This window comes from Triticum urartu, chromosome 4A, assembly GCF_056163025.1.
Source record: "Triticum urartu cultivar PI428250 chromosome 4A, HENAU_Tu73, whole genome shotgun sequence".
Taxonomy (NCBI): domain Eukaryota; kingdom Viridiplantae; phylum Streptophyta; class Magnoliopsida; order Poales; family Poaceae; genus Triticum; species Triticum urartu.
The window spans coordinates 151,547,100-151,619,188 of record NC_141876.1 but is presented as its reverse complement, the minus strand read 5'-3'; the positions used below and the strand labels follow the sequence as shown (position 1 = coordinate 151,619,188).

General features: G+C 45.1%; 1 pseudogene; it reads right to left on the bottom strand.

Moving 5' to 3' along the window:
* Positions 1–39,810: 39,810 nt before the first annotated feature.
* LOC147975200 (uncharacterized) lies at positions 39,811–43,395 on the bottom strand (annotated as a pseudogene).
* Positions 43,396–72,089: the final 28,694 nt, after the last annotated feature.

The window sequence follows — 72,089 nt, the reverse complement described above, 5'->3', positions numbered from 1 at the left end:
TTAGGAACGGAGGAAGTACTAGTATAGTACGTACTATAATTTATCAGCGAGATAAATTTGTACAATGATATGAAGCTTCCAGCTTCTGTTACATGTATCTTGCGTCCAAGGTTGCCCGTTGCAACATTTCATCAAATACAAAGGAGACTAACATGCATGCTATTGCATCTCAATGATTGACAGATCATAGCAAATATGTACTCCCTCCGTTACAAAATAAGTTTCTCAACTTTGTGCAAACTTTAGTACAAAGTTGTACTACTACTAAAGTTGACACTTATTTTGGAACAGAGGCAGCTAAAGAAAAAAATGATCCATGCAGTCCCTAGCCCTTGAACCGTGAACCGTGACCAGGCTTCAATTTGCTGGCAACGTTCGAGCTTCCTAATAAATGAAGTTTGCAACCTTTTGACCATTGGATCATTTTGTGCAGTTTCACCAAAATCGAGATGAGCATCCCTGTGGCAAAGAAATTGAACAAGCGTGATTAGAATAAGATTACTGGGACTAGTTGATGAGACATAAACTCATCACAAATACAGTATGTAGAAGCCAGTAGAGGTATGTGCAGGGCAAAGAAGTAGAGAAATATCCACAGGGAGTGATGTGGGCAGCTGGAGCAGTGGTGCAAGCCGGCTGTAAAGGGAGTTGTACCTGAGGGACGTAGCTCAACCTTGAGGAGGGCGGCGGGAGGCGGCAACTGCCCACGTCGCGGTAGTGAGCAAGGGACGAAGGCAACCTCACCGGCTTTGTGAGAGAGAACGGCGGGGACCCCTGATCGGGACGTGCCGACAGTGGGTTTTCGCCGTCGGCGACGGCCACCGCATCTACACTAAACATCCACCCCTTCCCCAAGCGGACGTGATCCGCCGGGATGTTAGAGATGTGGCCACAGTCGTTTTGTGCGAGAGAGTGTGAAGAGAGCAACCCCAGCAAGCAACCGTGTAGGCTGGCCCATCCTGACTATGTACTCCTTTTCTCTCCATATGAACCTATCATATTGCGTATGTGCCACTGAAGAAAACAACTTTATTTATAAATGACGCGGCACCTACTACTCGTTCTCCTATAACCTTGCGCTTGGCATCTCCAAAATATTGACCTTGCGATTGGCTCTTCGCCTCTTCGGGAAGTCGAGCAATAATGGTAGTGTAGTATATATCGTTCTGGCTATATGAGACCGAATGAATTGATGCACGTCCACCACGTGGGCGAGGGTCGAGGGGCGAGGGAGAGTGCTACATATAGAGCAAAATGAGTGAATCTACACTCTAAAATACGTCTATATACATCAGTGTTTGGAGTATGTACTAGTAGTTCATATTGAAATCTACTAAAGGACATATATATTCCAAACAATATGATATAATCTCTATAATCAAGATAGTAGGGACGAGGAGTAAACGGAGGGAGTAGTAAATTTTTCTCCTCGTCCTGCGAGCCACCGCGCGCATGGGCGAGGGAGCGGGCGTAAGGCGTAGTAAGCAAGCTTCACCTCATCCTGCGAGCCACCGCGCCCGTGGGCGGGGGCGACGGCGTACTAAGCAAGCTTATCCTCGTTCTGCGAGTTGACGGGACACATCAAAAGTACTCCAGTGTATAGAGCCTTGCCTCTAAGGTAGGCCCCACATGGTTTACCTCTTTTTTAACATAACACGTCAAGTCGCAATTTGTTTGTTCACCCGTGGTAGACGATCCTCCCTCCACCAAGTGGACAACCAGTAAACGTGCCAAATTACCACGCGGACTGCCTTTTTCGTACAGAAATGAGCTCCACCGTGTACCCGCGCGGGTGTGGTTGGGAAAGAGACGGGAGTACGTGCGCCGTGCATGCACCTCTTCTCTTCGTGCATGTTCCCCACCTACGTGGGTGTGTGTGAGAGATACAAACCGCGTTCGTGAGTGTTTTTTGTTTTGGGGTGGGGGTGGGGTGGGGGGTTGATTTCGTGAATTATTTGTGGGAATATGTGTCGATGACATCTCAAACAAAATTTTGCATGCAATGTGTGTGAAATGGAGGCCTATCCATATCATACATAGAGGGTCGGGCAATCCATCAGAAGAGAGGGAGGGGTCATAGCTATCGATAGAGTCGAAGAGAGGATCAAGTGGGTTGGTGCGAGATCGATGAAGAGAGCCATCGAAATTGTGTGTGTGTACAAGTCAAAGATATAGGGCGACTGGCCTACCGGAACGTTAGAGGGCACACATCAAGTTTGTGTGTGGTAGGGAGACATGACTAGAGCGCTCGATGTATCGGTGTGTGTGTGGGGGGGGAGGGGGTGGTGGGAGGGGTAGTTAGAGGCCTAACTATAGAGGTAGAACGACTCGTATATGTGTTGAGAAGGAGAGACCCAGCTATGTCTTGAGGGAGATCGATCGACATCCATACATAACTGAAGGACGGGAAATATGATGGGAGAGAGATAAAGGAGAGAGAGAGAGGGAGGGAGAGGGAGGGAGAGGGGTAGAGTGCTGGATGGGTGATGGAGTTGCTTCTCGAAGATGGTGGGAGCGGCCTACTAGACAAACTGAGGGTGGAACTGCAATGTTATCAATAAGAGTGGGGATGTGTTTCTGTGTGTGCCTGTGCGTGATAGATCTGTCGGGACGCATCCATGGATGATGAAGGGGAACCATGTGTTTGGTAAGCAAACCTAACTAGATCGGTAGATCAATTGTTGTTTGTCGGAGGAAGGGAGAGACACAACTAATGAGGTAGATCGATTGACGTGTGGGTAAAAACGAGTTATAAGGACCTAGCTAGCTATATGTATAGCGAGAGATCGGTCGGTGTACGTCCATTTGTTAGAGGCTAATAAGGCCCAGCGAGACGGATAGAAAGAGAGAATGGAGCTAGGAGGTGGTGCGAGAGGCCCTACTACTAACTAGATAGGGGGAGGAGTGTGCGGTTGTGAGAGAGCGATGAAAAGAGGGGCGAGAGTTTACACGTGTGTCTGACCGTATGAGAGACACGAGGCAAGGACACATAAAGGAGGAGATTGAAGGTGTGTTTGTATGTTGTAGGCAAGCATCGCTGGAGAGGTTTATCGATCGGTGTGTGTCGAGAAGGAGTTGTGGAGACTCTGGGAGAACGACCTAAAGAAAAAAATGAATGTGCCCGGTGGATAGAATGCCGAGGGAGGGGGAGGACGAGGAGGGCGTGTGCATGCACGAGAGAAAGTTAGTGGTAGCTACAAAGGTTAGAGGATTGTGTGGGTGTAAGAGACTAACAAAGATCATAATTTGATATGAAAGCGGATTCATATATTTGAATAGGAGATCATAGTGTTTTAAACATTGCATGCATGAATATAGCGGTGATACACGTGCTGTGCACATGTTATACCATAATGTGATAATGCATGGTGTTTGCAACTCACAGCTAAATGCCAAACAATCTAAACCATACTATACATCAAACAATCTCACATTTTATTTGAATTTGTGATAATGTGTGGCGTTTGCAGCTTACAACTAAATATTGAACAATCTAAACAATACTATATATCGAACATTCTCACATTTTATTTGAATTTGTGGTAATGTGTGGTGTTTGCAACTCACATCTATATACTTGTAGGCGTAGGGGGCGGGGCACCATACATAATGTGATAAACACATTATACATATGAGACATGGTTTAGATTATGAAGATCTAGCTAGAGCTAGAAATGTAATGTGATTTGAAATCAAAATAAAGTGGATTCAAAAAATCTAGTTCGAGTTCATATAGTACACATAGTTCATATGTAACTCGAGACTAATCATGTGGTGTGCTGTGAAGATAATACACAAACGATGGTTTAACTTGACAATAATGATGATTGTAGATCTTATTAAAACAGAGAAACGAATTCAAATGCTTTGAGTTCACAACAATCATTACCGTAGATCTTATTGAAATAGAGAAACGAATTCAAATTTAGTTCATATTGAAGCGGTAGTATATACGTTTGGAATGCACTAAAACGTTCATTTGAGTAGTAGGTTGCATGCATTATACACGTAGCGAAATATTTTAATTGAACATAACATGAATTCAAAGTTTTGAATGACATTTGTAGGGCGCATTGATTTGGTACAATACACGTCAGGCTTGTCCGGAAATTTCAACCCGCGCCTTGTTAGCCCGAAATATTTAAGATATATCTTTGTCTCGTTGTGCTCCGACAACTCCCTCCATCTCAACCCGCGCCTTGCTATTCCGAAATTACAACGCGCGCGAAAACTCCCACCTCCTGTGAAATCCCGACACGCGAAATGCCCATGGTACCCCTAAACCGAAAGAACCGCCTCAAATCGGTGAGGGTACTTTCGTAACTTACCCCACATTTCGGACAAGCGCGTCTCTAAGCCATGGTTCCTCACTACCATCCCATCCGCCCACCCATTCATACACCTAGGCCGCGAAAACCCGCGACGAAACCCCACACCCTACTCCGTCCGCCACCCAGCCGGAGCCTCTTCCCCGATGACGTCGTCCACAGCAACACCTCGACGTCCCTCATCCACCGTACCGGATGAGGATCCGTCGTCGATCTCATCGTCCCGCCGGTTCGGCCACCCCGTCCTCCACCTCCAAGGAGCTGCCCCGATGTTCCCCTCGTCTTTCGCACCACCTCCATTCCCACACCGCCGTCTTCACCTGCACCACCAGAAGAGCATCATCATCACCGTTTCCTCGGATGAAGCTGCGGCCTAATCGGTGCCACCAAAGAGGTTGTACACTAATCGCTGCATTTTCTTATTGATTCGATCTCACGGTGCTGCCAGCGCTCGGTCCCGAGCCGACACGGCGCGGCTCCATCCACGGCGGCGTCGGCGGCCACTTCCTCCACGGTGTAGCTCCCTCGGCGGTGACGTCCACATCAGTAGGACCTGATGCTGCTTTAGCTCTCGCTCACGCTGCTGCTCTGCTCTTGCTCTCAGTCCCCTGCCTGGTCTGCTCTTGCTATTGCTCTTGCTCGCGTTGCTGCTCTCGCTCTTGCTCTTGCTTGCGATGCTGCTCCGATTTAGCTACACTTCACTCCGATGCCGCTGGGGTGAAGGAAGAACCAGCCGCAGCGGGGAGGGGGGCTCGCCGGAGAGGTACCCCACTATCTATCTTAGGGTTCAGGATGGGGGCGGTGGTCGCCGGCGATGGCGGGGCGGTGGCATGGGGATCGCCGGAGAAAAAGCTCGGCATGGGGGGGCCTAGTGGGATGGCCGCGGCAGTGGCGGACCGGCGGTGGGAGTGTTTTCGGGGCGGGCGGGGTGGCGCACCGCGGGCGGCGGGGGGCTGCTGTTTGGCCGGCTCAGGGGGTGGAGGTTGAAGATGAACCGCAGGCCCTTGATTTCGTATCCAACGGCTGCAAAATCGACTGACCAGAGATGAAAAAGTCAGTCGACCGACGTGTAGCCTCACCTTGCTAGTGCGTCCAGTTTCGACAACAAAATTCAGTTTCGACAGTTAAGTTTAGTTTCGACAGTTAAGTTCAGTTTCGACAGTTAAATTCAGTTTCGACAGTTAAGTTCAGAGATGAGCGGCTAATGTATTTTACATCTAGCACTTTGTGGTTATGTATTTTACGTCATGTATTGGAGATGCTATTAGAATTCCACTCAGGTTAACATTGTTCGTTGACTTTCTTGTCCTACTTCACCCTCGGCGTCGTACAACTCACCGGAGCTGCTCCAACGACGAAACCCTCCATCACAGCAGAGCAGTAACTCGGGCTCCATCTCCAGATGCCTAAGATCTTCTTCCCCTCCTCCGACAGCCAAGTCAGCCGGAGCATCCTCACCGGCCAACCCAATCATGTTGAGATCGACATGGCTTCGCCAAAGAGGTTGTACACTTGTTGCATCTCTTTTTTACTCTACATGTTATATATATTATCCACTGAGCACACGGATTTGTTCCTTTAGTGTCTCCTTGAAAGAAAAAACATAGGAATTTTAATTTTCACTTGTCCTCCTTTTCAAATTCCTATTCATGACCACAAGACTAAGAGATAGTAGCATAATAGCATTATAACCATACATTTTCTTGTGGTTTGACTTAATCTCACCATGCTTCTTTGCATCCTGTGATCTTCCAATTGTTGTGAATCAAACACCCAGATTGGCAGAAATCCTGTGTTTTTAAATTCTCTGTCTTGCACGTGCATTCCTATCCTATTCCTGTCTATTTCCTATCCCTGCATTGTTGTAATCCTCCAATTCAAACGAGCCCTTACAGAATTACTTCTCTTACAGATAGTTGTCAAAGAAAACCTTGCGTGGTTTGTCCCACTCCTGCTGCGCCATTGTCCACCCCAGCTCAGCTGCTCCAACGACAGAAGGGTCCAGCACAGCAGGGATCCGGCCTCCAGACTGTCTTTCGCCGCCTCAGATCTTCTTCCCCGCCGCTGGCAGCCATGAAAACTGCACTACCATCATCAACCGAGCAGATGACCTCGAGAACTACACGGGTCCGCAAGAGAGGTCGCACTCTTTCATGTCTGCTTACGTTATGCATCGCTTAATATTACATGCTACTTTATCGTCCTGTTCACCGATTAGACTCTGAGTCAGCTCCAAACTAATGGTCAAACTTGAGTTTTTAAATGGTTGTGGGGTACATATTGGGCCGTTATCAATAGTATCTATCTACTATCTGGTTAATCTATGGTGTCTACTATGAGTTTCATGTTGGGTGGGAAACAAACAGTAAAGAAGCCATTATCTGTATTTTTTAACTGAAGCCATTATTTGCCTGCTATTATTGGTTTTGGGTCTATCCACAGGTTGCTACCATCACTCTGGATTTCTGCATGCACTCCTTACATAATCTAACTATTTTTTTATTCCTATGCATGACAGTTATTGTGAACAATGGAACTGAACATGTAGAGCAAAAGAGACGAGCCTTGTGTGGCAATAAAATTTCATGCAGACGTCGCTCCATGGTAGGCGCAAAGGCAGCCCCCTCCACGCATTTCGGATTGTAATCGAGAGGAAGATATCTGTTCTGAGGGGGATTCAGAAGGAGAAGACAACTCCTATTTACCCCCTGAGGTCTTCGCTCTAACTTGGCATGCTGATGTTGGTTATATCATGCATATGGTGTCTTGCATTGCTTACTTTATACATCAAATATGTCATCTGCTTAGTTTAGACTGTTGGGGAACGTAGTAATTTCAAAAAAATTCCTACGCACACGCAAGATCATGGTGATGCATAGCAACGAGAGGGGAGAGTATTGTCCACGTACCCTCGTAGACCGAAAGCGGAAGCATTAGCACAACGCGGTTGATGTAGTCGTACGTCTTCACGATCCGACCATTCAAGTACCGAACGCACGGCACCTCCGAGTTCTGCACACATTCAACTCGATGACGCCCCTCGAACTCCAATCCAGCCGAGTGTTGAGGGAGAGTTTCATTAGCACGACGGCGTGGTGACGATGATGATGTTCTACCGACGCAGGGCTTCGCCTAAGCACCGCTACGATATGATCGAGGTGGATTATGGTGGAGGGGGGCACCGCACACGACTAAGAGATCCAGAGATCAATTGTTCTCTCTTTGGGGTGCCCCTTGCCCCCGTATATAAAGGAGTGGAGGAGGGGGAGGGCCGGCCCTCTCTATGGCGCGCCCTAGGGGAGTCCTACTCCCACCGGGAGTAGGATTCCCCCTTTCCTAGTAGAACTAGGAGCCCTTCCAAGTAGTAGGAGTAGGAGGGAAGGAAAGGGAAGGGAAAAAGGAGAAGGAAGGAAGGGGGCGCCCCCCCTCCCTAGTCCAATTCGGATCAGCCCATGGGGAGGGGTGCGGCCACCCTTTGAGGCCTTTCTCTCCTTTCCCGTATGGCCCATTAAGGCCCAATACGAATGCCCGTAACTCCCCGGTACTCCCGAAAATACCCGAATCACTCAGAACCTTTCCGATGTCCGAATATAGTTGTCCAATATATCGATCTTTATGTCTCGACCATTTCGAGACTCCTCGTCATGTCCCCGATCTCATCCAGGACTCCGAACTCCTTCGGTACATCAAAACACATAAACTCATAATATAACCGTCATCGAACTTTAAGCGTGCGGACCCTACGGGTTCGAGAACTATGTAGACATGACCGATACACGTCTCCGGTCAATAACCAATAGCGGAACCTAGATGCTCATATTGGCTCCTACATATTCTACGAAGATCTTTATCGGTCAAACCGCATAACAACATACGTTGTTCCCTTTGTCATCGGTATGTTACTTGCCCGAGATTCGATCATCGGTATCTCAATACCTAGTTCAATCTCGTTACCGGCAAGTCTCTTTACTCGTTCCATAATACATCATCCCGCAACTAACTCATTAGTTTCAATGCTTGCAAGGCTTATAGTGATGTGCATTACCGAGTGGGCCCAGAGATACCTCTCCGACAATCGGAGTGACAAATCCTAATCTTGAAATACGCCAACCCAACATGTACCATTGGAGACACCTGTAGAGCTCATTTATAATCACCCAGTTACATTGTGACGTTTGGTAGCACACAAAGTGTTCCTCTGGTAAACAGGAGTTGCATAATCGCATAGTCATAGGAACATGTATAAGTCATGAAGAAAGCAATAGCAACAAACTAAACGATCAAGTGCTATGCTAATGGAATGGGTCAAGTCAATCACATCATTCTCCTAATAATGTGATCCCGTTAATCAAATGACAACTCATGTCTATGGTTAGGAAACTTAACCATCTTTGATCAACGAGCTAGTCAAGTAGAGGCATACTAGTGACACTCTGTTTGTCTATGTATTCACACATGTATTATGTTTCCGGTTAATACAATTCTAGCATGAATAATAAACATTTATCATGATATAAGGAAATAAATAATAACTTTATTATTGCCTCTAGGGCATATTTCCTTCAGTCTCCCACTTGCACTAGAGTCAATAATCTAGTTCACATCGCCATGTGATTTAATACCAATAGTTCACATCACCATGTGATTAACACCCATAGTTCACATCGACATGTGACAAACACCCAAAGGGTTTACTAGAGTCAATAATCTAGTTCACATCTCTATGTGATTAACACCCAAAGAGTACTAAGGTGTGATTATGTTTTGCTTGTGAGAGAAGTTTAGTCAACGGGTCTGCCACATTCAGATCCGTATGTATTTTTTAAATTTCTATGTCAACAATTCTCTGCACGGAGCTACTCTAGCTAATTGCTCCCACTTTCAATATGTATCCAGATTGAGACTTAGAGTCATCTGGATCAGTGTCAAAACTTGCATCGACGTAACCCTTTACGACGAACCTTTTGTCACCTCCATAATCGAGAAACATATCCTTATTCTACTAAGGATAATTTTTACCAATGTCCAGTGATCTACTCCTAGATCACTATTGTACTCCCTTGCCAAACTCAGGGCAGGGTATACAATAGGTCTGGTACACAACATGACATACTTTATAGAACCTATGGCTGAGACATAGGGAATGACTTTCATTCTCTCTCTATCTTCTTCCATGGTCGGGTTTTGAGTCTTACTCAACTTCACACCTTGTAACACAGGCAAGAACTCCTTTTTGACTGTTCCATTTTGAACTACTTCAAAATATTGTCAAGGTATGTACTCATTGAAAAACTTATCAAGCGTCTTGATCTATCTTTATAGATCTTGATGCTCAATATGTAAGCAGCTTCACCGAGGTCTTTCTTTGAAAAAAAAACTCCTTTCAAACATTCCTTTATGCTTTGCAGAATAATTCTACATTATCTTCGATCAACAATATGTCATACATATACTTATCAGAAATGCTGTAGTGCTCCCACTCACTTTCTTGTAAATACAGGCTTCACCGCAAGTCTGTATAAAACTATATGCTTTGATCAACTTATCAAAGCGTATATTCCAACTCCGAGATGCTTGCACCAGTCCATAGATGGATCGCTGGAGCTTGCATATTTTGTTAGTACCTTTAGGATTGACAAAACCTTCTAGTTGCATCATATACAACTCTTCTTTAATAAATCCATTAAGGAATGCAGTTTTGTTTATCCATTTGCCAGATTTCATAAAATGCGGCAATTGCTAACATGATTCGGACAGACTTAAGCATAAATACGAGTGAGAAACAATCATCGTAGTCAACACCTTGAACTTGTCGAAAACCTTTTTGCAACAATTCTAGCTTTGTAGATAGTAACACTACTATCAGCGTCCATCTTCCTCTTGAAGATCCATTTAATCTCAATGGCTCGCTGATCAATGGGCAAGTCAATCAAGGTCCATACTTTGTTCTCATACATGGATCTCATCTCAGATTTCATGGCCTCAAGCCATTTCGTGGAATCTGGGCTCATCATCGCTTCCTCATAGTTCGTAGGCTCGTCATGGTCAAGTAACATGACCTCCAGAACAGGATTACTGTACCACTCTGGTGCGGATCTCACTCTGGTTTACCTACGAGGTTCGGTAGTAACTTGATCTGAAGTTACATGATCATCATCATTAGCTTCCTCACTAATTGGTGTAGTAGTCACAGGAACAGATTTCTGTGATGAACTACTTTCCAATAAGGGAGCAGGTACAGTTACCTCATCAAGTTCTACTTTCCTCCCACTCACTTCTTTCGAGAGAAACTCCTTCTCTAGAAAGGATCCATTCTCATCAATGAATATCTTGCCTTCGGATCTATGATAGAAGGTGTACCTAACATTTTCTTTTGGGTATCCTATGAAGATGCACTTCTCCGATTTGGGTTTGAGCTTATCAGGTTGAAACTTTTTCACATATGCATTGCAACCTCAAACTTTAAGAAATGACAGCTTAGGTTTCTTGCCAAACCATAGTTCATACGGTGTTGTCTCAACGTATTTAGATGGTGCCCTATTTAATGTGAATGTAGCCGTCTCTAAAGCATAACCCCAAAACAATAGCGGTAAATCTGTAAGAGACATCATAGATCGCACCATATCTAATAAAGTACGGTTACGACGTTCAGACACACCATTACACTATGGTGTTCCAGGTGGCGTGAGTAGTGAAACTATTTCACATTGTTTTAACTGAAGGCCAAACTCGTAACTCAAATATTTTACTTATGCGATCATATCGTAGAAACTTTTATTTTTGTTACGATGATTCTCCACTTCACTCTGAAATTCTTTGAACTTTTCAAATGTTTCAGACTTGTGTTTCATCAAGTAGATATACTCATATCTGCTCAAATCATCTGTGAAGATCAAAAAATAATGATACCTGCCGCGAGCCTCAATATTCATCGGACCACATACATCAGTATGTATGATTTCCAACAAATCTGTTGCTCGCTCCATTGTTCCGGAGAACGGAGTCTTAGTCATCTTGCCCATGAGGCATGGTTCGCAAGCATCAATTGATTCATAATCAAGTGATTCCAAAAGCCCATCAACATGGATTTTCTTCATGCGCTTTACACCAATATGACCTAAACGGAAGTGTCACAAATAAGTTGCACTATCATTATTAACTTTGCATCTTTTGGCTTCAATATTATAAAAATGTGTATCACCATGATCGAGATCCAACAAACCATTTTCATTGGGTGTATGACCATAGAAGGTTTTATTCATGTAAACAGAACAACAATTATTCTCTAACTTACATGAATAACCGTATTGCAATAAACATGATCCAATCATATTCATGCTCAATGCAACACTAAATAACATTTATTTTAGGTTTAACACTAATCCCGAAAGTATAGGGAGTGTGCGATGATGATCATATCAATCTTGGAACCATTTCCAAGACACATCGTCACTTCACCCTTAACTAATCTCTGTTCATTCTGCAACTCCTGTTTTGAGTTACTATTCTTAGCAACTGAATCAGTATCAAATACCGAGGGGTTGCTACAACACTAGTAAAATACACATCAATAATCTATATATCAAATATACCTTTGTTCACTTTGCCATCCTTCTTATCCGCCAAATACTTGGGGCAGTTCCGCTTCTAGTGACCAGTCCCTTTGAAGTAGAAGCACTTAGTCTCAGGCTTAGGACCAGACTTGGGCTTCTTCACTTGAGCAGCAACTTATTTTCCGTTCTTCTTGAAGTTCCCTTTCTTTCCCTTTGCCCTTTTCTTGAAACTAGTGGTCTTGTTAATCATCAACACTTGATGCTCTTTCTTGATTTCTACCTTCATCGATTTCATCATCATGAAAAGCTCGGGAATCGTTTTCATCATCCCTTGCATACTATAGTTCATCACGAAGTTCTACTAACTTGGTGATGGTGACTAGAGAATTTTGTCAATCACTATTTTATATGGAAGATTAACTCCCACTTGATTCAAGTGATTGTAGTACCTAGACAATCTGAGCACATGCTCACTGCTTGAGCTATTCTCCTCCATCTTTTAGCTACAGAACTTGTTGGAGACTTCATATCTCTCAACTCGGGTATTTGCTTGAAATATTAACTTCAACTCCTGGAACATCTCATATGGTCCATGATGTTCAAAACGTCTTTGAAGTCCCGATTCTAAGATGTTTAAGCATGGTGCACTAAACTATCAAGTAGTCATCATATTGAGCTAGCCAAATTTTCATAACATCTGCATCTGCTCCTGCAATAGGTTTGTCACCTAGCGGTGCATCAAAGACATAATTCTTCTGTGCAGCAGTGAGGATAAACCTCAGATCACGGATCCAATTCGCATCATTGCTACTAACATCTTTCAACTTAGTTTTCTCTAGGAACATATCAAAAATAAAATAGGGGAGCTAAACGCGAGCAATTGATCTACAACATAGATATGCTAATACTACCAGGACTAAGTTCATGATAAATTTAAGTTCAATTAATCATATTACTTAAGAACTCCCACTTAGAAAGACATCGCTCTAATCTTCTAAGTGATCACGTGATCCAAATCAACTAAACCATAACCGATCATCACGTGAAATGGAGTAGTTTTCAATGGTGAACATCACTATGTTGATTATATCTACTATATGATTCACGCTCGACCTTTCGGTCTTAGTGTTCCGAGGCCATATCTGCATATGCTAGGCTCGTCAAGTTTAACCTGAGTATTCTGCGTGTGCAAAACTGGCTTGCACCCGTTGTAGATGGACGTAGAGCTTATCACACCCGATCATCACGTGGTGTCTGGGCACGACGAACTTTGGCAACGGTGCATACTCAGGGAGAACACTTTTTATCTTGAAATTTAGTGAGAGATCATCTTATAATGCTACCGTCAATCAAAGCAAGATAAGATGCATAAAAGATAAACATCACATGCAAAAATGTGTGACATGATATGGCCATCATCATCTTGTGCCTTTGATCTCCATCTCCAAAGCATTGTCATGATTTCCATCGTCACCGGCATGACACCATGATCTCCATCATCTTGATCTATATCAATGTGTCATCACATGGTCGTCTCGCAAACTATTGCTCTTGCAACTATTGCTATGGCATAGCGATAAAGTAAAGCAATTATTTGGCGCTTGCATCTTATGCAATAAAGAGACAACCATAAGGCTTCTGCCAGTTGCCGATAACTTCAACAAAACATGATCATCTTATACAACAACTTATATCTCATCACGTCTTGACCATATCACATCACAACATGCCCTGCAAAAACAAGTTAGACGTCCTCTACTTTGTTGTTGCAAGTTTTACGTGGCTGCTATGGGCTTAGCAAGAACCGTTCTTACCTACGCATCAAAACCACAACGATATTTCGTCAAGTTAGTGTTGTTTTAACCTTCAACAAGGACCGGGCGTAGGCACACTCGGTTCAACTGAAGTTGGAGAAACTGACACCCGCCAGCCACCTGTGTGCGAAGCATGTCGGTAGAACCAGTCTTGCGTAAGCGTACGCGTAATGTCGGTCCGGGCCGCTTCATCCAACAATACCGCCGAACCAAAGTATGACATGCTAGTAAGCAGTATGACTTGTATCGCCCACAACTCACTTGTGTTCTACTCATGCATATAACATCTACGCATAAACCTGGCTCGGATGCCACTGTTGGGGAACGTAGTAATTTCAAAAAATTCCTACGCACACGCAAGATCATGGTGATGCATAGCAACGAGAGCGAAGGGTATCGTCCACGTACCCTCGTAGACCGTAAGCGGAAGCATTAGCACAACGCGGTTGATGTAGTCGTACGTCATCATGATCCGACCGATCAAGTACAGAACGCACGACACCTCCGAGTTCTGCACACGTTCAACTCGATGACGTCCCTCGAACTCCAATCCAGCCGAGTGTTGAGGGAGAGTTTCGTCAGCACGACGGCGTGGTGACGACGATGATGTTCTACCGACGCAGGGCTTCACCTAAGCACCGCTACGATATGATCGAGGTGGATTATGGTGGAGGGGGGCACCGCACACGGCTAAGAGATCCAGAGATCAATTGTTCTCTCTTTGGGGTGCCCCCTGCCCCCGTATATAAAGGAGTGCAGGAGGGGGAGGGCCGGCCCTCTCTATGGCGCGCCCTAGGGGAGTCCTACTCCCACCGGGAGTAGGATTCCCCCTTTCCTAGTAGAACTAGGAGCCCTTCCAAGTAGTAGGAGTAGGAGGGAAGGAAAGGGAAGGGAAAAAGGAGAAGGAAGGAAGGGGCGCCCCCTCCCTAGTCCAATTCGGATCAGCCCATGGGGAGGGGTGCGGCCACCCTTTGAGGCCTTTCTCTCCTTTCCCGTATGGCCCATTAAGGCCCAATACAAATTCCCGTAACTCCCTGGTACTCCCGAAAATACCCGAATCACTCAGAACCTTTCCGATGTCCGAATATAGTCGTCCAATATATCGATCTTTACGTCTCGACCATTTAGAGACTCCTCGTCATGTCCCCGATCTCATACAGGACTCCGAACTCCTTCGGTACATCAAAACACATAAACTCATAATATAACCGTCATCAAACTTTAAGCGTGCGGACTCTACGGGTTCGAGAACTATGTAGACATGACCGAGACACGTCTCCGGTCAATAACCAATAGCGGAACCTGGATGCTCATATTGGCTCCTACATATTCTATGAAGATCTTTATCGGTCAAACCGCATAACAACATACGTTGTTCCCTTTGTCATCGGTATGTTACTTGCCCGAGATTCGATCGTCGGTATCTCAATACCTAGTTCAATCTCGTTACCGGCAAGTCTCTTTACTCGTTCCGTAATACATCATCCCACAACTAACTCATTAGTTCCAATGCTGGCAAGGCTTATAGTGATGTGCATTACCGAGTGGGCCCAGAGATTCCTCTCCGACAATGGGAGTGACAAATCCTAATCTTGAAATACGCCAACCCAACATGTACCTTTGGAGACACCTGTAGAGCTCCTTTATAATCACCCAGTTACGTTGTGACGTTTGGTAGCACACAAAGTGTTCCTCCGGTAAACGGGAGTTGCATAATCTCATAGTTATAGGAACATGTATAAGTCATGAAGAAAGCAATAGCAACAAACTAAACGATCAAGTGCTATGCTAACGGAATGGGTCAAGTCAATCACATCATTCTCCTAATGATGTGATCCCGTTAATGAAATGACAACTCATGTCTATGGTTAGGAAACTTAACCATCTTTGATCAACGAGCTAGTCAAGTAGAGGCATACTAGTGACACTCTGTTTGTCTATGTATTCACACATGTATTATGTTTTCGGTTAATACAATTCTAGCATGAATAATAAACATTTATCATGATATAAGGAAATAAATAATAACTTTATTATTGCCTCTAGGGCATATTTCCTTCATAGACATCCTTTGTGCAAATGCCATCTGTTTAGTTTATTCATCGTTTATGTGAATTATGCAACACCATCTTGTTTAGCCAGGCATCATATATGTGAATTTTGCAATGCCATCCTGCTTAGCCAGTCATCTTATATGTAAATTATATCAGGCCATCCTTTTTTTGTTACATATTACATTTGTCGACAATGTTATTACATTCAACTTCTCTTCATTTGCATCAGCCATTTGACATGGTGATGGCAAATTCTGGAGTGAAACAAGGTCTTCAGAGCAGACTATGCTATCTGACGAAGCGCATATCTCGCTGGTTATGGATAGCTCCTCAGAGGAGGAATCAGAGATAGATGACCAGTCCTATCCCCCCCCGAGGTGTATGCTCTAACTTGGCAGGGTTATGTTGCTCATACCGTGCGTATGGTGTCTCGCATTGCTATGTCATTTGATTAGTTTAGACATGCTTTGTGTGAATGCCACCTGTTCAGTGTCTAATTACCATATATGTGAATTATGCATTGCCATCTTGTTGCAAGACATTATATATGTGAATTATACAATGATATCTTGTTGCAAAGGCATTATATATGTGAATTATGCAATGCCATGCTGTTTAGACAATCATCATGTATGTGAATTATATCATGCTATCATTTTTTTGTATTACGTGTTCCATTTGGCGACAACGTTTGTATATTCAACTACTCTTCCTGTGCATCAGCCATTTGAAGCGGTGATGGAAGTATCTGGAGTGAAAACAAGGTATTCAGAGCAGACAATGCTACCTGCTGAAGCAGACATCTTGCTGGTTACAGAGAGCTCCTCGGAGGAGGATTCAGAGACTGATGACCAGTCCTATTTTCCCCCTGAGGTCTATGCTCAAACTTGGCAGGGTTATATTACCCATGTCATGCATGTTGTCTTGCATTGCTTAGTTTTTACATCATATATGGATTGCCATCTGCTTACTTGCTTACTATATAAATCATATATTTGAAGTATATCATGCCATCATGTTTACATAGTACATACACATCATCTATCTGAATTATGGCATGGCAACCCATTTAATAAAGACATCATATAGTTATATCATCTCATCCTGTTTAGTGTTTACAGTCATCATATTTTGAATTATGGCATTCTATGCGTGAATGTATGTGAATTATGGCATGCCAACCTATTTAATAAACACATTATATAGTTATGTCATGTCATCCTGTTTACATAGTCTCATATTTTGAACTATGTCTTTCCATCTTTTTTAGTTAGCCATCATAATGTGAAATTGTGTCATGCTATCCTGTTTAGTTAGCCATGTCATGCTATCCTGTTTGGTTAGACAACATAAATATGAATTATTTCATGCCCTCTTTTATTCCCCACTATCCATTGCACCTGTCTATCATACAATGTCTATACTTTCAATTACTTTTCTTGTTTATCAGCCATTTGAATTGGAGAGCGTGATGGCAGTATCTAAGGGAGTAACAACACGGTCTTCAGAAAAGATAGTGCTACCAGTTGATGCAGATAGAACCACAGTTGTACTTGCCCAAGGACCAGATCCACCACACATAACCCAGACTCTCTCAGATTATACCCCTACCCAGTTGGACAGAGAACCAGCTACACCCCTTCTAACCCCAACCCCGGCAGATAGTAACCCAGTTCCAGTTGACACAGCACCGTCTCCACCACTGAGCACCCAAACACGAGCAATTAGTAAGGGAACTGGAGTGCCCAAAGCATGAGGACCACCACTCCGAATCCCAACTCAACGCTTAAAGGAGAAGAAGATTTGTTCTCAGGTCAGGTTCTGTAGCTATGGTTCATACTCCTTTGCTCTTGCATGACTGTATTTACTCATACCAACTATTTTCAAATTTGAAGGATGGAATTGAAACTCCAATGGCGCAACAGGTATGTTTTAGACCTGTTTCTTTAACTGGTTTGCTGTTGTAACCCGCTCTATGTTGATTTCAGTTTCAATTGAATAAACAGTTATGTTCTCATGTCATGCACATTACAAGTGTTGTTATTGCTCTATAGTTACCCACACTTATATTCTGTCTATTCTGCTTTGTCTTGAACAAATATTATTTGAACTGTGTCTCTATCTTGATTTGGTAACAAAAACTAGAATGGTATAGACCATAAAGTAACCATGGTACATAGATATATGTTTGTTTCATGATGTTATCCTGTCCACTTTACTACTGAACTCATTTACCAAAATGAGTTTCATATACAACATGGTAAACATGTGATGTGTCTGCTTGTTTCTCTTTTAGAACGCGGACAAAATATTGGAGAACAGTACCGTGTTATCCAATGGTAAAGGAAGTAATGCAGATAAGGTTCAAGATAGTGAGACATCCCTGTTGGTCTCCAAGAAAGCTGATAAAAACTATCTTGACGACAGTGAGGGAACCCCAAAGTCCTGTCTTGATGTAGTGTTCGAGTTACTGGCCACTACTGCTGGCACAAGCTCTTCGAACTCGCTGCCTGAGTCAGTTCATCTTCTTGAGTCTCAACTTCAAGTTGAAAGACATCGATCAGATGTGCTGCGACAGGAAGCGGAAGGACTAAGGAAGTCCCTGCAGAATTCAGATGCATATTTTATGGTGCAACAACAAGCGCTGGAGGATTTAAGCGTCAAACAAGAGAAAGTTAATAAGCTTGCTAAGCATCTTGCCAGCATTATGGGTACCCAGGATATTGTTTCTTGAGATCTTCTGAAGTGGTTTCAGTCCTGGATTTGTTTTGCTGCGGCGTTTATTTGCGCTGGTCGCCAACTTTGACAACCAGTGTATATGACATGCTGCTTTGTTCCCTATATTTGCACTGGTGGCGAACTTTGATGCCCAGTGGATGTAATATGTGTAATAGCAGTGATAGCCTAGCGTTAGTTGCTTGCTTATTTATTTCCTTGTTGTCTTGTTTATTGGTTTGCTTGTAGTCATTGCAGTTCTTTTTCCGCGGTTAGCTAGTGGCTGCAATAACCTATTTTTTAAAACTAGGCCACAATAACCATGAGCTAATATTTACTGTAGTGACACTGGGCCTCCTACTGGCCGTAGAAACAGTGGGCCTTCTACGGGCCGTAGAAACAATGGGCCTTCTACGGGCCGTAGAAACAATGGGCCTTCTGCGGGCTGTATTATCAATGGGCCTTATACAAGCCGTATAATCGATTGGCCAAACATGGGCCAAACAGACCGCATTATGGCCGTAAAGGGGCTAGAGTTGGAATCGTCCGTTCATGGGCCAACCATAATGGGCCATCGTTAATAGGCCGTATTTGATGACGCTATGAAATCGGCCCAACGTATTAACGGACCACAAACGGGCCGACTGTAACCACGAGCTGAATTTGGCCCACAAGTAGAAAATGACAGTAACAGGCCGTAAGTAAACAAATGCTGGAAATGAGCCCAAGAATAAATGGGCTCTGAGAAGGCTAAAAGATAACATGGGCTGGAAACGGCCCAACGAAATAACGAGCCGTTAATGGGTATAAAGTGATACACTGTTCATTACGGGCCAGTTTCACCACGGGCCATTAATGGGTGTAAAGTGATACACTATTCATTACGGCCCAGTTTCACCACGGGCCGTTAGTAGGCCAAGAGTTACATAGGGCCTCATATGGGCCGAAAGACATCATGGGCCATACATGGGCCAGAAGTGAAAATGGGATGGAATCATATTGGATGGCCCAGATGACGCTACTGGGCCTAATTTGGATAGGGTGTAATGGGCCTTGGGTTAGCGGGCTGTAAATGGGCTATATTCGAACATGCCGTTAACAGGCTTTCCATGGGCTGGCCCGCCAACTTTTGACCAAGTCAAACGGGCCGGCCTTTTCACAGGAATGTGCCTCTGTTGGGCCGTGCCACGTGTCGACGTATCATAGGCGCCTTCCGTCCAATGAGTGGTTGACATCTGTCCCAACGATGAGCCGACACGTTTTTCCTCCAGCCAATGTTGATTTTACACGTGGAAAATCCCCATTGGTCGGGGCTGTTAACGGGTTATCGGATCCAAAACCCGACCCGATAGCTTAACGGTGTTCCGTTACGGTGGATGCCACGTGTCGGTCACCCTTGACGAAGGCACTTCTGTGACGCGCGATTTATCGTCATGGAAGTGGACACTTCCGTGACGATAATTTTGGTAATGTCATGGAACACTTCTATGATAGCACATGTATGACTATCTTGATTCTGTCATAAATTTGTCATGGATGTACATGCATGACAAAAAAAGCGACCTACTGTGACAAACACGTATCATCATGGAAGTGTATTTTTTTGTAGTGTGGTTTGATAACCTTGGTCTCATCGCTGAGGGAAATACCTACTGTAGCTGTGCTGCATCATCCCTTCCTCTTTGGGGAAATACCAATGTAGTTCAAGCCGCATCAAGCCCCCCTGTATCATCCCGATATCGCCCATTCATTCTCTCATGCTTGCATAAGATTTTGCTACTGTAATTTATTGCTCCTATTCTGATGCATAGCCTGCTTTTGTAACCTGCTCATTGTACCTTACCTGCTTATCCTAAACTGCTTAGTATAAGTTGGTTAGTGATCCATCAGTGACCCCCACCTTGTCCTTGTTACCCCTGCTTCATCATCGACAACTCGATCAACAGGATCGACGACCAGAGCCCGACACCTCACATCACATCACGCCCCTTTTGTTGCTCGACTCTGCAGAGCTACTATCGAGTGCCGGGGATGATACCTCATAACGCACTCCTGATGATATTTCTGTAGTGCATGTAGCTATTCGGTCGTGGTCATTGAGAGTGATTCCTCTTTCACCACTCCCGGTACGACTCTGTCGTGCAACCCCTCAAGTGTGGACCTCGAGGGTGATTCCTGCTATGTTCACCTTGATGATTACATCGAGTGGAATCCAACGAGGGTGATTCCTCGGGTTTTCCCCCTGATGTTTTGGACACACGGTTACCCGGACTTTACTTGTTGAGACCATTGGTGATACGAGTTTTTACGTCATTGGAACTGATATCCAATGGCTTGGGAGTAGTATTTGTAATTATGCTCAATTTCCAAACTCTCCAAGGTTTTGTTGCAAATAAAACATTCAGGCCTCGTGTGTGCCACTGCATCTTGGATCCGACGGCTCCCAGTTGCTCATATTAGGTGCTCTCCGTAGCTTAATTAGCCGCTACGGTGATACGGGCATCTAGATCATATGATTTGTGATCAGATGCCACATGCGTAGTACTTGTACTTTCTGCGCAATTCCCAAACTCTCTCAGGAGTATATTGCAAAAACATTCAAACATCCTACTGTGAGCCGTTAGATCTCTAGGAACTCATATCACCATAGAATCTACGATGCGGGAGCACCTCATATTCTCCCGTGCGAGAAAACATCAGGTGCTCTCGCAGCTTGGATGCTACGGTGATACGCGCTTCGAGGTTGTTCGATCTGAGATCCAATGACATTTGAGCAGTCTTTGTGCTTGTAAGAAGTGGCCGAACTCTTTGGGGGCTTTTATGCAAAAAAAATCGAACCACGAGGAGTTGTTGGATCATAGATCCAACGGCTCCGAAGAGCTTGTATCACCAAAGCATCTGAGGTGTAATAGCACATGATATTCTTACATATAGGAGAATATGAGGTCCTCCTTCATCTTAGATGCTACGGTGATACGAGTTTCGAGGTCGTTGGATATGGGATCCAAGGGCATCTAAGTAGTTTTTGTACAAATTGTGTGCAATTCTCAAACTCATTAAGGTTTCCTGTAAAAATATTAAGACATCCTGTGAGCTGCCATATCACACATCGACAAGCTCCAAGCAACTCGTATCAGCATATAGCATCTAAGGTGTGGGGGCACATGATATTCTCCCGGGGAGGGGGGGTGCACAACCAATCAGTGTTTGGGAGGGTGGGGACAAATATAATGTTCAGATAATATAATCTAAACAATCCTAAATAGAGCTTGACAATTTTATCTAAGGTCGAGGGGCTGACCCCCGAAAATCTACATATAGCTCCACCTAAACACAACATTTGCATGTATGTAGTACTAGACATAATATTCATGTTCCAGTTTCTTGTTCATTTTAAATATTGAATTGAGGCGCATGCATGTCTTACATTTTGCTCCCTTCGTTCCTAAATATTAGTCATTTTAGAGATTTCAAATGGACTTCTACATACGGATGTATATAGACATATTTTAGAATGTAGATTCACTCATTTGCTCCGTATGTAGTCACTTGTTGAAATCTCTAAAAGAAAATTATTTAGGAACAGAGGGAGTATTTTTGAATTTGTGTCATACATGCATGGTTTGGAAAAAATAGATGCACTATACTTACTGGATTGTTGTTGTATTCGTGTGTGTGGGGTCATATGCTTGATAAATCAATTACCATGTTGAGATTACTATTTGCAAGGAAAATACGGGCATTGTAATACATATAGATTCGTTCGGCAATTTAAAAGGTTCCTTTCATATTCTTGAATGGTAGCACCCAACGGCGTACCAGCCAGACCTGGGCTCATGTTGATCCTAAAAAAATGGGCTCGTGTCCTTCTGGTGGCGTGCGTGGTACACACATCAGCCAACCCCAACTAGTCGAGCCTCTGTGTTTCGAGTCGAAATATCTGGCGGCCAGAATTTCAGCCCTAGGAAATTCCCCTCATGTCTCTGGTCCATAATGACCATCGATGAACAAGGGAGGGATGCTTTAGTAACTAGAAAACATTACCTACCGTGTCGAGCACAGTTCGATTCCCTCGGTCGCCACTACCCAAGGTCACCCGTCAACTCCATTGCCTAGTACTAACAGGAGTACTACACTAGAATGAGCACAAAATTGAGCCATGTTTGTTTGTGCCTAGTACTTGATTTAATATATCAGGAAATGCACTGGTACGGAGGGATTATCCTTTTACTCTGCATCTATAACTTGTGTGTAGTCTAACTAAGCAAAATGTTGGACCAAATCCTTTCTTAAGAAATATCAACATCTACAACAGTAAAGATGTATCGCTTGAAAATTTATTGCATGATGTAGGTTATGATATTGTTTGGAATCCTGGATTCCAAATTTCATAAAATCTAAAAGTGACCAGAAATTCATGAAACCGAGCATGGTCTCGTGATATGGCAAAAATATTCCTACGTAATTTTTTTCTTCAAATTGAGACAAGCTGCTTATGAGAAGTTGCACAAATGAATAGCCGAGGTATTTTGGAACAAAGACCTGTCATGTTAAGGCGAACGCTTTCACTATTCAAACCATGGGCATTTACGTGTCGCCATGAGTCTCGCTTCTCATCGACAGGTGCCGTCCGAGCAAGCATGTGAGTCGACGGGAGGCGTGCGAGCAGACCGATGTGCTGGCTGACCAGGAGGCGTGCAACCAGGCCGATGCGCAGGCTCACCGTGAGGCGAGCCCTTTTACCAGGCTCCGCTGCCCACCTTCATCCCGACTGCTCCCACTTTTAATGGCGCTGGCGCTGCAGTTTAAAATCACCCCCACACTACCCGGTATCGCTACAAGCTTCTATCTTCCTCTTCGATTCTCCTGTCGTCTACCTCAAACCAACCTGACATAACCGTACGCCATGCCGCATCATGATGGTCTGCCCTTAGTCTTCCAGTTTCCTGAGGAAGACACCTAGTAGAAGTCTCAAGAACATAAGGTACTTCCGGACGAGCTTGTACCGGCCTCGCAGGAAGACGTCGCGCCTGCCCCCGCTCCCGTTCCAGCTCCCGTCGCCCCGACTGCGCCAACACCCATTCTCATGGCATTGATGGGCTAGGAGCTGCACATTGTTGCCGAGCTTGATGCCACGGGGTTCCACGAGGTCCCCGCCGACTTTCACGCGTCCGTGCACCTACCAGCGCATGCGCCTGCGCGTGCACTGACGCGCGCGCTCGTGCCGGTGCCCATGCACACTAATGTCTCCGTCACGCCGTTGCTAGTGCCTGTCCTCGCGCGAGTGCCAGTGCCTCCCTCAGCGGCATGGATGGCCGCCATTGACCGCTTCCTAGCACCAACGCCAGTCGCCTCCTCCCGCCAGTTGACTCGCTCCTGGAGACCAAAGTCCAGAACATTCTAGCCTTCCTTGAAGCTAGGGCCAACGTCCAGGAGTATGCCAGCAATAGCGCAAGACGCCGCCATCACAGTGGCCGTCGGTCAGTGGCCCGACGACACAAAGAGCATGGCAGAGGAACCGCTTCTCACCACAAGAAGCCCCCACCGCGTAATCTAAATTTTCCATGAAAAATGTTCGGATTGCCAAGCTTAAAATCCGAACGTTTATCATTTCCGTTTATTTTAGATTGATTGTCGTATGAATGTAAAGTTGGAGTCAGACTGAATGAAATCTATGGTTTGATCGATTGAATGTTCTATTAGAGCCGTATCAAATTAAATATAAAACATCATCAAGCCACATGTATTCCTTCTCATCGCAAACATTTCATATTAAATGCCACATCAATTCCAAATATTTTCTTAGGGAAGTCAATTCCAAATAATTGTAGGGCGCGACCAGTCCCCTTGTTCGAGCACTAGGTGATACATCTATTTATCAACGCATTTAATTATTATAGAGTAGTAGATAAATCGTACTAGATAACTTGTCCGTCATAGTCACTTTTGTTCTAAACTTGTTACATGTATAATCTATATCTATACCATCTATACCAAAGGGGCAGATCCAATTAATCTCAGCCAACAAATCATGTCAATCCAACGATCTAGACTGCTTCAATGTTGAGTGCTCAACACGTTTAGCGTGCAATTAATTTCATGCCAAAAATAGTGCTAAGCACATAATAACACGCAAGTAATATCCTACTTAATATCTGCATGCACTTAATATACTTCCAAATTAACGTGCATTGCACGTACATATTGACTAGTACTACTAGTACGTGAAACTGGTGTCGTAACTTGTGAACACGTCCAGATATGGTCAACGACAACATCGTCTGCGAGTTCTTCGTGTTTACCCGTGCGTCTAAACGTAGAAGGGGAGGAGAGAGAGAGCAGCCTTGGAAACCACCAGTAAGTGAAGGCAAATAGTACGTGATAACAAGCCGGTCCCACTAATGTACTAAAAAATAATATTAAAACATATTATCCATTAAATAGATTGTGGTGATATAAAAACATTATATCAACAAAGGGGGTACAACAAAGATTGATGTACTATGTTGCCTATTGACGTGCGGCTTGAAGGCCCTGGTCGCATGTTCGATCCTCGTCCTTTTTAATTATTAATTTATAAATGGTTCCAGAATTGTTTCATGACAGGTGGGCCCCTTGGTGTGTAGTTTGTAGCACTTTAATTTGTGGGTCAAAATTTGTTCCATTACAGGTGGACTGTCGGTGTGCAGTTTTGTAGCTTATTTGTAATAATTAAAGATAACAATAGAGTTTTTTGCAAAAATACCATGGTGCGACGCTGAAGGTGAGAAAGGGCGTGCGAGAGAGCGACAACCGAGCCAGAGGAAAATCAAGTGGGGGAGGTGAGGGGGTTGCAATGATGTTTGAAGTAGTTGTGGGCCGAATGCTATGAAAATATAGTCTAAACCCACCGAAATAAATGCCTTCAAAAATTAATCCAAGGTTGGAGTCACCCTCGCAATGGAAATAGCTCTGGCTCTGCGAGGGATGGAGAGGTAGCTTCAATGTGTGGAAGATACGGTGTGAGAAAGTGAGGTCAATGGAGACACGGATAGATAGAGAGACAAAGTGAGTGTGGTCCGGCATTCGTTGAAAAGATATATATGCTCTGGAGAGATATTGTCCGATTGAGCTTTTGGGAAGGGTGAGGGCTATAAGATAGATCTTGAGAGATGATCCAGTCACAGACATGTAGATATATTTTGCGTGTAGGAGGAAGCAAGGTCAATCAATTACATATATAAAGGGAGAGAGATTGAGAGAGTGTCGGTCGTCATGCGATCAAAAGAGTGAGACAGGTTGGAGAGAGTGACCTAGATAGACAATGTGCCTGAGAGAGTATACAATATGAATATGTCGAATTGGGCTCAAACATGAAGATATATCATTTGTGTCCGAGAAATAGCATGGTCAATCGAGACATACATAGAGATAGATAGATAGATAGAGAGAGAGATTGAGCGAGCGTGGCCCTCCATGATGTCGAAAGAGTGGGGGCGGCTTGGATGGACTGGCCTAGATAGATAATCTGCGTGAGAGAGTATAAAGTGTGTCGATCGAGGCCCGAACAGGGAGATATATCATTTATGTGTGAAAGAAAGCGAGGTTAATCGAGACTTAGATAAAGAGAGCGAGATTGAGCGAGTGTGACCCGCCATGCGGAAGAAAGAGAGAGACAGTCTTGAGAGAGTGACCTAGATAGACAACGTGTGTGCATGCGCATGAGAGGGGGGGCTAGATAGACAATGCATGTATCTAGTGAGAGAGGGTGGGAGGGGGAGAGAGAGAGTGAGAGCTCGACATGGAGTGCAATGGCGGGTGTGTGAGGTAGATACATTTGGTAACAGAGTGGAAAAAGGGGTTGTGTAGTTGAGAGAGTTAGATATCGAAAACATGGAGAGAAAGAATTAACGTGTGTCGGAAACCGATAGCTTCCTAAGGTGGTTAGGAGAGGAAGATTGATCGATACAAGAAGTATGTAGCGTGTGTGCCGAGGGAAGAGTGGGGTGGGGCTAAAAACAACATTTGAATGTAGATAGTACGAGGCTTAATATCGACGTTTCAATTTAGTGTACATTCTAAGATTTGAATTGAGGATCATGCATATGGCTTCTGTAATTATTTTGAATTCGTGCCATACTAGGTTTGGAAAAGTTGACATTGACTCGATTGTTGTGCTATTTTGTAGGTAATATGTTTGAATCCATCCAAAGTTTTCTCAATACCATGGTTTTCATCATATACATATGAATTTGTATTAAAAAAGTAGGATGGATACCGTGAAATGCGAAATCCACGTTAGAATTGGAGATCGCTATGTGACACAGACTCTAATTCAAATAACTCCTCATTAATTAATTTATAGTATCATGTTTCGAATGAATAATTATTTGCAAGGAAAACACGGGCATGGTAATACATACAGATTTGTTCGCAAATGAAAGAAGATTCATTTGCATTCTCAAATGTAGGCGCACCATGCAGACCAGGGTCGTGCCGTGGTGTGGTTGCGTGTGTCGTATGGACGCTAGTACCCACCCACCCACCCTTCCCTCCCTCCCCTGCCCCCCCCCCCCCCCCCAAGAACAATGGAAAAATAAGTTCGCGCTTCCACATTTCGGATTGAAATATCTGGCAGCCCCAATTCCAGCCCTGCAAAATCTCCCTTCTCAACTGTCCCCTTCCGCACGCCAGAGTGCTCAAATCCCTAATTCGCCGCCAACCCAAGCAAAGTTCGAATCGCCCCTCGTCTCGTCTCTTTCCCCACCTCTGTGCCAAACGACAATGATGAAGACGACGGTCGCGCTTCACCACCGCACCGTAGCTACCTCATCTACGCCCTTGTCCACCGCACCGGGTGGTCCACCGACAACGTCGGCCGCCGCAACTGACGTGCTTCACAGACACCGACTTCCACCGCATCAGGTGCGCTTCGCTGACGCCGTCTCCCACCTCACAGGGGCTACTTCACCAAGCACATCATCACACCTCTGCCCCTCGAGGCCGTTGGGGCTTCACCAACGGCCTCGTCCATCACATCATAGCGCTCCGCTGCCACTCAAGATCTGCATCCGTGCGCGGCCAGCCAACGCTAGTGCATCACCCTCAATGGCTCTGAAGTGACCCGCACTCTAGCTAGGTGAGCATGCCCAGATGCCGGCCCGAACTAGGTATCCACATATCACTCCCTTGTGCACTATTCTGACAATGTTTCGATATCCTTTCACTGCTCTCTTAGCTCACACACCTATGCAACCCTGACTTTAACTCTTATTTCGTCTAGAGATATCATCTGAAACAAGCAAAACCATTTTTAGCAAAGCATGACGACGCTACGGGATCTGGTACACATCCTGCACACCGGTATAACATTGTAAGTACCTATCCTCTTGTACAACAGCAAGATCTATTCCTCTTATTTGATCAACCATTCCCGTGTCAAAAATGCAGAGGGGGATGCAAGGAGCACAAGGCCTGCACATCCCAGCAAGTGGTAACATGGACTTGTACATGGAACATCTCAAGCACAAGCAAAGCTGCAGTGAGCCTGTACAACAAGCTAGCGTAAGTCCTTGCATTTCATTTAATTCATACTGGCCTGCGTGTATGATTTGTGTGCAGTGGTGTATCCACGAATTCAAGTTACGAGGGGCAAAAATTTAACTTCAAAAATACGAAGGCACTTGCACTTTGGAAATCAACATAACTTGAGAAATGTGAAGCTACATGCACTTTGAAAATCAGCTAATGATCCAAACTAGTTCCAGATTATAAAACACTAAATGATGTAAGCACCAAAAAACACAAAATGCAACATGGTGTACAAGGACTACTAACATGGTCTGTACCTGCTTGAATTATTCGTTCTCTGGCTAAAAATATTGAAGTGTAATTGCACCTATAACCAGTGCGCAAACTACATATCAATATATCTATCATGCACAAGTATGCCAATAGTTTCAAACAACAGATTAGAAAAGTATTTATGCTATGTTGTCATGATACGGGGACTTTCTGGTAGCTGGCCTCGACGTTTCCTCAAGCCATGAAAATGTACTATAATTTGCTTGCCATCAATGCTTGGAAATCTCTATGTCTTTCTCAACATAGCAGATCATTAGTAGACACTAAATCCTTCAATAGGAGCTTGCAAAATGCTTGCATTAGATCCCTCATTAGACAATATATGTTCATCACCAGGAGCATGTAAAATATTTGCATCAAAAATCCTTCATTACCAGTCTGTTCATTAGACACTTCAGGCTCAAGAACAAAATGAGCTTGTATGTTTGCACCGGAAACTTGATTAGACATCAAGTTCAGTCAGATCAGTATTGATTGGGGGAGTTATAAAATAAGCAGAAATTGGTTTCATTTTCTCATAGATTCCCTACATATAAGCAGTTTTACAACACCGTCAGGTTTAACTATTGGCCAGAAATTGAATAATTGAATTAGATATAATCAGGGATGTGATGTACCTGCTCGTTGCACATGCTGCTCTTGCAAGTTGCGACTGTCCGTTTGCACAAGCTCGATGCCATGCCCGTGCTGCTGCCGCTGCTTCCCACGCAGGCTACACCCAAGGTTGGATGTTCATCTTCTTGTCCTTCCATTCGCTTGAAGCCCGGTGACCGGCGTCCAACGAGGGCGCGAGGAAGTGATGTGTCGATCTGTCCAGCGACGGCTAGGTTAGGAGCGAACCAGACTGGAGGCTGGAGCGAACGAATTGGGATTTTCCTGCCGTCGATCGATATGGGAGGCGCTCATTTGGGCCGTGAGCTTGCTATAGGGAATGCCTTGCACTTATGTTATTGGACCATCCGAATTGAAATGTTCTTCTTCATTTTTTACATTGCCTACTCATGCTTTGGGACGAACAAAACTAGCCTGGGCCAACCTGGACGACTCAAACTAGGTGCACATTTTCCAGCCACCCGAGGCGGCCGCCCATACCAGCCCCTACGGTGGCGTTGCCCCCTTTTTGCGTGTATGATTGGGGTAGTAAAAAATATTCCAGTGGCGCTTTTGATTTACCCACAGAATGGTTGAATTGCATGTTTCTATGAATTGAGTTCGCCAATAATGTGAAGGATGCCAGTCTTTTAATCCTATTGTAGATTTCTTATATCTCGATATGCCAAATGTAATCGCATAAAATATACTGTAAAAGCCAGTGTGATGTGTGTGGCTACAACTAGTCTGACAACCCGTCCTCATATAACATATCAAGGACGCACCATCTTATCAGATTAACCATTCGACTTACCAATGCAGTGTGGGAAGAAAGAAGTATTGGGACTGCGTATCCAAGCAATTGATGCCATGGACTCCTTCATAGAACCTTATAAGCGAAAAAAAGTTGCAGCGTGCCTATACAAAGAGCTAGCGTAAGTTTAGTTACCAGCTTCTCGGAATTTTAGTTAGCTCTTATTGCAAAATTGTTCAATTGCATTGCTTGCTTAATTTAGTTTGCTACTGATTACATAATGCCATAGCCTATTAATCCTATTATAGACTGCGCCTATCTATGTGTTTGATACTTAGTGTTAAGAATTACCTGTTTGCCTGAACCTAAATAGCTACTTAAGCACGTAGATAGCTGGTCATATGTACTTCTAGGGTGCAGCAGAATTCACGTGTAATTTATGTTCTGATACCCTGTTTGTTTAAATGGTTTGCTAGTATCACTTGTAGCACTAGTAATGTATGCATGCTCATAGATAGACAACTGTCAGGTTTATATGTGGTCATATATAGAAATTTACAAATGTTTGTGTTGCTGGTAAACGGTCCTGACTTGTTACTTTAATATGTTGCCAAGAACTTGTTAGTTTTACTAGTTCATGTGTAATTAAATATGTTGCCAAAACTGGTTAGTTTTACTAGTTTGATGTTAGTTTCTGATGGCTCTTGCAACAATTCATTTATGATCGCTAACATTCAAGTTTGCAGGATCCAACTGAGACTCTGTTGGCACAACATGTATATTTTTAGAAATTTCCTTGTTTACCTGGTTTTCCGCTGTAACTTGTTGCTGTAATCATCTTACCAACTTCAAGTTTTCAGGATCCAATTGGAAGTCCAATTGCACATCAGGTACATTTTCAAAAATATATTTGTGTACCAGGTTTGTTGTTGTAACTTGTTTCTCTAATCAAGTTACTGACTGCTCAACTTTTCAGGATCCAAGAGAAACTCCAATGCCACAACAGGTTCCTTTTGCAAAACTTGTTTGTTTAACTGCTTTGCTGTTGCAAGCGATTGCTCTAATCACGTTACTAGCTACTCAACTTTTCAGGATCCAAGAGAAACTCCAATGCCACAGCAGGTACCTTTTGCAAAACTTGTATGTTTAACTGCTTTGCTGCTGCAACCGGTTACAATGATGTTAATAACTACTTTTCAGGATCTAATTGAAACTATTTAGTTCCTTGTTTGTTTAACTGGTTTGCTATTATAAATCCTAGTTGAGATGTTTTGCTAACTTCAACTTTTTGGAATCAAATCAGAATTTTAATGCCAAAAAATGTTAGCCCGAGATCAAAGAGCGAGGTCCCCATGGACGTTGTATCATTCCACAGTAGTGGCACCGGCCCAATCATGCATCATGAATTGCCAACTGTTGATGCTCTAGAGGCTAAACTATTGGTAGAAAGAGATTCTGCTTCTGCACTTAGAGATGAAGTTCACATGTTGAGGAAGCAAATAGCACAATCACAAGCAGTACTCAAGACAACCATGAAATATTTGGTGGATTTCAAAATGTAGCAAGCTGAGACTGACCACATTGTTAAGGTCCTGAAGGAAAAAGGAAATTAAACTCCCGCTTGGTAAATCATAGGTGAAATGTTCTCTCCATCATTGAATAACCTTTGTGTTGTTTGTTCATCAAATCGATCAAACCATTTGTTTTAGAGATCATGTAATAATTGTTTTTGTTTTTTGGTTTGTAATTTTTTAGCACAAGTCTGTATTAATTTATAAGACTTTGAGACATTTCATTTTGATTGTTGTGCCAGACCTACAAATATGACAATCGGGCTGGATGTGCATTCAACAATAATTGTACTATAGATGGTCCTTAAGTGTCACGCATGTGAAAGGGCCAATATGATGAACTAGCTTCGCTAAAAAAGGATGCTCTTCTGCAGAAAAAAGTACAGCAGCCTCGCTTATGTATGTTAGTTGATATTATTGATCCATATACTATATAAGTGTTTATATGTCTGTTAGTTTTGTACATTATTGGTTGATTGACTCGGTATTTGAACTTGATACATTGCTTGTGTAAATATCTAAATGGGAGTACAAATTATGCTACATGTGACACTTGAGTTGGACATAAAGTGGTTTCAAATATTCGAATTCATCTTAAACTGTATTCTAGCTTCTGAATTCGAGTATTGGCATTTGTATATCATATTCATGTATGACAATGGAATACATCTTTGTTGTGCTTTCGAAGATATATAAAAACACATAGAATGATTTATAAATATTCATATAGGAATACAAAATGGATTCGAATTTAGTTGCCAAGGTAAACATGGATGCTTATTGTCCCAAAATTCAAAAGAAGCGGCAAAATGTCCACTCCCACGTCGGTTGCCCGAAGCCAGTGTTTGGGAGATGGAAATTACTATCTACCCCTTACACGGACAATCCATTGACCTGATTTCCACTGCTCTCAATAGGGGTACGTCGGTAACTTCAATTAGACATGACACGACCGCCTATGAGCCCATTCCGACATGGTGCGCGCCAAACATGGCTGGCAAAACGCACTTGATTCAAGTTCGTATGAAAGACATCTGTCTCTCCCTCCATTTCCCCATTCATACACCTTGGGCGGAAAAACAAACTCGACTCGGCTGAAATTGATGTAGGTAAATATTTTCAATAGGGGCGGGTTTGTAACTTCACTTAGACGTGACACAACCGCCCTACCTATCATACCCGTTCATACACCATGGGCGTCAACCATGGGTGCCAAAACACCCTCTCCTTGCCCAAATCGCTCTGTGCAAATATTGGGGACATGCGAGATTACCGTCCTATCCCTAACCGATGAGACGTCCAAATTTTAAACGGGGGCTAAGTTTGTAACTTTCCCATATTTCAGACAGGGACGTACCAAAAACATGGTTCCCCGTACCTCTTCCTCCATTTTACCAATAATACACCGCCCGCGCTAGAACACCATCCCCACACCAGCCTCCTTCGTCCGCCACCCCATGCATCGTCGTCGTCCTCCACCCCATCCATCGCCACCGTCCCCACCATGCTGGAGCGCCTACCAAGACCGTGTCATCCACTACAAGAGATGGACGTTTCTCATCCATGGCGACGGACCAGGAGCCTTGCATCGCGTCCTCTCGCTTCATCGGCACCGTCGTCCTCTTTGTTGGGGCCGCTCACATGACCTTCTCGTCCACCGCAATGGAACTTATCCCCCGATGCACCCGTCTACCATCCAGATCTACTTCAACGCCACTGACAGCCATCGCACCCGCGATCCCTATATGGCGCCGCAAGAGAGGTGGTACTTCATATCGGCTCAACTTTTTGATCTCAACTAGAAAATAGATCATAACTTGGTTACTATACTTTCTTTTCAGCTCTTAGAATTTAGTTCTTAGATCGAAGCAAACAATGGATGCTAAATAGCATTTCTGCAGTTTGGAGCTTTAAATCTGCCATGCCAGAATCATCATAGGGTTTAAATGATCATGCTTAGGGATTAATTGATCATGTTGGTTCCGTGGTGGTTTCTTTAATTGAAATCAAAGGGGAAACCATCTTTTGCTCAAAAAAAGCTTAGGGTTTCCCCCTTTTATGATCACTATGTGATCAGCATACGTTCTTTGTGTCATAATAGCACTGCTCCACCCATCAAGATAAACAAGCTTAGTTGTTCAAATACGAATCTTATATTATTAAAACAGAGTCATTTAATTGGTCAGCTAAATGTTCCTAATTTAGTTTCGAAAATGCATGTACGCCGCTCGGGTGTGTATCTACAGGGTGCCCACTGCTACCTCTTGAGCACCGTGTTGGTTTTCCCTTGAAGTGTAAAGGGTGATGCATCAAAGTAGCATAAGTATTTCCCTCAGTTTTTGAGAACCAAGGTATCAATCAAGTAGGAGACTACACGCAAGTCCCTCGTACCTACACAAACAAATAAGAACCTCACAACCAACGCGATAAAGGGGTTGTCAATCCCTTCACGGTCACTTACGAGAGTGAGATCTAATAGAGATAATAATAATAAGATAAATATTTTTGGTATTTTTATGATATAGCTTGAAAGTATAGATTGCAAAATAAAATAGATGGGAAACTTATATGATAAAAGATAGACCCGGGGGCCATTGGTTTCACTAGTGGCTTCTCTCAAGATATCATAAGTATTACGGTGGGTGAACACATTACTGTCGAGCAATTGATAGAAAAGTGCATAATTATGAGAATATCTAGGCATGATCATGTATATAGGCATCACGTCCGCGACAAGTAGACCGAAACGATTCTCCATGTACTACTATTAATCCACACATCGACCGCTATCCAGCATGCATCTAGAGTATTAAGTTCATAAGAATAGAGTAACACATTAGGCAAGATGACATGATGTAGAGGGATAAACTCAAGCAATATGATATAAACCCCATATTTTTATCCTTGATGGCAACAATACAATACGTGCCTTGCTGCCCCTGCTGTCACTGGGAATGGACACTGCAAGCTTGAACCCGAAGCTAAGCACTTCTCCCATGGCAAGAAATATCAATCTAGTAGGCCAAACCAAATTGATAATTCAAAGAGACTTGCAAAGATAACCAATCATACATAAAAGATTTCAAAGAAGAATCAAATATTGTGCATAGATAAACTTGAACATAAACCCACAATTCATCGGATCTCGACAAACACATCGCAAAAAGAGTTACATCGAATAGATCTCCAAGAAGATCGAGGAGAACATTGTATTGAGATCCAAAGAGAGAGAAGAAGCCATCCAGCTAATCACTATGGACCCGAAGGTCTGTGGTAAACTACTCACACATCATCGGAGAGGCTATGGTGTTGATGTAGAAGCCCTCCGTGATCGATTCCCCCTCCGGCGGAGCTCCGGAAAAGGCCCCAAGATGGGATCTCTTGGGTACAGAAGGTTGCGGCGGTGGAAATAGGGTTTTGTGGTGCTCATGGATGTTTTTGGGGTATATGAATATATATATATATATAGGACAAAGAAGTAGGTTGGTGGAGCTGCGAGGGGCCCACGAGGGTGGGGGTGCGCCCAGGGGAGCAGGCGCGCCCTCCTGCTGTCGGTGTCAAAACCGGCGGATCTCGGGTAGGGGGTCCCGAATTGTGTGTCTAGGATCAATGGTAACAGGAGACGGGGGACACGATGTTTACGGAGGTTTGGGCCCTCTCTATGGAGGTAAAACCCTATGTCCTGTTTGATTGATATTGATGAATATGAGCATTACAAGAGTTGATCTACCACGAGATCATAATGGCTAAACCCTAGAAGTCTAGCCTATATGTGTTGTCCTTTCCAGACTATCCCCTTCGGTTTATATAGACACCAAGGGGATCTAGGGTTTACATGGAGTCAGTTAAATAAGAAGGAATCTTCGGTCGCCAAGCTTGCCTTCCACGCCAAGTAGAGTCCAATCCGGACACGGTGCAGTCTTCGACCTTCATGTCTTCACAGGCCATCAGTCCGGCCCGTAGATAACAGGTCGGACGCCTGAGGACCCCTTAGTCCAGGACTCCCTCAGTAGCCCCTGAACCTGGCTTTCAATGACGAGGAGTCCGGCGTGCAGATTGTCTTCGGAATTGCAAGGCAGGTTCCCCTTTCTCCGAACTCCAAGATAGTCTTCGGATGCAATGATAGTATCCGGACCTGTCACACACACAACCGCAGAGAGAGTATAATATTTGCACGAATCTAATCTGTTGACAGCTTTTTCCCAACACGACATAGTGTCTGTCCGGTTATAATTTCGAACCGTTTTTCTTCAGCCAATCCATGCTATGAGGCGTGGTTACTACTGGCACGTCTTGTCAAAACAGAGATCATGTTCCCTTATTGCGGGATTCTCATCAATGCGGGCATGGGTAACTCAACCATGCCATTTATACATCCCTAGGGAACAGGCGAATCCTAAGGCGAGTGAGGAGGCGTTTAATATTTGCTGCCTTTTTAAGGGGATAAGGATTCCCTCTTCCTCTCCTCATGCTCTCTCTCTCTCTCTCTCTCTCTCTCTCTCTGTCTCCGCCTTTCCGATCTCAAGCTCCAACGCCCAAGCTCTCATCTCCTTTCCACTCAAGCAACCATGTCCGGATCTGGTGGTCAGGGCAAGTGGATGGTCTCCTCCGTCAAGGAGGAGGACATTACTAAGCTCCGGGCGGCCGGATATTTGGCGAAGGAGATCGCCCATCGTCTACCAGCCGAGGGACAAGTTGTCACCACGTCGGAGCCCAAAGAGAGGGTGGTATTCATCCCCCATTTCTCTCGCGGGCTAGGGTTTCCACTCCACCCTTTCGTCCGCGGGCTGATGTACTACTACGGGATAGATTTCCATGATCCGTCCCCGAATTCCTTCCTCAACATCTCGGCGTTCATCGTCGTGTGCGAGGCCTTCCTCCGCGCCGATCCCCACTTCGGGCGGTGTCTCAAAGTCTTCAACGTGAAGCCGAAGGTGGTGGATGGCCAACATGCGGAGTATGAAGGGGCCATGGTGAGCAAACTATCCAACGTCTCCTGGCCCAAAGGCACCTTTGTGGAGACAGTAAAGGAATGGCAGAAGCAGTGGTTCTACATTATAGAACCTTGCCGCACCACCTGGGCCGCAGCTGCCGAATTCCGCTCTAGTGCTCGATGCGACTCACCTCCTGGGTCGAGAAGAGTCCGGACTGGTGTTCACCTGACGAGCTGATAGCACTGTAGACGCATGTTCAAAGCATGGTGACCAAGGACATCAAGCTCACTGACATTATCCAGGTGATGCTAATCCATCGGATTCTTCCGTGTCAGCGCCGAAGCCGCCCTTTATGGGAGTTCAATTCGAAGAAGCACCAGACCCTGAAAAGGCTCTTCGATACTTCTCATGAAGGGGCCTCGAAGTTGCTCTTTAAGGGCAACGAGAAGCCACCGGCCATGGACTCAGACCGTGGTCACAATTGCAACCGCCCCGCCAGCGAGTTATGTTACCTTTGACGTACTCCCAACTTAAATGTTTCGAGGATGATGTCTGAGATCTTAGTATTACTTTGTTAGGACTGGGTGGAGAGGGCAAAGCGGATCCAGTGTCCAGCTCTGTTGCCCGAAGAACCAGTCATCCCACGCTTGGCGAAGATGCTGGTACCAGCGCCCTATACGGCGCCGGAGAAGAAGGCCAAGAAGAAAGCCAAGGGGGCCAAGAGTGTCCCCCGTCGCAAGGGCGCTTCGGACGCGACGTCCGAAGACGACGAGGCCCATTCCTCCGTCCCTGAGGACAACGACGAGGAAGAGGAGGAGGAGGAGGAGGAGGAAAACAACCCTCCTCCTGAGGAGAAGAAGAAGAGGAGGGTAGCCTCGGCACATCTGGAGGCGAAAGCACCCAAAAAGGGGAAGGGCGCCCCAGCGGTCGACACCGCATGGGACATTGACAGTAGTGCGGAACGTCACCCCCGTACTAGGACCCAGGCCGCATCGTAAGTGACATGGCTTATTCATGCGCACATCCAGCCCTTTCTTTTTATTAGTCTAACATGGTTAATCCACACTATTGCAGTCTGGCCCGTGACCTTATCCAGCGATCCTCATCGGGAGGTTCGTTGGCTCCGTCGAAGATGGCGAGCATGTCGCCACCGCCCGCTTACTCCCCCGGGGCCAGGGATGACACCGAAGTGTTATCCCGGAGGGCCGCTCCGAGGGGAGGAGCCCAGGACGTTGTCCGGGAGGCGCCACAAGGCGGGACCTCCACTGCCGGACACATGGGGGAGTCAATCCCCATGGAGACTGGCAGAGAGGGCCGTATCCAGTTCAGCCCTCAGTCGAATATTATTCCGGAGACCAATATGGCTCCGGAGTCGGGCGAGCAGCCCCCTTTGAAGGATGGGGTGCGTCGCCTCCACCGGTGGCTCCTGTCCATCCAGGGGCGCTAGATGACTTGACGGGGGCGCTACGAAGCGCCTCCGTCGTGGACGAGCACCGTATCCTTATGGGTGCGGTGATCGAGAAGGTTCAGTCCACCAAGAGCGGACTAAATGATGCCTGAAGTAGCCTGTTAACAGGTTTCGAGGTAAGAAAGGGAGAAACCCCCTATAGTCCATAGCCCCTGAGACGTTGTCCGGTGTTCGGCGAGGAGAATCGGACAGGGGATCAATCCTTAATTATAAGAGGCTGACTGAATATCTATCGATAAGCAGGCGTCCCTATTGGCCGCGACCTCGCATGCTGCCGAGGTCTCTGAGCTGAAGCAGAGGCTGGAGCGGACCGAGAACGAGCTCGGCGAGGTTACGGTTCGGCTCCAGGAGAGGCTAGGTGAGGAACGACTTGCTATATGTCCGGGAAAGGATAAGCACTGTATATTGACAGCGGTATTGTGATATGTGCAGAAGCCGTGACCGAGGATGAGGCCCTGAGGAAGGCCCTGGGCGAGGCCGAGGAGCAGGTTGTCCATGAGCAAGCCGCCCGTAAGAAGCTAAATGCCCGGGTCAAAAAAGTCCACCAGGAGCTCCAGGATGCGGTGAAAAAATGTGAGGCCTTGGAGCATGATGCGTCGGTTCGAGGGACCGAACTCTCCAAGGCTCGTTAGAGCGCGGAGACCGCATGGAATGAGGCCCAGGCCGCCCTCCAGGAGATCCAGGAGGCCAAGAAGATCATGACGGTTAAGGCATTTAAGATGCAAAGCAAGTACCTTTTACTAACCCGGGTTCGGAGTTCCCCAGGTGCTTTTGCGAATTTGCCACACAGTGTATCAGACTCCATGGAGTTCTATCGAGCCGAAGGATGGGGTTCTTCGGAGAGGCTCTTCTGGTCGCAGTATGTGGTGCCAGAGCATCCCGTATCCTTCACCGATCAGCTGAAACAGCTGGTGGAGCTGCATAGGGTGGCCGAACTAGCCGTTAAGGATTTGATAATCTGGCAGTGGCCAGCCGAAGCTATGCCTAGTAGCTACTTCGGACTCGTGAGGCGGATGGTGAATGCCTGTCCTCGTCTGGACATTATCAAGCGCTCTGTCTATATTGAAGGTGCCCGTCTGGCTTTCGCTCGCTGCAAGATGTGGTGGGCCAAGATGAACGCTGTTGAAGTCGCCAGCGGGCCGCCGGAGGGCAAGGAGCACCGCACACCCGAGCGATATTTCGAGGATGTTGTATAAGGGTCTCGACTTGTGGCGGCGCAATGCTCGCGGGACATTGTATTTGATTAAATGTATTCATGTTGCCTTTGTATCATGTGAACAAAGCCAGTTTTTGCAAAGTAATTTTATTATGCTTTGAATTGTTTCCTCCTGTGCGGCCGTGTTTTGTGTAATCTGAGGGTTGGCCAGTCGTCGGCTTCTTCCCTCACGTAGACAGTACGGAGGTGTTCGCGATGGAATCTAAACAATCTTGATCCAATTATATGGTCCTTTGAAGGAGTTGTTTAGCGCAACGAACAAGGCAATCAGACTTTATGGCTTTAACGCCCTCACTTAGCCATAGGAGTTTTATAATAAAGCATGTGCGCATCCCCTGGTTTAAGCTAGAGTACTATCAGCATCTGATCGGGAAGTGTCGATCTCTCGCGTAACGCGGAAAAAATCTCCAATGATTTGTAACCCTTGAGTAGCTGACCGGCTCTCGCCACATCATGACAGTCAGTTTTCAGCTTTCTCTACTGAGGTGCTCGTCTAGTCAAAGCCAGGGCACAATCGCAGTAGTTCTCCCTTTACTACCCTAGCCGATGGAGCGGAACATAGGGTAGCAAGCACAAGAGCCAGGCAACCCAACTATTGACCAAAGACATGATTCGGAGCCAATGCATATAATGCTAAATTCAGGGTGCCGAACTTATATAAGAAGTGTTCGGACTGTGCTTCCGTATTGTGGGGCGATGGGTAGCCCCTGGCGAATATGAAACGTAAAAGAGTGTCGATTCAGCAAATAGGCAGATCAAAGTAAAACGAGGTAAGAAGCAAAAACCCCAGGAACTGGGCCACGAACCATTTTTATTATAACTGTATTGATACGTCAAGGTGTATCTTGTACAGATGGTGTGAGAAGTATCCGACCGTTTAACATGCCGGAATCAATAGGGCGCACCGTGCGGGTCCTGAGAAATAAGTATGAATACCGTCAAAGAACGTATAAAGGTTACCCTACACACCTATGTTGCTTGCCTCCATTGTATTTCAGTCCTTCTAAAGGACTTGACATCTGGCCCGCGGAAAAGGGTGCCTGAAACAAGAAAAAGAAGTAAAAGTATGTGTGTCCGGGATCGGCCTGGCCGAATTGTAGACCCCAAGTTATCTCGTGCCTCCGTCGATGTCCATGGAATTTTGAGTGCGTGATTGTGTACGCGTGGTGCGAATGCCACTACCTCATTGGGGATGTGACGGAGGCCGAATTGCTAATCGAGCTCTTGACGAGCCGCGCTGTCCTGTTGCAGTGTAGTCCGGACCCTCTTGATGGTGTCCAAGGGCTTGGCAGCTGGATTGTAATGCTGCTTGAGAAGGCCGCTCTGTGCTTCAGCTGCTAGGGCGGCGGTCTACTCCTCTGTTCGGAGGGAGCGTTCTCTATTGCCATTGACTGTTATGACGCCGCATGGACCGGGTATCTTGAGCTCGAGATAAGCATAGTGTGGCACTGTGTTAAATCTAGCAAACGCGGTTCGTCCGAGCAGTGCGTGGTAGCCGCTGCGGAAGGGGACGATATCGAAGATTAACTCTTCGCTTCGGAAGTTGTCCGGAGAACCAAAGACCACCTCCAGCGTGATTGAGCCCGTACAGCGGTCCTCTACACCTGGCATGACTCCTTTAAAGGTAGTCTTTGTGGGTTTGATTCGTGAGGGATTAATGCCCATCTTCCGTACAGTATCCTGGTACAGGAGGTTGAGGCAGCTTCCACCATCCATCAGGACTCTTGTTAGGTGGAATCTGTCGATGATTGGGGCAAGGACCAGTGCTGCCAAACCGCCATGGAGGATACTGGTCGGATGATCTCATCGATCGAAGGTGATCGGAAATGACGACTATGGGTTGAACTTTGGGGCGACTGGCTCTACCGCGTAAACGTCCCTGAGTGCTCGTTTGCGCTCCTTTCTGGGGATGTGCGTGGCGTATATCATGTTCACCATTTTGACTTGGGGGGGGGGGGGTTCTTCTGTCCCCCGGTGTTTGGCTGCCGGGGCTCTTCATCCTCGTCCTCACTTTGTGATACCTTTTCTTTGTTTTCGGCATTTAACTTGCCAGCCTACTTGAATACCCAACAATCCCTGTTGGTATGATTGGCCTGCTTATCCAGGGTGCCGTGAATTTGGCACGGACAGTCAAGTATGCGGTCCAGGCTGGAAGGTCCTTCGTTGTTTCTTTTGTAGGGTTTCTTCCGTTGGCCGGACTTGGAGCCGCTGAATCCGGCGTTGACTATGGTGTCCTCAGCGTTGTCGCCATTGCTTCTGCGTTTCTGTCTATTGCGGCGGAGCTTGCTGGTGCTGTTCTTGGCCTCTGTAGGGCCTGCCTTGCTGGCTATGTTTTTGCTACGAGCCAACCAGCTGTCCTCTCCTGCGCAAAAGCGGGTCATGAGTTACATAAGGGCTGCCATTGACTTCGGCTTTTCTTCTCCGAGATGGCGTGCTAGCCATTCATCACGGATGCTGTGTTTGAAGGCTGCTAGGGCCTCGGCGTCCGGACAGTCGACGATCTGGTTCTTTTTGGTTAGGAACCTAGTCCGGAATTTTCTGGCCGATTCTCCGGGTTGTTGAACTATGTGGCTTAGGTCATCGGCATCTGGTGGCTGGACATAAGTTCCTTGGAAGTTGTCGAGGAAAGCCTCTTCCAAGTCCTGCCAGCTGCCGATTGAGTTCTCAGGCAGGCTATTTAACTAGTGCCGAGCTTGTCCTTTGAGTTTTAATGGGATGTATTTGATGGCATGGAGGTCGTCTCCTTAGGCCATGTGGATGTGGAGAATGAAATCCTCGATCCATACTGCAGGATCGGTTGTGCCGTCGTATGATTCGATATCGATGGGCTTGAACCCCTCGGGGAATTCATGATCCAGTACTTCATCTGTGAAGCAGAGCGGGTGTGCGGCGCCTCTATATCGGGCCGCATTGTGGCGGAGCTCTGAAGGAGTCCGTTTGCCGCATTCAGCTCTAGCGTGGTTAGGTTTGTCACGTCCGAATAAGTAGCCGTCATCGCGCCTCGAGGCACGTCCTCGTGATCTGTAGATCGATATTGTGTGTCCTGCTCTACTATCCAGGGTCTATCGGAGGTTGTACGTATGGCCCCGGACTCTTCCGTCCCTATTTTGATGGGGTGGTGGGATGGTCTGCTGTTCGGCCTGACTTGCCGCTTTATCTCGACCGCGGGGTGGCCGTTCTGCCGCCCTATCCCGACCACGTGGTGGTCGATCCGCATTACGCGAGGGAGATATATGCTCCGGCGCCTCCTCATCAAATTGAGGTAGCAGTCTGCGTTTCGGGTAGCTCTTGGCTGGGCGGTTCAGGCCGTATTCCTCGGCTGTCAGGACATCAGTCCATCTGTCGACGAGCAGGTCTTGTTCAGCTTGAAGCTGTTGTTGTTTCTTTTTCAGGCTCCTTGCATTGGCTATGAGCTGAAGCTTGAAGCGCTCCTGCTCGAGGGGATCGTCAGGCACGATGAAGTCTTCGTTGCCAAGGCTTCTCTCCTCCTCGAAGGGCGGACGGTAACTATCATCCTCCGGGTCATCTTCTATGGCCTGTTCGTCAGGGTTGTCTTGCCTGTTGTCGTGTTCCTGTTCGGATGTAGCCCCGGCGGGGTGTTCATTGTTTTCGGCATCGCCCAGAGTACTATTTTCTCCGGTGCCAGTGTGTCATCCTTTGAGCGGCGGGGCTTGGAGCGGCGTTTGGGCCGCCGGCGCTTGGACTGTGTCTTGGAGGTTTTGTTCGCATCCGGCTCTTCTTTGTCGTTGCCAGATCCTTTAGGTGTATCAACCATGTACACGTCGTATGAAGAGGTGGCCGTCCAACGTCCAGTAAATGGCGGGTCTTGGCCTTGCTCCTTGTCGGCATCATCGTCAATACCGTCGATGTCTTCAGATCCATAGTCGAGCACGTCAGTTAAGTCATCGACGGTGGCTATGAAGTGGGTGGCGGGTGGGAAGCGAAATTCCTCATCATCCGTCTCTAGCTCGAACCGGACATAGTTTGGCTGTGAGTCCTTTTGCAAGGACAATTTTTTAAAGATTTTAGAACGTCACCAAAAGGCGAGTGCTGGAACACGTTAGCGGCGCCGAACTCGAAGATCGATAACCGATCTAGCTCGGTGTCCGCGGGTGTACCTAGTCCGGAACTTATAGACGGAGATGAGTCCAAAGTTTTGTTAAAGCGAATATCGCAGGGCGTCGAGTCCACATGCGGCTCCAACGCCGCGGACTCTGAGGCCTCGGATGGCTCGATCTGCTTTGGCTCTAAGGTCGTTGCAGCCGCAGGAACCATCTCATGGGTGTGATCCGATGACACATTTAAGTCATGTTCATCGGGATGAGGGGGAGCGATCTCCGTGGGGTCAAGTCCCTCGAAGATCAAGTCTCCACGAATATCTATGGTGTAGTTCAAGCTTCCGAATCCGACCTGGTGGCCAGGGGCGTAGCTATCGATCTGCTCCAGATGGCCAAGTGAGTTGGCCTGCAGTACAAAGCTGCCGAATACGAGGATCTGTTCGGGGAGGAAGGTTCCTCCTCGGGCAGCGTCATTATTGACAATTGAGGGGGCCATCGAACCTTTTGTCGACGACACAGTGGAACACTCAATGAAAGCACCAATGTTGGTGTCAAAATCGGGGGATCTCGGGTAGGGGGTCCCGAACTGTGCGTCTAGGATCGATGGTAACAGGAGACGGGGGACACGATGTTTACCCAGGTTCGGGCCCTCTCTATGGAGGTAAAACCTACGTCCTGCTTGATTGATATTGATGAATATGACTATTACAAGAGTTGATCTACTACGAGATCGTAATGGCTAAACCCTAGAAGTCTAGCCTATATGGGTATGGTAATGAGTATATGTGTTGTCCTTTCCGGACTATCCCCTTCGGTTTATATAAACACCGAGGGGCTCTAGGGTTTACATGGAGTCGGTTACATAAGAAGGAATCTTCGGTCGCCAAGCTTGCCTTCCACGCCAAGTAGAGTCCAATACGGAAATGGTGCAGTCTTCGGCCTTCATGTCTTCACAGCCCATCAGTCCGGCCCATAGATAACAGGCCGGACGCCCGAGGACCCCTTTGTCCAGGACTCCCTCACCTGCCTCGTGGCCACCTCGTTTCTTTCTTGACGTCTACTCCAAGTCCTCTGGATTACATTTGTTCCAAAAATAACTCTCCCGAAGGTTTCATTCCGTTTGATTTTCCTTTTCTGCGAAATACTGAAATAGGAAAAAATAGCAATTTGCACTGGGCCTTGGGTTAGTATGTTAGTCCCAAAATAATATAAAAGTGTATAAATAAGCCCATTAACATCCAAACAGATAATATAATAACATGGAACTATCAAAAATTATAGATACGTTGGAGACATATCAAGCATCCCCAAGCTTAATTCCTGCTCATCCTCGAGTAGGTAAATGATAAAAACAGAAATTTTGATGTGGAATGCTACCTAGCATAATTCTCAATGTAATTTTATTTATTGTGGCATGAATGTTCAGATCCGAAAGATTCAAGACAAAAGTTTAATATTGACATAAAAATAATAATACTAAAAGCATACTAACAAAGCAATCATGTCTTCTCAAAATAACATGGCCAAAGAAAGTTATCCCTACAAAATCATATAGTCTGGCTATGCTCTATCTTCACCACACATAGTATTTAAATCATGCACAACCCCGATGACAAGCCAAGAAATTGTTTCATACTTTTGATGTTCTCAAACTTTTTCAATCTTCACGCAATATATGGGCGTGAGCCATGGACGTAGCACTATATGTGGAATAGAATGGTGGTTGTGGAGAAGACAAAAAGGGAGAAGATAGTCTCACATCAACTAGGCGTATCAACGGGCTATGGAGATGCCCATCAATATGTGAGTGAGTAGGGACTGCCATGCAACGGATGCATTGGAGCTATAAGTGTATGAAAGCTCAACAAAAGAAACTAAGTGGGTGTGCATCCAACTTGCTTGCTCACGAAGACCTAGGGCAGTTTGAGGAAGCCCATCATTGGAATATACAAGGCAAGTTCTATAATGTAACGTTCCCACTAGTATATGAAGGTGACAAAATAGGAGACTCTCTATCATGAAGATCATGGTGCTACTTTGAAGCACAAGTGTGGTAAAAGGATAGTAGCATTGTCCCTTCTCTCCTTTTCTCTCATTTTTTTCTTTTTTTATTTGGGCCTTCTCTTTTTTATGGCCTCTTTTTTTCTCTTTTTTTCGTCTGGAGTCTCATCCCGACTTGTGGGGGAATCATACTCTCCATCATCCTTTCCTCACTTGGGACAATGCTCTAATAATGATGATCATCACACTTTTATTTACTTACAACTCAAAAATTACAACTCGATACTAAAACAAAATATGACTCTATGTGAATGCCTCCGGCAGTGTACCGGGATGTGCAATGAATCAAGAGTGACATGTATGAAAAAATTATGAATGGTGGCTTTACCACAAATACGATGTCAACTACATGATCATGCAAAGCAATATGACAATGATGTAATGTGTCATAACAAATGGAACGGTGGTAAGTTGCATGGCAATATATCTCGGAATGGCTATGGAAATGACATAATAGGTAGGTATGGTGGCTGTTTTGAGGAAGGTATATGGTGGGTTTATGGTACCGGTGAAAGTTGCGCGCTACTAGAGAGGCTAGCAATGGTGGAAGGGTGAGAGTGCGTGTAATGCATGGAATCAACATTAGTCATAAAGAACTGACATCACTACTAGGAAAAGGGATATAGATGGAAATGACACTAATGGCGCACCAGACATGTGGTGTGCCATTAGTATATACTAATGGCGCACCATGTGTTGGTGCGCCATTAGTGTCCAAATACTAATGGCGCACCACATCCACGGTGCGCCATTAGTAACAATTTTTTTTAATTTTTTTTCAAAACTACTAATGGCGCACCGTGGGAGTGGTGCGCCATTACTAGTTGAACTAGTAATGGCGCACCACTCCCACGGTGCGCCATTAGTAACTTGGCCAGCACTTCCACCGAATGCACCCCCCCCCCCCCCCCGTGGACCGTCTTTTCAGTTTTTTTAAAAAAATAAAAAAAATGATGGAAATGTCAAAAAAATAAAAGAAAATAAGTTTCCCATGTGATATGTGGTCTAGTTGTTGTGAAAATTTACAAATATGAATTTCGACTTTATTTGCGAAATCTCTCGAGAATTTGTAAAATGGGCATAACTTTTGCGTACGAACTCGGATGAAAAAGTTTTTTATATGAAAAATCATCTACTCGAAAAGTTACATCCGAATTTAACTGGGGGAATGCTGTTAAACATTTTCAAAATCCCCAAAAACCTAACAGAAAAAAAGTTACGGGGCTTCTAAGATCTAGAGGCAAAAAAATCAAAAAATTTCAAATTTACTAGTGGCGCACCATATGCTAGGTGCGCCACTAGTAACAGAAAAAAATGGTTTTGAAAAAAACTTTGAATTATTTTTCAAAATATGATACGTAATATGATCGGGAAGTTTGAAATATTTTTTCAAAATTTCATCATACTCATGAACATGAACAAAGTCCTAGACATCAGCAAGGTTTAATAGGATTGATATGATAGATATATCAACAAGTGCCTGTGAAGTGAGGTGGTGCTGGGGTTGGATAGAACTATGAAGTTAAGCGTGCTTGGGTTGGAGTAGTGTGAGGATCGGTGACCTTTCGGGAAGTTTGACCACAGAGTGCAATTTGACTTGAGATTAAGCATATTGACTCGAGATTAAGCCATAGTGACCCGAGATTAAGAAAAAAATAAAAAAAATTGAATTTTTTAAAAAATATGAAAAAAATGAATTTTTTTTTTAAAAATGAAAAAATTGGAAAAAATTATTACTAATGGTGCACTTCTATGTGGTGCGCCATTACTAAGTCAGATAGTAATGGCGCACCTCTAGGCATACTAATGGCGCACTACTGGTGCGCCATTAGTATCTGGTATACTAATGGCGCACCAGTGGTGCGCCATTAGTAAAAAATACTAGTGGCGTGATACTAATGGCGCACCAGTAGTGCGCCATTAGTAGGCAAAACTGGTGCGCCATTAGTAGGCCTTTTCCTAGTAGTGCATACTTATTGCAAAAAATCTATTAGTTATCGAAACCAAGTACTATGCGCATGCTCCTAGGGGGATAGATTGGTAGGAAAAGACCATCCCTCATCCCCGACCGCCACTCATAAGGAAGACAATAAATAAATAAATCATGCTCCGACTTCATCACATAACGGTTCACCATACGTGCATGCTACGGGAATCACAAACTTTAACACAAGTATTTCTCAAATTCACAACTACTCAACTAGCATGACTCTAATATCACCATCTTTATATCTCAAAACAATCATCAAGTATCAAACTTCTCATAGTATTCAATGCACTTTTATGATAGTTTTTATTATACCCATCCTGGATGCCTATCATATTAGGACCAATTTTATAACCAAAGAAAATTACCATGCTGTTATAAAGGACTCTCAAAATAATATAAGTGCAGCATTAGAGATCAATAATTTCTATAAAATAAAACCACCACCTCGCTCTAAAAATATAAGTGAAGCACTAGAGCAAAATTATCTAGCTCATAAGATATAAGTGAAGCACATACAGTATTCTAATAAATTATGATTCATGCGTGTCTCTCCCAAAAGGTTTGTAAAGAAAGTATGATTGTGGTAAACTAAAAAACAAAGAATCAAATCATACAAGACGCTCCAAGCAAAACATATATCATGTGGTCAATAAAAATATAGCCTCAAGTAAAGTTACCGATGGAAGAAGACGAAAGAGGGGATGCCTTCCGGGGCATCCCCAAGCTTAGGCTTTTGATTGTCCTTGAATTTTACCTTGGGGTGCCTTGGGCATCCCCAAGCTTAGGCTCTTGCCACTCCTTATTCCAAAATCCATCAAATCTTTACCCAAAACTTGAAAACTTCACAACACAAAACTCAACAGAAAAATCTCATGAGCTCCGTTAGTATAAGAAAACAAACCACCACTTAAGGTACTGTAATGAAGTCATTCCTTATTTATATTGGTGTTATACCTACTTTATTCCAACTTCTGTATGGTTCATACACTCTGATACTAGCCATAGATTCATCAAAATAAGCAAACAACACACGTAAACCAGAATGTGTCAAAAACAGAACAGTATGTAGTAATATGTAGGTTTAGAATACTTCTCTAACCCCAGACGTGAGGAATTTGTCTATTAATCATCTTCAAAAAGAATCGACCTAATCGCACTCTCCAGTAAAAGTTGCAGCAAATCTCGTGAGCACTAAAGTTTCTGTTTTTACAGCAAGATCACTAAAACATCCCCAAGTCTTCCCAAAGGTTCTACTTGACACAAACACTAATTAAAAGCATAAAACCACATCTAAACAGAGGCTGAACGAATTATTTATTACTAAACATAAACAAAAATAAAATTGGGTTGCCTCCCAACAAGCGCTATCGTTTAACACCCCTAGCTAGGCATAAAAACAAGAATAGATCTAGATTTTGCCATGATAATGATAGGGCAAATTGCGAAAACTCATCTCATACTCCCTACGTTCAGCGGCAAGTTTTCTTTGTGGCAAGCAAAAGTAATCAAAAGGGCTAAATTTAATGGGACAAAATTCCCCAATATCAAGCTCGGGAGGTATTGATTCCTCCTTTGGCCCCTCATATTGTACAACCAATTCATCATTATAAGCATCCTTTTGGCAAAAAGTCATGAGCCTTTGTTCAAGAGAAAAACCTAACCCATTATTCTGGATGGCAAAATTACTATTAAGTTCAGAAATCCTGTCAACTAGAATGTCGGTAGGAACCCTTTTTCTAAGGTTTTCATTAAAAGCAACATGATCTGAAGATCGTAAACACATAATGTCTTCTTGATAAAAAAGGATTGCTTCTATGGGAGGACGGCCGCCGTCCACCCTATAATGCGCAAAAATTTCATTGGCTTCTTTTATTATGAATCTGAACTCATGCGCTAAAAAGATGGTAGCTGCTCGCTTAACAGAAGAATGCTCAACATTAGAAAATTAAAGAAAAATCCTTTGGATGTAAGGGTGCATATGAATAAATTGTCTTTCAAGTTCAACTATGAGCAAAGATATAGCATCCGCAAAACTACTAGTTTTATGGAGAATAGACCCTCCCATAGTAGGTAAAGCACCGGCACAAGTAAAGAAATCTTGAATAACTCCTTTTACAATAATATTACCACTACCAATCCAAAAGTTTTCAGTGTGTAAAATAGTAGGTTCTTCATGAGGATCAACAAAAGCATCAATGTTTTCCATGTTATCACCACTATCCTTATCAACGATAACCTCCCCAGTTTCAGACATGATGGCAGCAAGAGGCAAGCAAAAAGAGATGAACGAAAAAGAGGGCGAATAAAACGGCAAGGATGAAGTGGGGGAGAGGAAAACGAGAGGCAAATGGCAAATAATGTAATGCGAGGGATAAGAGTTTGTTATGGGTACTTGGTATGTCTTGAGTTGTGAGTAGATCTCCCCGGCAACGGCGCTAGAAATCTTTCTTGCTATCTCTTGAGCACTGCGTTGGTTTTCCCTTGAAGAGGAAAGGGTGATGCAGCAAAGTAGTGTATGTATTTCCCTCAGTTTTTGAGAACCAAGGTATCAATCTAGTAGGAGACTACACGAAAGTCCCTCGTACCTACACAAACAAATAAGAACCTCGCAACCAACGCGATAAAGGGGTTCTCAATCCCTTCACGGTCACTTACGAGAGTGAGATATGATAGAGATAATAATAATAAGATAAATATTTTTGGTATTTTTATGATATAGATTGAAAGTAAAGATTGCAAAATAAAATATATGGGAAACTTATATGATAAAAGATAGACCCGGAGGCCATAGATTTCACTAGTGGCTTCTCTCAAGATAGCATAAGTATTACGGTGGGTGAACAAATTACTGTCGAGCAATTGATAGAAAAGTGCATAATTATGAGAATATCTAGGCATGATCATGTATACAGGCAGCACGTCCGCGACAAGTAGACCAAAACGATTCTGCATGTACTACTATTACTCCACAAATCGACCGCTATCCAGCATGCATCTAGAGTATTAAGTTCATAAGAACAGAGTAACGCATTAGGCAAGATGACATGACGTAGAGGGATAAACTCAAGCAATATGATATAAAACCCATCTTTTTATCCTCAATGGCAACAATACAATACGTGCCTTGCTGCCCTTGCTGTCGCTGGGAAAGGACACCGCAAGCTTGAACCCAAAGCTAAGCACTTCTCCCATTGCAAGAAAGATCAATCTAGTAGGCCAAACCAAACTAATAATTCGAAGAGACTTGCAAAGATAACCAATCATACATAAAAGATTTTAGAGAAGAATCGAATATTGTTCATAGATAAACTTGATCATAAACCCACAATTCATCGGATCTCGACGAACACACCGCAAAAAGAGTTACATCGAATAGATCTCCAAGAAGATTGAGGAGAACATTGTATTGAGATCCAAAGAGAGAGAAGAAGCCATCTAGCTAATAACTATGGACGCAAAGGTCTGTGGTAAACTACTCACACATCATCGGAGAGGTTATGGTGTTGATGTAGAAGCCCTCCGTGATTGATTCCCCCTCCGGCGGAGCTCCGGAAAAGGCCCCAAGATGGGATCTCTTGGGTACAGAAGGTTGCGACGGTGGAAATAGGGTTTCGTGGTGCTCCTGGATGTTTTCGGGGTATATGAATATATATAGGAGGGAGAAGTAGGTCGGTAGAGCTGCGAGGGGCCCACGAGGGTGGGGGCGTGCCTAGGGGGCAGGCGCGCCCTCCTGCCTCGTGGCCACCTCATTTCTTTCTTAACGTCTACTCCAAGTCCTCTGGATTACGTTTGTTCCAAAAATAACTCTCCCAAAGGTTTCATTCCGTTTGGCTTCCATTTGATATTCCTTTTCTGTGAAACAGTGAAATAGGCAAAAAACAGCAATTTGCACTAGGCCTTGGGTTAGTAGGTTAGTCCCAAAAATAATATAAAAGTGTATAAATAAGCCCATTAACATCCAAAACAGATAATATTATAGCATGGAACAATAAAAAATTATAGATACGTTGGAGACGTATCACCCACGATGGGCCGCGGCCCACCCTGGGATTTTGTGTCGGCCCAGGCACCGATTCCCCTCTGTTCTGCTGCGCTTCCGATCTCTACTCGCCCCCAGCCACCTGCCTCGCCGGCAACCTGCCGTCCCCGGACGGCATGATTCTAGGAGGAGACGCCGGACTAACAGGAGGTCTGGAGCTGCACACCCAACAACGTCACCGCTGCCCGGGTGCGCCGCCGTGCCTACCTTCCCAGTCCGTTCAGGGCTTAGGCGTGCAGCAGCCACTAAGCCAACCCGATTTATCCTAAGATACATCCTCTACCCTCAGCAGTCACTCCTCATCACCCATTTTCTAATTGATTCATTACTCATTAGGCAGGACGGTCATTAGGGTTTGCTGTGTACTGAGTGCTACCTACACTTAATGGTTCAGATGTATTTCAGTAATCTTTAGTACCTGTAAAGTTCACAGGGTTTCAAAATTCCGGCCCTAGGAACAGACACTAGTCATTTCGGATTGTTGGTCATAGTGACATTGACCCAGATTACTACTGCAAGCTAGGTTTGTTGACAATTTTACTTGTCTTTCTTACTCATTCGATATGATATCCAATTATTCACGTCGATTAGTTGCTAACAATAAGTGCTATACCAACTTCTTGATTTAGATTCTGGACGGTCTCTTACTGCAGTTACAATTCTGCATACTTGTCCTAGTAAGCTCACAAGTAATGATTGAGCCATTACATCTATGCTTGCCTTGTCATGTTTGTTGTCAATATTCTTTTAGGCTGGACCACCCTATTTCAAAATACTGGAATCGCAGACATGACTGAATAATATTTGTCTGTGTGATGTCTTCCATCATGTGTGGGAAACGAACACTGCATTGTATAGAAAGAAAGTGTTATTTCCACCTTTTACATATACTACGATCTTTTACATGGAATACAATCTGCCTGCTTCCTTTGTATCGCACCACCAGCACTCCACCCTTGAAGCTAAACATTATGCCACTCATAATTCCTTAGTTTATTTGTTCAAATACGAATTTGGTATGATTCTAATGTTCCTACTTCAGTTTTGAAATGTGTGTCTGCTTGTTATAGAAGATGTTTGTTTTTCTGTGTGTGGTCTGGTCAGCATGGTTGGGGTGAAGTTTGCATATGCAGGGGTTTATAGGGAGACACTATTTGAGTTGAATCTGCAATGCATTCCATGGATAATCTGACTACTTTTTATGTTTTCATGAATCTCAGATACTGAACAACATCATAATGATTATGAGCTAGCGCGCATGAAAAGAATAAAGCAGAACAATGCCATGGCTGCCAAACTTGGCATTAAGGGACTGGAATCAAGTTCTGATGCAATGCAATGCAAATACTCTCCACCTACCGATTCACGCTCAGAATATGATCCTAACAGTGATTCTGATCTAGAGGGAGACCCAAGTCAATGTAGCTCCCTAGTGGAGGAGTTAGAGGCAGATGCCCTATCTTATTCACCCATCAAGGTGCTTGCTCTAACTTTCCAAGGTTATATTTGGTCGCACATATCTTGCAACTGATGCTTTGCATTGCTTCTACTTTGTTGAACTGCCATTAGCTTAGTTTACACATCGTGTATGTGAATATGCCCTGCCTATCCATTTTCAGTACATATTCCATCTATCATCATACCATATTTATCCATTCAAATGTTGTTCTTGTGTATCAGACGTTCAAAAGGAAGAGGGTGATTGCTGATCGTGGAGGAGTACGAGCAGAGTATTTGGAAAGGTAGAGACACCTGATAAATCAAATAGCCCATTAGGTGTAGTTGCAATATCACCTGACCCACAAAACATGGCCCCAACTCTAGCAGACTCTAGCCTTATTACACTGGCCATCTCTGATGCCCCAACTCAGCAGACCCCAATTGCAGCAAACAGTATGATGATGCCAGTTGACATAGCACCAGCTCTATGATGCAAAACCCCCATTCCAACAAAGAGTACACCAAATCCAGTTGCCAAATCCCTTTTCGAACAAGAGAGAGCCCCAATTGCAGCAAATAGGACCCCTGTTGTCAGGAACTTTGTGCGCATCTTTCCTTCATGGAAAGATTATACCGCAGACACAAAAAAAATTCCAGTCTTCATTCGCAACTTACGTGTAAGTAATGCACTAATTTATTCATGGTAATTATTGCATATGTTCGTGCTGACAGAAGACACAAGATTTCATTCTTTTAAATAGGCGAGGGCCAAAGTGGATAGTCAACACGAGCAAGGGTTGGTTGCGCTTTTCAAGCACTCGTTGATGAAGTATCGTTCCTACCTAAGGCAAGCGCACTTTGATGGCAAGCCTCTAAATGATATTTCTATAAAGTCTCGGGTGCTACATTTATCAGACAGTGACTAGAATAATCTTGTTACACATTGGTGTCGTCTGCAGCGTAAGGTACTGTCTATGATATCACATCAAAATTTGAACTACATTTCTACATGTGCCTTACCGTCTCATGTACAAAAACTGTTTGCACAAGAACATTCATTCTCAAGGGGCCATAGAATCTCGCAACTATGCTGCACACTACATTGCTCTTGTGAGTACCCCTTGCCCTGTATGACCATACTTACTTTCATACCTGGTTGATTATGTAGCATCACTGCACATGTTAGCCTTGTTATCGTCCATTTGGTGGACATTATAAGATCTGTATGGACTCTTACATAAATTTATAATCAACCCAATGCTTTTGGAGAGGTTTAGCTCTGCAGTCCTCTTGTAAGGACTGAACGTCGTCTATCACTGTACTTACATTAACAGCTACTCCCTCCGTCCCATAATATAAGAATGTCTTGTACAGTACACCAGTGTTCAAAACACTCTTATATTATGGGAAGAGGGATTGGTTCATTGTGTAGCATTCTGCATCTTATCTCTCTCGCCCACCATTTACTAAAAAATATCAGATCTATATGTAATCTTACCAAAAATTTGAATACATAGACAATGCCAGTGCAGAAGTGTAGCCCATTGCTCTTGTCAGTGCATTTTGTCCTGTAACGCTTGTACTTCCAGGGATTGGTAGTTGAGTATGTAGCATCAATCTGCATCTTATCCTCATTATCCTCTATCCCTTCCAGTACTATCATATCTATAATTACTCTCTACAAAATGCAAAATACAGGCAATGCTTATGAAGAAGATTTTGTGCTAAAATTCTTGAGTTATCCTTCCTTTGACATGGAGAAGGGCATTATAAAGCCGGTGTTCACTGTTAATGTAAGTCAATCCTTCTAGAGCCTTTATCCTCAGCTGCTATTTAATTTTCTCATACTCCCTATCATTAACTGCTGTTTAGTTTGTTGTTTCCATCAAAATGCATGTTCTCAACAACCGTAAGTTCCAAGTTTTACTTGTAAAACCAAATTCCTTATTCATACCGTGCACATTACTCAATACTCCCTATATGGATGCCTGTTTTTGTGGATCTATAATCTATGTGAAGCAGCCCATGTTTGTACTTTGTCATCTCCTGTTTTATCTTACTGATGTGGTTGATGATATGAACAACATGCCATGCACATTAACCAAAATAGATACAATGATTGTCTTTACCCTTCATCTATGCTTGTTATGTTGACATGGTAATCCAGTAGCATGGTCAAGCTCCCCACATAATGAACAATGCCAAATTATGCTACTGATATTTTGAACTTACTCTTTATTTTCTAATTTGAAATTGGATGGAATTGACAGCACAATTATCATCTTTGTTTATACAGGTGCAAAACCTGTCATCTCTCTGCTTGTTTCAGGGTGATATGCTTGATGGCATGCACAAGTCTGGCAAAGGCTGTGAGACAAACCCAACATATATTGCAGCAAAGAAGGCAAAACGTCTTGAGGATACCGAGACAACCCCAAAGTCTTGTCTTGATGCAGTGTTCAAGTTACTTGAGACTAGTAGTCAAAGAAGCTCACAGAATTCGCTGTCTGAATCAGTTCAACTTCTTCAGTCCCATGTTCTAGCAGAAAGGCATTCTACAACTCAACTTCGACTTAAAGTCCTATCTCTAAGAATGATTGCGGAGAATACCAATGGAACCTCATTGCTGAATACTACACCTGGAAGCTATGACCGACATGCTGGGCCGGTCTCACAGTCTTGCTCAGCAGCTTGCGCAGTAGTTCCCATGCAAGGCTAACCTTTCTTGAACTTTCTTGGAAGTGGTCTTGGTTCAGTATTATTTTGTTACACTGCAATGGCACCCAGTTTTTGTAATCTACTTCTTCGTTGCGCTTTATGATCACTGGTGGCGAACTTTGATGCCTAGTGGATGAAATATACCATAAATCCTTTATTGTATAGTGTAAGTTTATTCTAAGTTATTATGTCGTAATTTCTTTATTGTATAGAGTAGGTTTGTTCTTAATTCCTACTAGTTATTGCCATCATTCGCTATCTGAAATAATGGAGAAAATCGGATGTAGTCGACCGGGCCGAAACATTCGCCTCCAACGGGCCTGCTTTTAGCGGGTCACAATTGGGTCGGCCTGCAACTTTCTTGGGCCTGAAAGGCCATTGGGGCCTTCACAGTTTGCGCCAAACCGACAACTTACACTGGCCTATACTCGGCCCAAAGTTTAGTTGGGCCTTTAGTGGACCAATGCTTAGTTGGGCCCATGTAGCTTTGGGCCATTAACAGGCTGAATATTTTGCTGGCCTGTTATGGCCCAGAAGAAACCATCGGCCTTTAGCAGCCCAAAATGCATGTTGGGCCTCAATTTTCACTAGTCGTCGACGGGCCTTCAGCAGGCTGAAATGTAGACCGGTCCTTTTTTGGCTCAGTTATATGACGTTCCATTACCATGCCGAAACATATCTCGGGCCTTAGTTGGCCCACTGATATCATGGGCCTTTAAGAGGCCGAAAGCTTAGTAGAGGCATCAATGGGCCGAATTATACGACAAGCCTTTAATAGGCCCAAAGTAATGTTACGCTAAACTGTTGCCACATTTATCATGGGCCATTAGAGGGCCGGATGTCGCATCAGACCATATATGGCCCATGCGCAGCACGGGCCATTCCTAGTCCAAAAGACACACCGGGCTGAAATGGGCCCATGTCTACATCGGGCCTCTAACAGGCCGGAGTGTCACTGGGCCGTAATTGGGCCCCATTATTCAGCGAACAATTAACGGGCCATATCTAGCTTCGGGTCGTAAATGGGCCATGTTTAAACATGTCGTTATTGGGCTCGCCCACTAGTACCCGAGTAAATACTACGGGCCTTTGACTGGGCTGGCCTTTTTAACCTATATGGGCCTCTGTTGGGCCCTGTCATGTGTCGATGTATCATAGGCATGTCTCCTCCATTGGACGGACGGCATCTGGCCCACCGAGGAGACGACACATGTTTCCTCTAGCCAGTGATGATTTTACATGTGGAAAATCCCCATTGGTCCAAGCTGTTAATGGGTTATCGAATCCAAACCGGAACCCGATAGCTTAATGGCGACCCGTTACGGTGGATGCATCGTGTCGGTTACCCTTGACGAAAGCTGTGACGCCCCAAGACCGGAGCTTCAGATGCCTTCCATGTTTTTCGAGTTTCGTCGGGTGATTTCTTTTGTTTGTTGCATCCATCTTTGCACCTTGAGCATTGCATCATGTCATCATGCCATTTCATTTTTTTTAAAACTCAACTAAATAAAATGCATAGATCTTTGATCTATTTAAATTGAGGGAACTCACGTGGTGATTTATCTATATAACATATCCTCCCAATACATTAGGGAGCTATATTAAATATTTCATTAATTTGGTATTAAACATAACACACGCGCAAACAAATCCCATGCCTTTTCTGCTTCGAGTTGACCTCCAAACCTTGTCAATATTTCTTTCTTTGTTTATCGGAGCCCCATCAAAAATCTCAACATTTTTGGACTTTCCCAACCCTCACTTCCTATCCAAACCATTTGAATTAAATCCAAATGCGTTTGAATTTAATTCCTCCCATCTTGCCACTTCTGTTTTTCTGTGATCATGCTTATTTTTATGAGTCCAGGAAAATTGTCCTCATGCTCAAATTCTTTTCCCTAAAACCCCTTATTTTTCCTTTCTCTCTAATTCTTTTCGGTTAAAGAAATTAATTAGGGAGAGGGAGAAGAGAGTCCAGCCCAACTGGGCCTCTCATCGGCCCAACCTTCCCCAGCCAAGTCGGCCAATAGGCCCTCCCCCGCGGCCCACCTAGGCCAGCCGGCCTCTTTTGCCCCTCCTTGGCCCGCACCCCTCTAACCCTAGCCTCTCTCATACCCCTGGGATCTCCCTCGTCCATAGCCCTCGTCTCCCTCCAGGCCGCCGCTCGCGCACGCAGCCAGTGCCAGGAGCTCGATCCCCTCGATCTCTCTCCCCATCCCCTCCGCTCGTTTTTCTCCCTCGTCTCCCACCTCACGCACCAGAGAGGAGCTCACGCATCGCCATGCCCCTGCTCTCCGTCTTCCTCGCTGGCCTCTCCTCTCCTGCACCTCGTCACCGGTGCCGGCAAGCCTGCGCCGCCGCCGCCGAGCTCCACCAGGACCACGCCGGCCCTTCCTCCTTCCACACCGTACCTCTGCTCCGCACCGCCACCCTCGGCCATGGCCTCCCTCCTCCCGAGCCTGACCTCGTTTCCTCCGTTCTCGCCTGTTCGTCACGCGCCTGCAACGCTCGGCCTCCTGCCCAAGTCCAGGCCGCCGCCGCGCCTTCTTGCCTCCTCCGCCCCAAGTTCGTCGCCGTCCTCACCCATCTCCGGCCAGACCCGACGCCCACGGACCGGATCCACCCTTCCCCACCATCTCTCCATGTCACCGGAGTCCCAGCGTTGCCGCCGCGAGTACCTAGCACCGCCTGCTTTTGCTGTTCTGCTCGGGAACGAGCGAGCGAGCCTGGCGCACCTGAAGCGCCTCCATGGATCGCTTGCCCGACGCATGGGCCGTGCCCTTCCCCCTGTACAAGCGGCTGCACCTCGTCATGTTTCTGTCCAATGCCGCAAGTCCGAGACCGCCCCAAACCACGTCGTCTTGCCGGATCATCAAGACCAACTCGGTTTTCGCAAGTACCTCTACTCCCGAAGGCATTGGATGCATCAAGTTCCACTACCGTCGCAAAACCCGAGATGAAGTACCCCTACGGTTCATCGAGACCGGCAGATCACAAAATCGTCCTGGATATCGTCAAGTACCACGACGACCCTCGAAGAGTTTGGGTTCGTCAAGTTCCACTACCGTGGCATGAACCACTACTCCCACGACGACGTGTTTATCACTACCGTCGACCCTCCAAGACCCCGTGGATGTCAAGTTCCTCGCCGTGATCCCGAACATCTACAGAAAACTTGTGCGACTAAGAACGTGAACGACTACCGTTGCCATGATCGCTAGTACCACCACCATCGCCGAGGACCGATAGTACCACTACTTCCACTACCGTCGCCACGAGAAGGACTACTTCCCACAACAAACCGTGAACGACTACTTCCCTATGACCGTCCCGAGAACGTCTACTTCCCCTACACCGCATCAAACTCGAACCGCTCCGATAACGCACGCTTCGAAGGTTAAACCCCGAGACGGCCGCCCGTGAATGAATGCATGTGTGATGTATGATATGCTCGTGCTTGCACCGTGCTCAAATTGTCGGTGCATGTTGCCCCTCTTTTTTCCTTGTCACCGACATGTAGAAACCCGGTTCCCGGGATCACCCCACCATCTTGCATGACACGCTCATGTCACTTTTCCTTTTGCACCGGTATCTCTATGAGCTACCGGAACCGATATGTTGTCGTGGCACCATTTTCGGATTCGTTGCCGTGGCACCCCTTTCGTTTTCGCCACGATGACTAATGCTTCATAAAATGCTCTTATCAACATTTTCATAAAAATTGCTAAAAACTTGCATATGTCATTCGCATCATGATAATGACATGTAAAATGTTAAGAATATTGTTTGCTTTAAATTGCTAAATGCATATGAGGATTTACCGGAATTGTTGTTTGTTGTTCCGGCCTCATTTAAACTTGCCTAAATGTTTAGTTTACTCATGCTTCACCTCTTGCCATGTTAACCAACATTTAATATTGTTGAGTACCTAACCGGGAGTGAACTAAATAATTGATTTGGTGTTCCATCAATATGCAACCCGTTGCATATTGAGCTCCACTTAATTTGTATTTTTGGTTGTTGCACTTTGCCATGTCATGTATCATTAAACTGGACATGCATCATACTTGGTTGTGCATCGTGCCATGCTTATGTGATGTTTGTTTTCTATGTTGTGTGCTTCTTTCCGGTGTTGCTTCTTCGGGTTGGTTCCGGTAACATCGCGTTTGTGAGGAACCGTTCGACTACGTCCGTTTGTCTTCTTCATGGGCTCGTTCTTCTTCCTTGCGGTATTTCAGGCAAGATGACCATACCCTCGAAATCACTTCTATCTTTGCTTGCTAGTTGCTCGCTCTTTTGCTATGCCTATGCTGCGATACCTACCACTTGCTTATCATGCCTCCCATATCGTTAAACCAAGCCTCTAACCCACCTTGTCCTAGCAAACCATTGTTTGGCTATGTTACCGCTTTGCTCAGCCCCTCTTATAGCGTTGTTAGTTGCAGGTGAAGATTGAAGTTTGTTCCTTGTTGGAACATGGAGATGTTGTTCCTTGTTGGAACATGTTTACTTGTTGGGATGTCACAATATCTCTTATCTAATTAATGCATCTATATACTTGGTAAAGGGTGGAAGGCTCGGCCTTATGCCTGGTGTTTTGTTCCACTCTTGCCGCCCTAGTTTCCGTCATATCGGTGTTATGTTCCCGGATTTTTGCGTTCCTTACGCGGTTGGGCTATAATGGGAACCCCTTGACAGTTCGCCTTGATTAAAACTCCTCCAGCAATGCCCAACATTGTTTTACCATTTGCCACCTAGCCTTTTTATTTCCCTTGGGTCAGCCAGCCCGAGGGTCATCTTATTTAACCCCCCGGGCCAGTGCTCCTCTGAGTGTTGGTCCAAACTAGAGTCCTGTGCAGCGCCCCCTCGGGGAAACTCGAGGTTTGGTTTTAGTTGTATGGAGCGCTCATCTGAGTGTGCCCTGAGAATGAGATATGTGCAGCTCCTATCGGGATTTGTCGGCACATTCGGGCGGTGTTGCTGGATTTGTTTTAACTTGTCGAAGTTGTCTTGTAGAACCGGGATACTGAGTCTGATCGGAATGTCTCTGGAGAAGGTATATCCTTCATTGACCGTGAGAGCTTGTCATGGGCTAAGTTGGGACTCCCCTGCAGGGATTTGAACTTTCGAAAGCCGTGCCTGCGGTTATGGGCAGATAGGAATTTGTTAATGTCCGGTTGTAGAAAACCTGAAGTTTATCTTAATTAAAATACATCAACCGCGTGTGTAACCGTGATGGTCTCTTTCCGGCGGAGTCCGGGAAGTGAACACGGTGTTGGAGTTATGCTTGACGTACGTTGTTTTAGGATCACTTCTTGATCATACTTTTATCGAACATGCTTTGCCTTCTCTTCTCGCTCTCATTTGCGTATGTTAGCCACCATATATGCTAGTCGCTTGCTGCAGCTCCATCTCATACTTTTACCTTACCCATAAGCTTAAATAGTCTTGATCGCGAGGGTGCGAGATTGCTGAGTCCCCGTGACTCACAGATACTTCCAAAACCAGCTTGCAGGTGCCGATGAGTCCGAGCAGATGACGCAACCAAGCTTAGGAGGAGCTCAATGAAGATCGTGCCCTTTGTGTCGTTTCGTTCTAATTGATCAGTAGTGGAGCCCAGTTGGGGTCGATCGGGGATCTGTATAGCTTTTGGGGTAGTCTTCTTTTATTTTGGTTCCGTAGTCGGACCTTGATTGTATCTGGATGATGTAATGCTTTATTCATGTATTGTGTGAAGTGGCGATTGTAAGCCAACTTTGTACCTATGTCCCTTATGTATTACATTGGTTGTGTGAAGATTACCTCACTTGCAACATTGCTTTCAATGCGGTTATGCCTCTAAGTCGTGCTTCGACACGTGGGAGATATAGCTGCATCGAGGGCGTTACAAGTTGGTATTAGAGCCTTCCCTGACCTTAGGAGCCCCACTGCTTGATCGAATTAGCTGCCGTTGTTGAGTCTAGAAAAATGTTTTGAGTCATTTAGGAATTATATATCAGAGAGTTTAGGAATTCTTTTTACTCCCCAGTCCCTTCATCGCTCTGGTAAGGCATCCCGACGTAGAGTTTTGACTATTCTCTTCTCAAAATTCACTAAAAAAAATTTAGGATCACGCGGGTATCTTGGAATCATTCCGATGGTTTTGTGACGAGAACATTGTCTTGGTGCCTCCTGTCAGGGGTTTTGTGGCAGTGTCCCGGGGAGTTGAGCTCCGAGGTGTTGTCGTCAATATTTTATCGTTGCAGTTCTGGAATACCTGAGATTAGTTTCGCCGACATCGAAAATCTCTTTTATGCAGTTGTTGGTGAGATAACCTCGACGCCACCCAGTACTGGGTCGGGAGTTCGGGAGTATTGCCATAACTTGTATAACGGATGCTTTTCGAAGGTTGAGGTAGATGATTTTCGAAGGTTCTTGGTTATGTGTTGAAGGATGGATACAACTGGATGTAGGATTTGCTAGTTTTGGGTGAGATATTATGCTTCCCCTGTATCCCCAATACCTGATTGCATAACCGGAAAATTTTGGGAGTTTATAAGTGGGAATTCAAGTAGCTCTTAGGATATCTTTCCGACAGATGTATGATATGAAATTGGGGTTCGACGTCTAGTGGGCCGCCTATCCACGGTTGGTTTTACAGTGGTCTCCTTGTGTCTTAAAGAGTCCTTGGCTATGCCGACTCGGGGACACTTCGTATGTCATGTGCACTGCCTTGTACATGATGGTGATGTACGATCGAGCCCGTGTAGGCCCCACCACGAAAACTTCGGACGAAATCTCTATCATATGTTTGTTCCGGCTTATTCTGCAAGCCAATCCTTTGTTTTGTTTTGAGTTGTGGTATTCGAGTTGCTTCGAAGTCAAATGTTGATTCCATACCTTCCCCAAATGGTGTTCTCATACTCTGTTGTGAATACCAATCCTTCTTGATCATCAATATTGTTTTGTCAATCCTTTTTAACCGGTGTGCTTCTCTTCAAGTGGATCCGATCACTTCAACATTCGCAAGATCAATTATCAGTTCTTCTCAATGGTGTTTGTTTCATCCGTCTCCAAGTTGCCTTTGTTTTTCCCGCCCACCCACCCTTTTTCCTCTAGGACTAAGATTTCTTTATCAAGTATCCTTTTTATTCTTGTGAAGTCTCTCCATTCTTTTCCATCAATGTTCTTACCCGGTGATGCTCATGAAGATTTTAACGGACCTTCTAGTTCATCATTATTCATTCTTTTCTTCTCCGGTGGAACCAAGTCAAGCTTTGTGGATCATATCCTTTTTCCTCGTTTCAAATACCTTCTCATGCCGGTGCAATTCTTAATCATTCACCTCTTGCTATTCAATTGTTCCGGAGTGCTGAGGATATCTCAGAAGATGCTAGTGCTTATTCTCATTCATTCAAACTCTTTCGAGGATGCTATCTCAGTCAAGCCATTTAATTCAACCGGTGGAATCTCTCTTTTCAAGCAATCACTTCAACGGTGTTTCTTTTGAGTGGGCCCTAACCCACATGTCTTTTTCTAGGATCTTACCTGACTCTTCTTATTCTCCTGGAGTTATTCTCAAATTCATTTCAAGTATGACGTAAGAATGAATTGTCATCAGTCATATGTCTTCCTCCAAGATCTTTCAAATTCTTTTCACCGTTGGCTCAACCTTTCTATTCGTCATCCCGGAGTATCTCAACAAGTCTTGGTGGTGTTTCTCGTCGTCATTCTCGGATTTTGAGGACTGAAGAAGATTTTCCTCTCAATCTTGCTCCATTCTCTTCAAGATTCATGGTTCTAGCTTGTTTCCATCCTCTCATAATTGTTTTCGATTGTGAGAATTCTTTTCACCCTTCCGGAGCAATTCAGGAGTATTTTCAGCTTGATTTTCTAAAGGCCATCTTTTCAAATATTATTTATTCTCAGCTTTCAGCTCTCTTTCTCCAAATCTTATCGGTGCTTCATTCAAGTGTTCTCTAATCATCTCGGAATCTCTTCGTTCACTTGTATCTAAATTTCCCCAAGTATCCTAATTCGTTTTCCAATTCTTCACGGTGTTTTTCTTTATCTTTTCTTCAATCGTTTTTTTAATTCTTACGGTGTTCGTGCAAGATTCCTCTTCTTTCGTTATCATATCAAATTCATTCATTGTTTCGATTCCACCGGTGTTTCGCTGAAGGCATTCTCAAGTTGGCACGATATCTATCTTAATCTTTTCTATGAGAATAAGTAGTATGTCAAATCCGTTGCTTGTCAGCAATTAAATTATTGAAGGATACGCATAACGTAATTCTTATTCTTGTTCCATCCAAGTGATTAATTCCTTTTTTCTGGAGTGGTTCATCATATCACATTCTCAGTTCGAGATGCTTTTTCTTTTCTTTTCCTGGAGTTCCAAGCTCTCATCATCACGAAGTTCCATCTTAAATCATTACAAGGTTTCACCTTGTGTTTTTTAAACGTCTTTTTCTTGTCGTTACCCTTTGTTACCGGAGTTCTTCATGAAGTTTCTACATGATGGGTCATCAAGGATTTATTTCCTTCTCGAAGTGTTCATCAACATTCTTTTCTAAGGAGCTCAAGTATTCTTCTTCGTGCAATCCAGAGTGCAATTCTTTCTACCATATTATTGGAGATGGTATTATGTCATTCTTGATAATTCGGGTTCATGTTTCATGATTCACATGTTGTTAAGAATGAGGTATTTTAAATCCATCAATCCCTTCTTTGGAGTTATATTGGGTTATATTTCGCCTAAAGCTTTCCCTAAGGATTGTTGCTATTATGGTGCTTATAATTGACCCAAGTTCTTCATTTGTCCTTCCGGTGAATAGTTTCTCGTCTCCTTGTCACATAAACCCAATCAATTTTTTTCCGTGAGTGGCAAGTTTTCACCTCATAATGTTGAGATGCCTTCTATAAGCCCACTTCAAGTTTGTCCTTTCGTTGTTGGTGTTCCAACAACTCCGTTCGACCCTTCTCCTAAAGATGCCTTTTCAAGCTCTTTTGTGGTAGAAGTTGGCTTTTCTTCTCCATTCTTTTATTTCAACGATCTATATTCTATTTCTCTCTTCCGGAGGCATTGCGACGTTGTTCTTTTCACCCATCATCTCGTTTTGTCAAAGATCATGTTCTTTTCATGCCTATCCATTTAACCGGAGTGTTGTGCCCTTTTGCTCAAGTTCTTTTCGCCTTATCAAGCCTTGCATTTCTTTTCTACCGGAGTGCTGTCCGAATTTGTTCTTACTTGTTACTCTTCTCTACCGGAGTGCCTTCAACTTTGTTCTTCTTTGTTGCATTCTTTCTTTCAATTTGTTCAACCTCTCAAGAGTCGTGGTTTCACTCGTTTGTCAAAGAAGCAACTTAGTTTTACCTCTTCCCTGTCTCTTCCGTTTTCTCTCCGGTGCCATTCTAGATCTCGGGACGAGATCCTCTTGTAGTGGTGGAGTGTTGTGACGCCCCAAGACCGGAGCTTCAGATGCCTTCCATGTTTTTCGAGTTTCGTCGGGTGATTTCTTTTGTCTGTTGCATTCATCTTTGCATCTTGAGCATTGCATCATGTCATCATGCCATTTCATTTTAAAAAAAAAACTCAACTAAATAAAATGCATAGATCTTTGATCTATTTAAATTGAGGGAACTCACCTGGTGATTTCTCTATATAACATATCCTCCCAATACATTAGGGAGCTATATTAAATATTTCATTAATTTGGTATTAAACATAACGCACGCGCAAACAAATCCCATGCCTTTTCTGCTTCGAGTTGACCTCCAAACCTTGTCAATATTTCTTTCTTTGTTTATCGGAGCCCCATCAAAAATCTCAACATTTTTGGACTTTCCCAACCCTCACTTCCTATCCAAACCATTTGAATTAAATCCAAATGTGTTTGAATTTAATTCCTCCCATCTTGCCACTTCTATTTTTCTGTGATCATGCTTATTTTTATGAGTCCAGGAAAACTGTCCTCATGCTCAAATTCTTTTCCCTAAAAGCCCTTCTTTTTCCTTTCTCTCTAATTCTTTTCGGTTAAAGAAATTAATTAGGGAGAGGGAGAAGAGAGTCCAGCCCAACTGGGCCTCTCATCGGCCCAACCTTCCCCAGCCAAGTCGGCCAATAGGCCCTCCCCCGCGGCCCACCTAGGCCAGCCGGCCTCTTTTGCCCCTCCTTGGCCCGCACCAATCTAACCCTAGCCTCTCTCAGACCCCTGGGATCTCCCTCGTCCATAGCCCTCGTCTCCCTCCAGGCCACCGCTCGCGCACGCAGCCAGTGCCAGGAGCCCGATCCCCTCGATCTCTCTCCCCATCTCCTCCGCTCGTTTTTCTCCCTTGTCTCCCACCTCACGCACCAGAGAGGAGCTCACACATCGCCATGCCCCTGCTCTCGGTCTTCCTCGCTGGCCTCTCCTCTCCTGCACCTCGTTCCCGGTGCCGACAAGCCTGCGCCGCCGCCGCCGAGCTCCACCAGGACCACGCCGGCCCTTCCTCCTTCCACACCGTACCTCTGCTCCGCACCGCCACCCTCGGCCATGGCCTCCCTCCTCCCGAGCCTGACCACGTTTCCACCGTGCTCGCCTGCTCGTCACGCGCCTGCAACGCTCGGCCTCCTGCCCGAGTCCAGGCCGCCGCCGCACCTTCTTGCCTCCTCCGCCCCAAGTTCGTTGCCGTCCTCACCCATCTCCGGCCAGACCCGACGCCCACGGACCGGATCCGCCCTTCCCCGCCATCTCTCCATGTCACGGAGTCCCAGCGCTGCCACCGCGAGTACCTAGCACCGCCTGCTTTTGCCGTTCTGCTCAGGAACGAGCGAGCGAGCCTGGCGCACCTGAAGCGCCTCCATGGATCGCTTGCCCGACGCATGGGCCGTGCCCTTCCCCCTGTACAAGCGGCTGCACCTCGTCATGTTTCTGTCCAATGCCGCAAGTCCGAGACCGCCCCGAACCATGTCGTCTTGCCGGATCATCAAGACCATCTCGGTTTTCGCAAGTACCTCTACGCCCGAAGGCATTGGATGCATCAAGTTCCACTACCGTCGCAAAACCCGAGATGAAGTACCCCTACGGTTCATCAAGACCGGCAGATCACAAAATCGTCCTGGATATCGTCAAGTACCACGACGACCCTCGAAGAGTTCGGGTTCGTCAGGTTCGACTACCGTGGCGTGAACCACTACTCCCACGACGACGTGTTTATCACTACCGTCGACCCTCCAAGACCCCGTGGATGTCATGTTCCTCGCCGTGATCCCGAACATCTACAGAAAACTTGTGCGACTAAGAACGTGAACGACTACCGTTGCCATGATCGCTAGTACCACCACCATCGCCGAGGACCGATAGTACCACTACTTCCACTACCGTCGCCACAAGAAGGACTACTTCCCACAACAAACCGTGAACGACTACTTCCGCTATGACCGTCCCGAGAACGTCTACTTCCCCTACACCGCATCAAACTCGAACCGCTCCGATAACGCACGCTTCGAAGGTATAACCCCGAGACGGCCGCCCGTGAACGAATACATGTGTGATGTATGATATGCTCGTGCTTGCACCGTGCTCGAATTGTCGGTGCATGTTGCCCCTCTTTTTTCCTTGTCACCGACATGTAGAAACCCGGTTCCCGGGATCACCCCACCATCTTGCATGACACGCTCATGTCACTTTTCCTTTTGCACCGGTATCTCTATGAGCTACCAGAACCGATATGTTGCCGTGGCACCATTTTCGGATTCGTTGCCGTGGCACCCCTTTCGTTTCCGCCACGATGACTAATGCTTCATAAAATGCTCTTATCAACATTTTCATAAAAATTGCTAAAAACTTGCATATGTCATTCGCATCATGATAATGACATTTAAAATGTTAAGAATATTGTTTGCTTTAAATTGCTAAATGCATATGAGGATTTACCGGAATTGTTGTTTGTTGTTCCGGCCTCATTTAAACTTGCCTAAATGTTTAGTTTACTCATGCTTCACCTCTTGCCATGTTAACCAACATTTAATATTGTTGACTACCTAACCGGGAGTGAACTAAATAATTGATGTGGTGTTCCATCAATATGAAACCTGTTGCATATTGAGCTCCACTTAATTTTTTTTTGGTTGTTGCACTTTGCCATGTCATGTATCATTAAACTGGACATGCATCATACTTGGTTGTGCATCGTGCCATGCTTATGTGATGTTTGTTTTCTATGTTGTGTGCTTCTTTCCGGTGTTGCTTCTTCGGGTTGGTTCCGGTAACATCGCGTTTGTGAGGAACCGTTCGACTACGTCCGTTTGTCTTCTTCATGGACTCGTTCTTCTTCCTTGCGAGATTTCAGGCAAGATGACCATACCCTCGAAATCACTTCTATCTTTGCTTGCTAGTTGTTCACTCTTTTGCTATGCCTATGCTGCGATACCTACCACTTGCTTATCATGCCTTCCATATCGTTAAACTAAGCCTCTAACCCACCTTGTCCTAGCAAACCGTTGTTTGGCTATGTTACCGCTTTGCTCAGCCCCTCTTATAGCGTTGTTAGTTGCAGGTGAAGATTGAAGTTTGTTCCTTGTTGGAACATGGAGATGTTGTTCCTTGTTGGAACATGTTTACTTGTTGGGATGTCACAATATCTCTTATCTAATTAATGCATCTATATACTTGGTAAAGGGTGGAAGGCTCGGCCTTATGCCTGGTGTTTTGTTCCACTCTTGCCGCCCTAGTTTCCGTCATATCGGTGTTATGTTCCCGGATTTTTGCGTTCCTTACGCGGTTGGGCTATAATGGGAACCCCTTGACAGTTCGCCTTGATTAAAACTCCTCCAGCAATGCCCAACATTGGTTTTACCATTTGCCACCTAGCCTTTTTCTTTCCCTTGGGTCAGCCAGCCCGAGAGTCATCTTATTTAACCCCCCCGGGCCAGTGCTCCTCTGAGTGTTGGTCCAAACTAGAGTCCTGTGCAGCGCCCCCTCGGGGAAACTCGAGGTTTGGTTTTAGTTGTATGGAGCGCTCATCTGAGTGTGCCCTGAGAACGAGATATGTGCAGCTCCTATTGGGATTTGTCGGCACATTCGGGCGGTGTTGCTGGATTTGTTTTAACTTGTCGAAGTTGTCTTGTAGAACCGGGATACCGAGTCTGATCGGAATGTCTCGGGAGAAGGTATATCCTTCATTGACCGTGAGAGCTTGTCATGGGCTAAGTTGGGACTCCCCTGCAGGGATTTGAACTTTCGAAAGCCGTGCCCGCGGTTATGGGCAGATGGGAATTTGTTAATGTCCGGTTGTATAAAACCTGAAGTATTTCTTAATTAAAATACATCAACCGCATGTGTAACCGTGATGGTCTCTTTCCGGCGGAGTCCGGGAAGTGAACACGGTGTTGGAGTTATGCTTGACGTAGGTTGTTTTAGGATCACTTCTTGATCATACTTTTATCGAACGTGCTTTGCCTTCTCTTCTCGCTCTCATTTGCGTATGTTAGCCACCATATATGCTAGTCGCTTGCTGCAGCTCCACCTCATACTTTTACCTTACCCATAAGCTTAAATAGTCTTGATCATGAGGGTGCGAGATTGCTGAGTCCCCGTGACTCACAGATACTTCCAAAACCAGCTTGCAAGTGCCGATGAGTCCGAGCAGATGATGCAACCAAGCTCAGGAGGAGCTCGATGAAGATCTTGCCCTTTGTGTCGTTTCGTTCTAATTGATCAGTAGTGGAGCCTAGTTCGGGTCGATCGGGGATCTGTGTACCTTTTGGGGTTGTCTTCTTTTATTTTGGTTCCGTAGTCGGACCTTGATTGTATCTGGATGATGTAATGCTTTATTCATGTATTGTGTGAAGTGGCGATTGTAAGCCAACTATGTACCTCTGTCCCTTATGTATTACATGGATTGTGTGAAGATTACCTCATTTGCGACATTGCTTTCAATGCGGTTATGCCTCTAAGTCGTGCTTCGACACGTGGGAGATATAGCCGCATCGAGGGCGTTACACATGACGCGCCATTTATTGTCATGGAAGTGGACACTTCCGTGATGATAATTTTGGTATTGTCATGGAACACTTCTATGATAGCACAAGTATGACTATCTTGATTCTGTCATAAAATCGTCATGGATGTACATACATGACAAAAAACGTGACCTACTATGACAAACACGTAGCATCACGGAAGTGTATTTTTTTGTTGTATTTCCTGCCACCCAGCGATATTGCACATAAACCTAGGCGGCGCGCGACGCACGGAGGCAACAAGCACAGGCTGTAGCACATCCACCTTTTCCAAGCATGCCAACCCACCAAAACGCCGCCTCTGCCATCAACCTCGTCGACAAGGAAAATGAGCAAGTGCCATGGCCCGTCGAGGCCGAGGCGCTCCCCGGCAATGCGATGGATGACGCCGTGATGCGCGTCATCGCCAGGGTTGAGCAGACCCTTGGCACATGGCGCTTCAGCACCACGGATCAAGATAGGCATGTTAGCGCTGAGAGGCTGCAGCTCGCTGCACAACATGATCGATGGCGTGCCGCAAAACAAGCTAGGCGCGTCCGTGCCGATAGGCTCTGGCTTGCCGCACGGCAAGACCGTTGGAGCACCATAGAGCAAGAGCCGCGGTGTGCCTAACAGCAAGAGCGGATCCATCTGCGCTTGCCTGCTGTCGATAGGGCGTCGTAGCTGGGTACACGTCCCGTCAATACCCCCATTCCTCGCTAGGAGTGGGCACAGGCCCTGTGTGCCATACTTGCACCAGAGGCCGGTCACGCCATACTTGCACCGGACGCCCGCCGCGCTGTTTGCATGGGTCGCGCCGTTCGCCTTATCCGCGGCCCGCTTGATGCCATCATGTTGGTCGGTAGGATCGACCGCCTCCTTGGCCCAGGTGTCCACCTGGCTGCAGTAGAGGAACATGGCTGTCGATTCCTCGAGCTGGTGATCTCCGATGAAATAGCCAACTTGGAGCTCGAGATCATGCTCCAGATGAACCGCGAGCATGTCGACCGCTTGGACGAATGCGTGCACGAGTTCAGGCAGAGCCAAGAGCTACCGTAGGCAAGGGCTGCTGGTCATGGTCTCATGGACGTGTTTTATTTTGTTGAGTCGTTTCGACATGGATATCTATGTATTCACAGAAATCATAGTATTGCTTTGTTTATTGCTCTATTTCAATCTGTGTACTCTGTTTTCCGTTCTTATATGTCCTGTTTCAATATGTGTATATACCCTTTCCATTCTGTATATGTGGATGATAACAGCTAGATTCAAATTAGTATACAAAAATAGATAGAAAAACAGAATTCATAATATATATATTAATTGTTCATTAGTTCATCAATATATATATAATATCATCACATATATGTGATGATACTTAACTACTAGGTACAATGCATAAAATTGAAAACGAACAATACTAAAACTAATAATTCCTCCTGGGGCCAGTATTCTGGCAGCCCCTCGCCAGCAGCTCCCTGGTGCGCTGTGTCTTCCTAGTGCAGAGGCAGTACTCTGCCTCCTCCGCCTCGGAGCACTTGACGTACCGATCTGCCTCTTACCAGCGGATGAGCGCGAATGATCATGCCATTTCACTGGGCGCCCACCGGAGCTCCTCGTCGGTGGCACACTAGAGCTTATCGGCCGACCTCCACGCAGTGATGAGGCGCCCAGCTCCTTTGACCTTCCTCGCGAAGTACCCGTCTTTGTGCACCTCCTCCGCACGACGACGCGCACGCCCCCAAAGCTCCGCCGCCTCCTTTTTCCAGGCGGCATCACGGGCTTCACAGGCCGCCTAGTACCTGGCTTCCTCCTCATCCATCTCCTTCTTGAACGCCACTTGCTTGGCTTTCTCAGCCGGCGGCAGCGACTTTCACAGACAAAGATTGTACTGACCCCAAAACCAATCCAAAGTTGGGGGTCCAGCGCAACCTCGTATGGCGGCACGTAGGGGTCGTCATCACTGCTATTTGAGTGAGCGTCCTCGGGGGGCGGTGACTCCTCATCGGCGCATGGGCAGACCGGCGGCGCCATGGCATAGATTTGAGAGAGAGAGAGAGAGCAAGCGAGGGGAGGATGTAGATGAGAATGCAGGCGAAACAACATGAGCAAGGTAGTATTTATTAGCTGTCGGAATCTAGATCGACTGGAAGTGTACACACGCCGGTCCCCAAAATTTACGAGTACTGTAGTTTGAATTACACACGATTCTCGCAGCAAAATCCGTGTGTGAACTTAATAGCTGACAGTTTCCAATACAGAGCCGTATCTGATTAATGACCCCCGCCACTCACCTACCAAACCTCGAGCCGCAAAATAGAGTGCCAATCATGTGGGGGCCCGTTGTCTTGCCAGATCTTTACATTTTCTTTTTTCAACACCAGATATTTACATTGTGTGATGATTTTTTTAACTCGCACAAAAGTACACAAAAATATGATTTTTTTTAAACCGTTATGGTTAGGCATTGCATGTATATGTAGTCCAAATTTGAATTGCGGTCATTAAATGGCTAGAAAATCACTTAATTGTCTTTAAAAGGTCAAATGACCCCTAGAATTTTCCAAATTTTCACATGACAGTTCTAGTAGTGCACGTTAAATGTAGAAAAAAATTGAAGGCCGTAAGAGGAAGCTATCTCCTGTTCATCATCAAACATGCATTGTTCCCTCTCGGAACCACGAGACTTCTAGTGAGTTGCTCTGGTTTGTGAGGGGTGTGTGTCCAAACTTTCATTAAACATGCCAATTTTTTACCACATCATCTTGGTGGCATGACATTACATCAAGCAAGGTTTCATGTTTTCTGATCATTTTTTTTTGGAATAAAATGCCATGGTACTCCATGCATGTGTCCATGCCATGAGACTAATATGTTTGAAAATTCCTTCTAATTTACTGCACATGGAATTAACTCGCACACAAGCACACAAATATGATTTTTCAAACCGTTATGGTTAGCGTTGCATGTAGATGTAGT